Source organism: Diadema antillarum, unplaced genomic scaffold, assembly GCF_040938485.1.
Source record: "Diadema antillarum isolate AM-2024a unplaced genomic scaffold, OU_Dant_1.0 scf00000098, whole genome shotgun sequence".
Taxonomy (NCBI): Eukaryota; Metazoa; Echinodermata; class Echinoidea; order Diadematoida; family Diadematidae; genus Diadema; species Diadema antillarum.
This window is the reverse complement of record NW_027270987.1, coordinates 1780576-1852664: the sequence shown is the minus strand read 5'-3', so window position 1 is coordinate 1852664 and position 72089 is coordinate 1780576. Positions and strand designations below refer to the sequence as shown.

General features: G+C 38.3%; 2 protein-coding genes across 2 annotated transcripts; one reads left to right on the top strand and one right to left on the bottom strand.

Annotated features, from left to right (window-relative positions):
- Window positions 1-18321: 18321 nt before the first annotated feature.
- Window positions 18322-57378, bottom strand: LOC139718631 (uncharacterized). The gene is made up of 10 exons (XM_071630091.1): window positions 57257-57378; window positions 55103-55221; window positions 53963-54542; window positions 53031-53195; window positions 51791-51966; window positions 48875-49021; window positions 47405-47622; window positions 31325-31513; window positions 27611-27706; window positions 18322-18603 (listed from the first exon to the last, which is right to left on the bottom strand). The coding sequence occupies exons 2-10, from the start codon at window positions 55205-55207 to the stop codon at window positions 18411-18413; spliced, it is 1869 nt and encodes a 622-aa protein (XP_071486192.1). The 5' UTR covers window positions 55208-55221; window positions 57257-57378; the 3' UTR covers window positions 18322-18410.
- A 364-nt stretch (window positions 57379-57742) lies between these two features.
- LOC139718654 (ubiquitin carboxyl-terminal hydrolase BAP1-like) lies at window positions 57743-68704 on the top strand. Its single transcript, XM_071630112.1, has 12 exons — window positions 57743-57820; window positions 58723-58752; window positions 59070-59257; window positions 60256-60375; window positions 61188-61389; window positions 62326-62398; window positions 62851-62971; window positions 63848-64206; window positions 64777-65598; window positions 66454-66637; window positions 67167-67259; window positions 67941-68704. The coding sequence occupies exons 1-12, from the start codon at window positions 57784-57786 to the stop codon at window positions 68163-68165; spliced, it is 2454 nt and encodes an 817-aa protein (XP_071486213.1). The 5' UTR covers window positions 57743-57783; the 3' UTR covers window positions 68166-68704.
- Window positions 68705-72089: the final 3385 nt, after the last annotated feature.

Genomic DNA, 72089 nt, shown 5'->3' with positions numbered 1-72089 from the left:
TGCATGAGCAGAAACTTCAAAAATTCATAACTTTAGAACGGATTGTCCAATTTTCCTCAAACTCTCACTGATGTGTTCTACTATTGTTGCTGCATTCACTCAACCCACATGCTATAAAGGTGACAAATCTTTGTCTGGCGACTTTTTTGTTGATCAATAATACCAACCCTGATGGAAATCTCTTCAAATTCATAAGTTCTGAAGTCTCCTTTAAGTTTAACCAAAATCTATATATGTAGTTGCCATGGCAACATACCACTTAACACTAATGAAAAGTATTTCAAACCTCTATACATCCCGTTGATCAGTTGTACCTATTCAAATGGAATCTCTTCCAAACTGGAAAATAGCCTCCTGTAACTAACTTCAATTAAAAACCCTAGTTTTGGGTTGCCATGGCAACGCACAAATCAACAATTATATTTGACCCCTGGTTTATACTCTTGGTACCTTCTATACAACGTTCATATCAAATTTTGTGAAAATTGAATCTTCCTACCTGGAGAAATAAACAAAAACATGATTTTTAGAAAAAGTTCATTGACCTTTGACCTTTGACCTTTGGAAATTTCACCCCAAATTCAATCAAAATATTTTACTTGTTCTCAATATTCTTCCTGCCAAGTTTTATCCAGATTGGATATTCCTGACCTGAGAAATAGCCAAAAAACCTATTTCACAAATAAAGGTCATTGACCTTTGACCTCTAACCTCCTTCCCAGCATCAATTTTCTTGGAGCACCCTATTTTTTGAGAAGGTACATCATGAAGTACCTTTGGTGAAAAAATCATGCTTTTGTCCGCCGTGTCACGATAATTTCACTAAGCCACCCCACTATTTGGGGATGGGGATGAGGTGACAGTATTTTTTTTTTCTCACTTTTCTGGCCGGGAAGGTGTGGGACAGCGATAAACGATATAAAATGAGAACGAATTTAGTTTTTCCCCATAGTCTTACCCACTTTACGCTCCATGGATATTACATTTTTTTTAATATTGTATTTGGGTGTGGGAGGGGTGTCCGAATGTCCTAATGATTTTTTTTTTCTGGAAATGTAATGGGCTTTGCTTTATTATAACAATCTCCTTAACATAACCTAGAAAGTCATGAATATCGCTGCACAATGACAGCGTAACCACAGTTTGTCTATTCCATGACTGTAATATTTTCTTACTCTGTTTAACTTATCGATCTAGATAGTATTCTATTTGTGGTATAATTATAGTCTTTACATTTATGATGTTTATCCATATTTGAGCTGCACAAATAAAATTCAAATTTCAAGTTCAAAATTTCATATATCTTTCATTACTGTAAAGCAAATTAAAGAAATGCGAAAACTTTACAATGTAAGACAGTCCAATATGGGATAAATTTGCTGTCATAATACATTGACTTGGCAGGGATCGTCATATTGTACATAATTATTTATAACAATCTGTAACTATCCGAAAATATCCGCAACCCTCCGTAAATAGTCGCAACTCTCCGCAAGTGTTCCGAACTATTCGGAAGTTTATGCAAGTTGAAAGAACAAAATTACGTGCCAATTCGTAAGAATATCCGCAAGTGGACGCAAGTATCCGCATTTGGTCGTATCTCTCCGTATCGCCCGCATATTTTCCCGTATGTTTAGTAAAAATGCTCTGGTGACAGCAAGAGATCCCCGGGTGTCCGCAGGAAAAAAAAAAATATTTGGACGTAACGCCGGACGCAGAGCATTATGTGACTGGGGCCTTACGTAGACACACGAACGCTCACACACAACACACATACGTAGGGCCTACGTAGCCCATGAACACCAAACCCCTCAGATACTCATGCAGGCACAAAACTGCGCCCACAAACACGCACCATCACATACCCTTTGATAACGCCACCATATACCACATACACACGTAAGCATACAGGCACACGAATACACACAGACAAACAAACCACTACCACTATATTACCACCACACATGCACAGTTTCTACATATTGTATTTTTATACTCCAAACACACACACACACACACACATACACACACACACAACAATACGGAAACCCATACACAAGTCACTTATTGTACGCACCTACAAATCATACACATCACATATCATGCAGCTCACAACAAATACACACACACACACACACACACACACACACACACACATACGCATAACTTACCAGTCATACCCATCCCACCTAAGCTTAACACCGGAGGAACCACCCCGAGCCCGGGGCGACAATCCTTGACGGGGTGACAATCCGTGTCGCAACAATTTTTTTTTTTTGCCATCATGGATTGTCGCCTTCGAGGTCAAAAACTGGGAACTGCACAAGCGTCACGGATTGTCGCCAAACGACAATCCGTGACGGGGGCGACAATCCGTGTCGCAACAAGATACATTAATATCTGTTATTGGAATTTCCAATCCAGATGTTTTGCAGACATACTACCTCATTTTATCTATCTTTCTCTTTTTTTTTCTTTTTTTTTTGGGGGGGGGGGGGTAAATGTAAGCCTAATCATGTCACACTACAGTTGTAAAAACCCTCAAATTTCGTAATGTGTAAATGCACGGAGTACAGTAGTGTAGCACTGCGCACTATTGCGTAGACATGGCGTACAGTAGCGTAATGTTGAGTAGGACTTGCATATAAACTACGGCACTACGGCTTTTGAGTTCTCTTGTGCTCTACGCCGAAAGTACCCCACCGTACCCCCTTTGCTTTGCCGGCGTGGGCACAGCGTAGAATAGCGTAACAGCAGCGTATACCGGTCGGTATACGCAACACTATGCAAGGTACTCTACGCAAGTCCGGTGTTGAAGCATTCCCAACCAATCTGCCACTTTCTGGCGCACTTCGAGTGTAGACTTATAACGCGTCTTCCTCGATGAGGAACGTACTATGCAATGATGGCTCGTACTCTAGGTCTACTTACGATGTAGAAGCACAATGCCTACAGTTCATGAGACCGCAACATATAGATTTTCTTGGACTTTAGCTCGGGGCTGATTTTGTCAAAACTGTAATGACCGGCTTTCAGATTCTTTTTTTGTGACAAGTCACACGAACTTGATTAGAAAGGCAAAATGCCAATGTAAAGCTGACAGTTTGGATCTTGTAAAAATCTAAATCAGGAAATCGATGTTCATGGACTTTGTGAGGCCTTTTCGATCACACTTATAATAGCCATCATTTTTTCTAAACATCTTTCCTCTGTGACCCCCCCCCCGCCTAATTCCTTCCCTATTTTCTCCATCGCTCCATCTCTCTCTCTCTCTCTCTCTCTCTCTCTCTCTCTCTCTCTCATCTCATCGGTTCTCCTCTCTTTTACTCCAAGCTGGGTCGTAAGACCCACTAGTCACTGAGCATCGAGCATTTCCGACGTTGAGAAATCGACCCGCTTCTTGAGCAGATTTGGAGTATGTCCTCGTCGTGCGGATCACCGGTACTCAGGCAACCGAACGTTCGAGTCGGCCAGATCCGATAACGCCAATTGATACCGTCCTCGCACTATTTTTCTTTACGATGTTAATTGTTTTTCTATGACGTGGTGGAACCTAAAAACGGCTATGTAAGAGGCGATGCAAGGTTTGCAATATCAACTGAACACCCAAATAGGTATGATGTGTGTGCGCTGGCGGGCGTTTGCAGAGGACATAATCAGTGCGTGTGGCATTGTATAAAATAATTGAGTTTCGTGTATTATTGGTTGACACTGCAAGCGGGTTGTGTAGAAATAATAAGGATACAACTGCGATGTTACAAGGAACGTAGCTATATACAAATCTTATTTTCCTGCTGTTTAAGTTTAGTGACACAGCTATAAACTTTTGCTCTCAGAAAAAAAAACCACAATTTAAACATCAGTAATTGTTCCCTTTGTGTCTGTATAGCTACCTAACTCTCATCATAAATGGCCTATTTGTGTGTTTGCGTTGTGTCTATTACATATCTATTTTTCTGTTTTTGTAATTCCTATCACCTAAAATTGTCTACGAATGTGCAGCGCCTACTAGCAACATGTTTAACCTGCAGGGTGATACACGAGACGAAAAACTTATTTTCTATTTGTGCAAAATTAATCGTTCCCCTTCGCACGACTTTCGTCGCACTGACTTACAAAGATGATGCAAATTGTACATGGATAGTCTTCCTAATCAAATTTGACGTGATAACCTGGTTTGGTATACCACTTTGGAAATTAGTATCTTCTCCATTTAGTGACTTACATTAGGATAGAACGATTCTCGCAGATAATTGTTCTGTCGCCATTCTGCATGCGGTATATTTCGCAGGCAGGTATACCTTCAACAAAAACAGAGGTATAGGGACATCCACACACAATAGTTGACCCCAAATTAAATTATTTCTTTCTTACTGGATCACTATGAAGTAGTCTGCAAATTTGGTTTAAAATCTGGTCGTCCGTTCATGAGTTAATGGGAGATATGAAGCTTATCTTATGTCTTTTATGACCCCTATGACCATTGATCTTGGACCTCGTGATCCCAAGTTTGTTTCTTTCTTACCTCATTATGCTCATACTCTGCAAATTTTGTGAAAATCCGTTCATTCGTTCTCGATTTACCTCGTACACAAAGAGACAAAAAGACAAACAGACAGACAATCGAAAACAGTCAAGAACAGAAAACATCATCTCCATCGGCCGCAGGTTTCACCTTTTACTGACGGAGGTAAGAAGAAGTAAAATCATTCAATGTTACAACAGCAGTTCTCACGAAATAACGCAACGCTGACCATAGCAATAATTATTCAGTCTGATTAACCTCAAGAAACTAAAAAGAATGGAGAGGTAAATCTAGCTTTTGGCAAGGGGTTGACCCAATTACGATGTGTCATGACGAGCAGAAAAAAAAAAGGCATAAACATATTTTTTTTTTTTCGCTGAGACAGAGGAACATACTGTGTGGGTCTGCACATGTATGTCACAGAAGAGGAATAAACACAAAATACCAAAAATGAAGCATTAGAAAATGAGCACGGGATGAGAATTTCCGTGCCAGGCTTGCGGCGCCGCAACCAATTAAATCGCGGAGATTTTCGCGCTCTCCCGAGTCCCCGAGATACCAGGCTGCTGCACAACAATTTTGTTTCTTTAGATACTTTATCACCACGGCAACATTTGGTCAGGCATCATTCGCGATGGCTTGTGTACGACAAAATAGGCAATGTGACTCCCCATTGGTCGGGAGAATGTTTCAAGCTGCATGTGTGTTTCATTGAATTTAGGAAACAGTCTGCAGGGTTCCATAACTTGGAGGCACGTGCAGAGAATCCTTTGGATTTCACAAAGTCGTATCATACACATATATAATTAAAAGGAAAACAATTGAATGAATGTATTGGGCATATATTAATCCATTTCATGGAAGGATGTCTATATCCAAACTTGATAAACCATATTCATTTTATATGGTCAGTCACCTCAGGAAGAGGGAGTTTATACGGCAAGAATGGAGTCCACATAATTATGTATCTATACGATGATAATTATTCACGCCAACTGATTCACGTTACACATCTTTAAACTTTGGACGCGCAAGCTGGTACCTTATGAATTGAGCTTTTTTATTTCGTACATTGATTATCCTTCATATCACCGAACGGGAATACAGTCGTAGTTATCATTGACACTGGAACCAGATACTGCATTAGGTGAGCACAAATATGGGACGTTTATTCTATAACAAGACCTAGCTGCTATAATTGCACAAGTATGAAATTAACATGATAGTGTTTCTTTTTATTCATTTCATGCACAGGAACAAAGAATGTAAGTTTCTTCTGTAATTTCCAATAATAATGTCTGATGGCTCAAAATCATCAAAGTCAGATTCATATTCTTGGTGATCTTCATTTTCAAATCTTTTATGCTTTTTCTTTAATGCTTTATTGTTCGTTGATTGCTGTATACTTCAAATGTAAGTATACGTATCGAATCACCAAAATTTGTTCAAAAATGATGTTATCAGCACGTATATACAAAGACCAATCAGATACCCCTGCACGCCAAATCAGCTTCAATTGAGGTAGCAAATCTTCTTCTTCTTCTTCTTCTTCTTCTTCTTCTTCTTCTTCTTCTTCTTCTTCTTTAATGCTTAGTTGTCAGGTGGAAGCAACTTTTTTTTTCTTTGAAGTCAATACTTATTGTCATGACGAAAACGAGTTCCACGCATGTGAGTACATACACGGTCTGGTGGAGAAAATGTTAAGTTGCCAGTTACGTTTGTAGAGTCTTGATCAGCTTGAACGTATGTGTGCGTTAGTGACCTTCCTAGAAGCACATGGACGTAAATGTGAGCTTATGTCTTGGTTAATATCACGCTTTTGTTTGGTTTTGTTTTGTTTTTCCAGGAAGTACTTGGCCTCCAAAATAGAGAATCACAATCATGTTTGATAACACTTTTATGTAAGTGGAGACCTGCTTTATAATATTCAAACGCATGTCCAATTTCAATCATCATGTTGTACATCAAATTGTTGAAAAACAAACAAACAATGAAAACAAAATTTGAAATGAGTTGAATTAGATAATAATGTATCAATATGTTTACTATAGTCTATATTCGAAAGGCGTTTTCCTATTTCTCTCTCTCTCTCTCTCTCTCTCTCTCTCTCTCTCTCTCGTTGACAAACGTGAAGAATAATATGTTTATAATTATATGATGTGGAAATACATTTTGGTTGATTGACTCGTGGGAGTCGAACTCGTGACGTGTACCCAATGGGGTTGAGGGTATACATTACTCCGCGGACTTCTGAAAGAAATAAAGCCAAGTGCTCTCATTACACTAGGAATATGAAAATAAGATTCATTCTTCTTATGCATTTCCCTTATATTGTTGTCCATGTATGACATCACGAATTATTGTAGTCTTCATGTCCAGCGATGGCTGAACTGAAACTTGAGAAATTTATAATTTTTGAACGGATCGTCCAGTTTTCCTAAACTCCAGTGATGCGTTCTATCGACATTTTCTACATTCATCCAATCCTCAGTATGTCTGGGTTCCATTCCCCTTTAAATATTAATCTCTCAGGAGCTTTATTCATCCTTATCTCTCCGTATAGTCTTTCAAGAGCTGAGATCAGAAAACCACACTTTGATACAATAATACAACACATATACTTGCAATATTAGGTAAATGCGTGTGTATGTGTGTGCGTGATGGAGTGCACAATATTCATGTGTGTGTGTGTGTGTGTGTGTGTGTGTGTGTAATACTGTGCACAGGTATATTTATTATACATAATAAAAAATAATCAGCACAGAAGCGCATTATCTTATAGTGGCGCTCATGTATACGCTTAAGTGTGTGCGTTTTCATCTCTCATAATGTTATTTTGTTGTCTGTATAATAGTCAAACTTATCAAATCGTTATTGTGAAAACAAAAATGCAGGAAAAAGAAACTGGAGGCTGTCCCAGCCCTTGTTTCCCGCCTCGCAAGGGACCCCTGGTACAAGGAGATAGCCAACAAAAATACCATTCTTCAGGCGCCATCTAAGATTTATTTTGGAGATGGAGAGCTTGGTTACATAAATTCGTCACCATGGGCGATCTTCTGCCACCAGTACCATCCCTATCACCATCATCACCCCAACTGTATGCGCTCACTCACACATCTTCGTCACCTCCTCCTTCCACTTCCCACGCAATCCTCTCTATTATGTCGTCACATCCTTATCTCCCCTATGAATAGAGGAGCAACTTTCCTCAGGAAAAAGTAGCAGACACATAATTTGGAGGATTAATTTGTCGTTACAGCAACACAGAAAATGTAGTTATTCTGATGTCACATGACGTATGATAATCACAAGATGATTATATGACTCGCCTTGATGGTGAGTATACATTGTTCCAAAGCACTAAGTGCCATATAAGTGGTCGCATGACTGTTAAGACTGAATTATAGAAACAAACGTTTAGGAAAGGGCCTGAAATGCCAGGACAGATTTGACTTACGCAATTTTGAGTTGTTTTTGTAAAACAAATGACGACATATTACTTTATACAATCGGTGAAAAGCTCCACCCCCACTTCCAAAAGAAAGATGCATGTACCATTATCCTCAAGTAAGATTCTTAGAAAATGCTCCTCAAAAACACGCGTACAAACATCACAGATTCTTGTAGGCGCGCCGGCGTTCGATAGGTAATAAAGTCACAAATGCGATAGAAAGATCTCGCTTCCATGTAATTCTACGGGAGGCATGTCACTAAATCCGTCCTTAAATTCATTATCTTCCCTACCGTAAAGAAAGGCGATACACAGCAGAGCACGCCCAGCCGTGAAGTCAGATAGACCGAGAGCCACTGAGCGTGGATATCGGTGTTAAAGTGATCTTGTGTATCCCTCCCCCCCCCCCCCCCCCATCTCCCTCTGCAGCTCTCTCTCTATCACTTCAGATTGGCCTTTTTTATGGTCCTGGGAGCTTAAACATAATATATTACGGTTTGACCAAGTACTCGAGCAGGGTTACTGAACTTGTAGGCCCATTAAAATGAGATCTTATGTCAAGAGTGAAATTGAGGATCAGACAGAACAATGAATTTGGCTTAACTTTGGAAAGGTGACCGTAACATGATCGAAATATGTGACTTATTCATGTACATGTGTAATGTGTATGCTTTATTTCGCTTGCACGCATGTTTCTACCAGTGTGAACAGCTAAATAAAACTTGTGACTGATGCAGGTTTGCGCTAAGATAGGGAAAAGAAATAAATAAACTATTTTCCGTGGACGAAGTACGTGCACATCCTCAGCCTCGTACTTAATACACACGCATGCCATATATTCCTGTGCTATATTCGTGAAGCAGACGGAATGGAGGAGTTAATGATACAAGCATTTTGACAAGCTTAAAAATATTCTCGAAATATCTTGCCTGATGAATTCATTGTAAGTAGTTTTGTAATATTCTAAAACCCTGAAATATACTAGTACTCAAAGAATGTGTATGTATGTATGTATGTATGTATGTATATATACTAGTATATATGTGTGTGTGCGTGCGTGTGTGTGTGTGTGTGTGTATGTGTGTGTGTATAACGTTTAATATACAACGTAAATATTATTGCATGCGCTTGTTTGAATGCTCCTTTTATGAACGTGTTTGCCCATGTGTGAATTTGAATACAATGTACTTGGAAAGAGCTTGCGACAGGTGGAGACAAAGTTGAATAACCATTGCCGAAAATGTATGAGCATTAAATGATTTAGAATGTGCAAATGAGAAATCGGCTGCCGAATTTGTCATTTTGAACGAAGTAAAACAATTTTGAATGACGGTATTCAGTGCCTGGGCAAATTTGACGAAAATAAATGCTTATAATATGAAATTGAATGACATAAGAATGAAATTGACCGGGGAAACCTATACTTAATCCTGCCATAGTATCTGCTTTGATGTTAAGATATAGGCAAGTCTGCCAGAGAAAAGTTTTTTTAACACAGTAAGTTAACTCAAGGTATCGCGGTGAATGTTGCGTTAAAAAAAAATTTCAAAATGCAGCATGCACTCTTACAGACTTTGGCATTCCAAAAGAAGGTCACGATCACAAACTGTCGTTTCTTCAGCTGCCACATACCACATACGAGTTTGGACCTAGAATCAGATCATCTCATTTTTTTCTTCTTCTTCAGCCAGAACACCATCAACTGTAGTTTTCCCAACTTAATATCCTTGGCTTTATTAGGGTAGCGTGTCGATGCACAAGAGAGTTTTATAATCACAATCTCATGACCAAATACATCTCCCCTCCATACGTACCTCTCTGCTGAAAAAAAAGAGAGAAGAAAATCATCATAAAAAAAGAATATAAAGATAAGAAATAAAATATTTAAGAAATTTTGTTTTCCATATAGAGAGGTCGCTTGAAATGAAACGAAATACCACATAAAGCAAGAATCATCTCTCTACTAAATCAATTTGAGAAAAGAGATATGTCTTATTCATTAGATTCATATAATTTGCAAATTACCTTGTGAAATGTAAACGTATATGTGAAATGTAAACTATATCTTATATAAGTGTGTGTGTGTGTGTGTGTGTGTGTGTGTGTGTGTGTGTGTATTAGTATGTAAACCTGAATGAATTACTTTGTTATCATCCACGGCCCAACTTTGTATACGGCAATCGACATTCCTGTTGAGCCCTTACACTTTCATAATATTCTTTCTTTCCCTTTTGTATTAATCTTGTTCTCTGTATATCATGGTTGTATAGTTGTCAAAATGCCAATGTCCTTTTGTTCTGTAAACCCTTCAACCCTTCACTGTGTGTTGTTTCATGACAGTGTTGATAGATATGAAAAAAAAAATGATTCGAACTTGATTGATGTGACCGCCTCATTGGCAAATGGCTTAGGAGGAATTTTCCTCCTTCACGGATAAACAGTTTGCACTTGATCCTCCAGCACTGGAATTCATTTGAACACTAGTTGACAGAGATATTGAGGGATAATTAATGCAGCTTTCGAAGGAAAGCTACACAGGAAGCACTTGTTTACTTGCTCCTTTTAAAAGAAAAAAAAAATCTTTTTACACTGACGCTCTTTTGAGATTGAGTTTGAAATGAATTTCATGAATATTCTCGCGAGAGATTTGAGCGCGATTGTGGGAATAAAATAAAGTTTATATCCTACATGAACGACAGGTGCATTAAAGCTGGTTGCCCATACAGGAACAGTCCCGCCCAGTTAGCTTATAATAGAGAACACATATTCTTTGTAAACGTCAACACTATTCATTTTCCTTGCTCATGTGCATTTGTTGTTAACCCTCTGGGCCCCACACTGAATTGCCTTTCCATAGGTTTGTGTACGAAACGTGTGCATATTTGACTCATTGGCAGTGAAAAGGTTAATCATCTTTCCATTGCTAATGTATATTGATTCTGCCTTTCTCCAAACTGTTGAGAAATATGGTTACTTTAATAACAACCATTTATAACAATATGTTATAATTTCTTTCACATATAGAGAGAGCTCTTGGTGCATGGATACACGACCCTCTGCTTGCCACGCTTATTATCTGTACATAGGTTTGCGTGTAAAACATGGGCACATATATTTTGATGTGTATACGTATATCATGTGTATATACCATATTATCATACACATATACATATATTATTTTCATCTATAGCTGTGTTTGACTGTGTCTGTGCTTAGCGTGTATGCACCTTATTTTTTTTCTTTTTATCTTGTCCCTAACCACACAGACAATATTGTACATACACACACACACACACACACACACACACACACAAACACACACACACGTACAAATAACAAGATATACTCATTCTATATAGCTAAGAAGATTTTTTTAAAGTATACGAGATGGTATTGTGTGGAAAGAAAGAATATGACACGACCGAATCATTTATTGTGAGAATAGCGGGAAGAAATCAGATCTCAAAGCAGACACGCAATATAACAGGAAGAGGAATCCAAGCAACTTTTCTCTTTCATAGTTACAGACGTGACAAACTTTATGTCATCAGTGGAAGGTAAATTGCTAAATCCCTGACGTACTCAATCAGTTACCAACAGACCCAATAACGTGTGTGAACGTTCAATATAGAAACGCGTTCTTCGAAAATTAGCCTTTTCGGCTGTCATATGTGATATTACCGAACAACTGCTCGTGTGTGCTGTGTCGCTGATTGACTGTAAACATAAAAAACAAAAAACAAATGTGAAGCACGTCAAAGTCTTTCATGAATCTCACTGGAAGATTGGCTCCATATCTACCACAGACCCCCCCCCCCCCCAAAAAAAAAAGAACAATAAAAGAACAACAACATCAACAACGAAAACTCGCATGGCCTAACGGGAACAAAGAGGAGCCCAACGACTAAAGCTGTAGCGGGTAATACCGAGCACAATCGCAACGTAACGACCACGGTCGTGTAATTTGACTGCCTACGTTCATAGTAGTATCACACGAAACAATTAACAAGAGACTATAAGCAGAAAGCAATGGCCGTCGAACCTTGGGCGCCATATTTTTAAAAGATCGTGTTGGGCGGTGCGATCTGTGGTTCCATGCGCGGGAAGGCATGCGCATTTCTACGCGCAGCCAATAATCAAGCTCGGACGACACTGGCGGGAAATTCGTCTTATGATTTGTGGATGTTGCGAAGAGATGATGTTCGTTATTCCGAAGGTTCCTAAATCCAAAAATGAAATCACGTTCGTAATTCCGCAGGCTCATGTTCGTTAGATGTTCGTTAATCCGAACATTTGCGGATTATTCCGAAATTACGAAAAGTGAATTCGTAATTCCGAAAATGAAATAACGTTCTTCCGAAAGTGAAATACGGTTCATTATTCCAAAGGTTTGTTAATCTGAAAGTGAAAAAAAAAGTTCGTTATTCCGAAGGTTCGTTTATCCGAAAAAAAGAAGGGAAGTACCAAGAACCTTCGGAATTACGAACATCATTTCTTTTAGGATTAACACGAACCTTGAGAATAACAAACCTTTTTTTTTTTTCATTTGCGGATTAACGAACCTTCAGAATAATAGACCTTATTTCATTTTGGAAATTACGAAATTTCGGAATAACGAACCCTTGGAATAACGAACCTTATTTCGGATTAACGAACCTTCGCTATAACGATCGTCGCGAAGTAATAGGTGACTTTAAATATCACACGTTTGGGCACTTGGCATACACAATATCTGAGGCAATAGGCCTATAGGTCTTTACATGCACCTCGTTGTCAGGTCATACATGTTCCCTTGGACTTTCAATGTTATACTCTTCACGTACATGTATGCAAAAATAAAAACAAAACAAAACAAAAAACAAAACAGAAAAAACCAGAGAAAGTGAAAAAAAAACCTCGTCTCAGATAAATTGAAAATAGGTTTCCGTTTAAACAGACACGTTGAGAACATTCATATATAGCACCCATAACGACTCTATTAACGACACTCGTCCAAACACTCTCCATTACAACCTGCATAGCGACAGAAACATACACGTCAAACAGATTATTCATGGTTTCATGTACATGTCCATCGTATATTTTGATAAACACAATTTCTGCTTTCCCATCAAACAAATAGGAGAAAGACTAATATAAAAGGTCTACAAGAAGAGTCTGCAATCACAGTACATTTGTTCAAAAAAAAAGAAAAGAAAACAAAAACAGAAAACCGGTGTTTCATTTTAATACACCATTACTAAAAAATTTAATTATTGCACCATATGACACTATTAATAAAATTTATGTGAAAAAAATATAATTCAACAATCACAGATTTCGATAAGATGAATCATTAATAAGATAATTTCATCTAGGATGAATTAAAATGAGTTCCATTTTAAGCTGTGACCTCCTTAAAATGCCACTACAATGTATCAAACCGTTATGTGTCATGAACTCATAATGCAGGTAATGAATAATGAAATAAGAATCACATTTAGATTTTACAAGAGTTGGTAAGAGTTAAGAGAAGTAGAAATACATGCACATTGCTGCGTTAGACACTCTACGCACATATATTTATAGGCTGCGCTTGTCTCAATTATTATACAATGTATTGTACACAAAGAATACTACTAAAAAAAATACATATATATATATATATATATATATATGTGCTTTCTTCAGATAACAGGTTCATTTCTGATTTCTCTCCAGATTTGCAGAAGCTCTGAAGAAGGAACAGGTAGGCTAGAATGAATAATACTCACATAAACAACCATATCATAAATTCTAAATCATGGCAAGTCTGTTCAATGTCATTACCCATTATAACGAAGCACCGTGGTATCTCAAAGCCGGGATATTATGTCAAATCTCTGACATTAGTTTCATCAAAAAAAAATGTATATATACATATATATATATATATATATATATAGGGAGAGAAAAAAAAATATATAGTGTATATATATATATATATATATATATATGTATATGTATATATATCCTCATAACATTTCATATAGCTAAAATCAGAAAACAACCCTAAGTATATTCTGCATTTCATATTGCAAATTAGGTTTTGTGAGGAGGCAAAAGGAGGAAAAAAAATCATAACTACTTCAATGCAGCACACTGGTTTCAGAGGAAATTCTGGAAGACTTGCAAACAAGCAGTAGGCCTACCTACAAAATATATCTCACACTGCTAACTCATAATAGACAGCATTTCTTACCACGTTAAAAAAAATCATCCTTTGGTATGAAAAATCATATACTAGTATGTTGTCTTTTAAGAACCTATACACCAATTCATTGACACCGAACAGAAATAGTGCTTCTTTTTTGGTCAAGATTTATGGTTTCCATGACACACAAACCAGTTGTATATGTACAAGTTCCTGAAATAAGATTTATTTCACTACACAGATGTGCCCAATTATCAAGCAATTAATCTAGTTAGTTTACCCTGTCTTTTCCCTGTGCAATGTCAAATACTGACTCTACAACATTTTTGAGCATCATGTTAATTGAACGGTGTGAGTGCAAGGACATTCATGAACACATTGTCAGCTGAAAAGCAGACTGAGGGCGCTATCGAGCGAGCGGAAATGAAACTGAAACAATTTTCATGAAATAAAAAGTTTATTCAATCAAAAGTGGGTAGATCTACAAGCATTGTTTCAAATATAGGGGAAAATAGCACCCTTGTGGTTTAATCTTTAACATTTTGCTGAAAATGAAAATAACTTTAAAATGACACCATAATGTAGAGGAGATCGAGCTCTACAAAAGGATACCAATAACTCAGTACCCTCAAAATTGCGATACTATAAAGCCCTTCTGGTTCTGAGCTGACGATATGATTTCATATGAATAGGTGCACGTCTCTAACATCTATATTTAATACTGTAAGTAACCTCATGATGTATAACACAAAGTTCAAATATGAATGGCAAGGTGATTTAAGAACATGATTTCTCTAATATCCTAGAACAGAATGATGACAAAACTTCTACAATATACTCTATCCTTGTTCCATTTAAATGCATTAAAGATAGCATTTTGATTTTGAATTATATAGCAAGCAGAGATGCCAACTTCTTGACATAAAAGAAGGAATACCCTAAAAAAAATCAGATTTTGGAGTGGAAATCAGATTTTCATGAAATCTTGACACCATCACCAGCCTGTTGGCCCTTGGCCAGTAAAATGTAAAAAAAAAACCAACAAAAAATGTTTACTGGTATATAAAGAAAAGTTAAGTAAAATGTTGCTACTTCATCAACATTGATGCAAAAATTGTGGCACATTTCTCACCCATTTTGTAGGTTCATCGTTCAATTCACCTTCATCCTCCTCCAACACGAACCTTTTCCACCCACTCTTGTTTCCAATTTGTAAGTTCAAATTAAGTTCAAAGCCAAGAAATGCCTGCCTGTGATGTCTAGATGTCGCTAACCGTATTTATGCTAACACTTAAAAAACAAAAGAAAGAAATGCAAACTGCAAATCCTCGACCCTCCCACTAACCATCTCTGTAATCACACGATTCATCTTAAATGCATCCCATAAGCTGGTATTTGCATGTGAACAGCTCTTATGATTACCTGGGATTTCCACCTAAACAAAATGAAATATTAATCAGCAAATGCATGGTCTTGTATATCAGAGAAATCAAAGTTTGCTTTTGGCTTTTTTCCTTCAATTTCACAAGTCAAACAATTCTACTTTGTATTTATAGGCCTAAAAGAAGAAAAGACAAAAATTTAACAAAAAATCTACACTTTTTTCCGTGACACCAAGGGGGAAAACAATTTCTAGCATGCATCTCGAGAAAGAAAAATTTCATTTGAGTTAAAAAACTGAAAAATAAAAAGGCCTAGCAGCCTATTTTCTCTAAAAAAATCATAGCTCCCATATCTTCATCTTTAATAGACAATTTTTCACACAGCACCTTGTACCACATATCACATAGAACATTCAAAATTTATGACACAGTGTATGATGTAATTCACGAATAAAAAAAAAATGTTGCATATCTATGATAAATCAAATTCTTGAATGAACAACATACCCAATATATGCAGTGGTTGCATTTCAATGCCTTCATTTTTCCGGCTTGCCAAGTTCATGTCAACTGGAGCATTTCACACACACACACACACACACACACACACACACACACACACAATAGCAATCACTCAGTAGGTAACCCCATAATATGACATTCAGTAATCTGTCCCAGTGGTCAGTCAAAATTTTCCAACACCTCGTGCACATTTCTGATAGGACTTGCTTAAGAAGTGAAAAAATTTAATCGCCTACTGAAACAGAATCGTTCACTGCTGATGCTTTCCATATGTGACCCTGCATCACACAGCCCAATACAAGTAGCCAGACAAAATATTTTGTGATAAGGTAAAATTCTGAAAGAGGCGATTCTCAGCTTAAATATAATACCTAACTCAACATCATTGGATGATCCTGCCCCATCAAATCAAATCATTACAATATACACATAGTAATGCCACTTTAGAGAACATGGACTTTGAATTTAAAGGTCTAGTCAATGCAACTGAGTGAACCAAATAGATAAATAAACAAATGCATAATCAACACCAATCAAAACTGCATGTTTGCATGCTCACAGGAAAAGATCTTCTTTGTGGATTTTATGGTTATGGTCACACAAAATCTTTCACTTGTAAATGCGATGCTCTCACTTTTTGATGCCAGTTTTGCTTGTGACATTCTACAGCTCTTCTCTGACTGTATTGCAAAAGAAATTGTCATTGCTAAATTTTCCCAAAGTATGATGATCGGTTGACACTTATTCAAACAGGTGGGGACCAGAAGACTTTAATCTATAATCAAAGAATCCCCCCCCCCCTTGAAATACAGTGGCTACGATACGCTCTGCAAATGAGGATGATTAAATCATAAAGCTTATTACATAATTATCTCTTTTTCTCATTAAAGTATTTCCATATAAAAAAGTGCAGCTCTACTTTGGCACATCAGAGAGTGAAATAATATAGTGTGGGATAATCTTCCAGTACTGTAATAATTTAAGGTAGATCAGGCAGACACAAAAAGGTTTTCCTCTTTTGTTGTGAATCCACAATTACATATTAATGTCATATCAACAGCAATTACACAGCCCAGAAATTTGACATGAAATTCCACAGAGATGAATAAAAATAATGTAGATGTGGCAACTCATAAGTGTAGTTAGGGGTATAGGACAACTATTACTGATAAGCAATTTCCTTTCATGGAAAAGTCAAACTACTCTTTAATGTGATGCACAGGAACTGTGCACGAGAGAGATATAATGTCATCACTATATACATTCAGGCTGAAAAATGTCTCTTTACCGTATTCCCTTTAAGTGTACTGTGTGCAAGATACTTTCAAACATCCTCTGAAGATCTCTTTGCAGTCTCCAGTGGCTCCCTATGCTATTATGTTATTGCCAAGTAATGGAATGAAATGAATAATGGAATGGAAATGTCCGATATTACTTATCTCCCATGTGTCACACAGCAGAAACAGACAGGTTCTGTGTGGATAAAATGCACAACTTAATTCCAATTGCAATGACGGATTAAGAAAGTGATCAGTACATTATATGGTTATCTGCTGCTGTTGTAGTGAAAAGAATGATGGACCAGTCCATCACTTCAAGACAGAAATGTGATAGTAATCTGCCAACATCTACCACCACTTATCATAGAGAATATAATCTACTAATGGGTACTTTGAAGGTCATAATTGCTTTCTATTCATTGCACTTTTTTCTTAGCTCATTCTGCATTTTCATTTCTTCAATGAGGTAATCCATGCACCCCCCCCCCCCATGTATGCATTACAATACAATTAAGATTGAATGCTCTAGGGCTGGTCTCCATACTAGATGGAGGGATTAAATGTCTTCCGATGTCTCAACATCTCTCACACATTTATTTGACAAACTGGATGAATCTGCATCCGCCGAGCAATGGTAGGACCTTGATTATCCGGATTCTCTGTTATCCGGGCGTCGACTAGCAGACAATTTTATGTTTTCAAGATGCATGCCAGTCCCAATGTGGCTGGATAATCAAGGTCCTACTGTATGTAGCTGATATGAGAGGCAATCTCTATGACCTTTCAAAGAAATCCTTGTGCATCATATAAAATGTCCATACATAATTTTGAGATCATTTAGAGGAAAAATATGTAGGACATCCCTTGATAAAAACAATGCTCATAATAATGTGAATGATTCATACTACTGAAAAAAATGACAAATAAAAAGATTACACAAAAATAACAAATCCGAACTCACAACACATACACAGACATTTGTGCCCTAATCTGCATGCACCTTTTGTAAAGTGAAGACGTACATGTACTGACCATCATACTGCACGTTCTGAACAAAAGTTTTACCAGCTTCAAGTTGTCATGGCAACCCCATCATGTCAAGCAGAGCATTGATCTTCACATCCAGCCATGGAGTGTGGCCTTTTCGAAAACCTCTGACCCATGAGGGCGGCAGACTCTTGAAGCCAAAGTGGCAGCCCAGTACAGCTCCTGCTACGCATGCGTTGTGTGTGCTGTCTGCACCCTGCATCACAATCTGTGTCAGTATCGTCCTAGGTACAAAGAGCATTATTGGTGAAAAAAAAAAAACGTATATATGTGTGTGTATATATATATATACATATATATATATATATATATATATATGCATATGTCAATGTGACATCAAATTTTCGGCATATGGGGTCAAACGTATCATCAACATCAAATATCCTACACTCCGTAAGATGGCCAACTCTCAGTCAAAAAGTGAAACGCTGCCACTTGGAATTGTGGAAATTTGAAGGAGTGCACCAACTAGCGTTTAGCGGGTTAAGTTTCCAGGTGAGCTGTACTTTTCTGATATGTTTGTGTGAGGCCAAGGCATAATCATACATAATAGCTGTGAAACTTTTGGAATTGTATTTTGAAAAGAAAAAAAAAAACAAACAATTTCAATCACAACTTCGTGATTTTGAAGTACTCTCACAAACTAGTAATACCACACCTAGTAGTAGTGATCAAATAAATAACATTAAATCACTTTAAATCCCTCAGCAGGGTCTCATGCAATGTCACAGTCAGAAAAAAAAAATATGTAGAATAGAGAGGAGTGAGCAATGCTTCATCATGTCAGACAATTTCCAACCCATTAGTCACTGAAATGCCCAAAACTGCCTGTCTGTTGTTGTTGTTGTTGTTGTTGTTGTATTTTTTTATAGTTTAAATTTTTACTACTTTTTTTGTTTTCATACTGATAAGAATACAGAATAAGAAATATGAAAGAGGTCAAAGGCCAGCAAAAGCATGTAAGAATAACTTCTGTGACACACCATTCTCTTGGTAGAGTCTTAATAGGCTTTCAAATAAACATATAAACACACAAAGTGAGTTTTTTTTACATCATTTAGAAAGCTGTTAAAATGAGAGCAATATTGCTGTATCTTCCAGGGAACCATGGGGCCATAATGTACAGAATCTTCAGTTGCTACAATGTTAATGAGGCCATTGTCCTTTTAGACAAACACAATATTAAAAAAAAAAATCAGGCATAACAAACCCCATGAAACTTTGATTCCAGGGTCGCAATAAAAGGCATGTAAATACAAATCACGCTTTGAATTCCTTCTTTGCTTTGCACTTGAAGAAAGCCCTAAGGCCCGCATAAACAGAACTTTTTTTTTTCCAAGCTCCTCTGCCTCTAACACCACCCACCTTGACTCTTCACATGTCATTGCAAGCTATCATTATCCCCATCCCTCCTGACTGACAAGCTGAGCTACACGTCTTAAGGGATACTCTCAAAATGACAATAATAGGATGATTTTGAAAACTAATGGCAAGCAACTTCAAGTCGGTGGTTTCCTTATTAGAAGCTTGAAATAAAAAACAATTAGGCGTTACAAGCAGAATGAGAGAAAGCCATAAAAACAAATATTGTGCATCTGATTTTTTTAATGGAGAAAATCGGTACAAAGATAACGACTGAAATGATAGCAAATAGTCCACTTGAAGTATTCATAATATGGTAATATGGAGAAAAGCTGTAGATACAAAATATATCAGACAAAATACTAGTACATGAGGGACATTGAAGGACAAAATGCATACAATATTGGCATTCTCTTCATATCAGTTCACAGAGCAAATATTCCTTCACAATCACTCAGCGAGAATACAGCTTAAAACACAAAAACATACAAAGTATGTATACAGACAGTGCTTCTAATAATGATAACCCCTGGATCTGTTCAAAGCAGGCTTATTAAACACTGGGCTTTTCTATTTTGAACACTACTGAGATAAGAAATGTTTGGGTTTTTTAAGCACTCTTATCCCATTGAAGTCAAGTCCTGAGTATACTCGGGCAGGTGTCTATGGGAAATGCATGTTATAGCAAAATCACTCCGTCCTCAATGGGTAAAGTATGACTTTAAGAAACAGAAGCAAAATGAAATGGCATCTCGCTAGTCTTGCTGGAACAACATGGTTTATTTCAAGTCATTACTACTGTTACTAGAACATGTACAAGAAATATTACAACATATTAATCCACCTGGGGCTGCAACGATGTCTTTTCAGCAAAAGAAACAAAGTCTCTAAAAGTGCACTATAAACAATGTGGATTATATCTCTGTGCTCCTCTTTAAATGCATTTTCATTAATCCTTCATGTTGCCCTCGGGCAAAGATGTACGCAAATGCTTTTAATGGGATCTTTCAGAAATACACATGTTAAGAAGAGATGGACATTTTGAGCAGAATATCACATGGGAAGATGTGTTTATAACTCCACATGGATAAACCTAGTTTCCAGTTGCCCCAGGAGCAAAGATTAACATTGATGATGTAAAAGAATAAATTGGAATGGATAAAGAGAAGGGTTATTTATTAGATGCCCCAAATTCTAATGAGAATGAAACAACAGCATTTTGTTGTGACAATAAGTGAACATGATCACGAAAATACCCTTTTCCATCTGTGGTACTTGAAGAGCATGTACATGCAAAACTACTCCAAGATATGATGTGGACATTATATGGATACAAAAAGCATAAAAATGTGTAAATTATGCACATATAAAGCAAGGTCGTTTGCATTCCAAGTAGTCACACAGGTAACATCCAACACAGCTTCAATTGTCACACATGGGCCACACCCACCCACATCGCCAATGGTCGCAAAGACAGAGCCCCATCAATTATACTGTTCACAGGCACACACTGACCACCTCAATCCCATCTTCAGTGGTCACATGGAAAACAGCCTTCATGGTCAATCTAAACCACACTCATTATGCCCGCATGGTCATACTGGTAAGCTACTTGTACACTCATTACACCTTCAGCGGTCACACTAAACCCGTTGAGGACGAGTCTTGAGTATACTTGGGCAGGTGTCCATGGGAAATGCATGTTGCAGCAAATCAGTCCGTCCTCAATGGGTTAAGCCACATGCATCTCATCTACGTGATAACACATATGGGCAATTCCACGGTAACTGACGTTACGCGTAAGGATTTTCATGAAATTGTTTATGTTGTAGTTTTGTGAATGAAAGCACCTGGGGCTTGTAATTAGCATTGATGAATGAGTTCATGAGAATGAAGAAATGGGTGGAAAGTTTTTTTCTCAAACTGCATTTCTTATCACATAGCAAGTGAAAATGTGTCGGTAACTGACGTTACGGAAAAAGGACATGGGAAATTATGGAGTAGATTTAAATGGAAATATCTCATGTCCCTGACTTCTAAACTTTATGTGCTTTATATGGCAATATACCTAGGTTCTTGGGAACAGGTGTGCAAAATAATGTGCACTTTAGATATTTCCTTTTAGCACCATGCCAATTTCAATGAAGGCATGACGGTAACTGACGTTACGTAACTGACGTTACGCTTACATTTGCCATAGGGTTTACACATGGAAAATCATGATTAGGAATAGTTTTGTGATATTTTATAATTCTGACCTTTCAGAGTGATTTGTTTGATATGGAATCATAACTTGGTTCACCAATTACAAATACCCAAATGAAATGAAACATTAGTCCATTTTCTTTGTGTTTAATGAAAACTTAAAGGGAAACATGTCAGTAACTGACGTTACACATACTTTTGCTATGGGGTTTACAAAGAACTAACTTATTTAACAGGTTATTATACTGCTGCAGTATACCAGTAACAATCCGAGGCATTTACTTAGCAACAAATTAAAACAAAATCTAAAGGCACAAATGGGGTGGGGCCCTTAGGGGGCAAGCTCCCCCCCCCCCCCCCCCCTCCCATGCCATAGCACAGTTGAGCAAAAATAATGTAAATGCACCAGAGGATATTTCTTGACATTTGTCTTAAGATTGAAATTTTATTCAACAGTTATGATTACACAGAGCCATTTAGATTCAGCAGTTCCAAGTATCTAATATTGACATAACTAAGGGGTTTTTTTGGGGTTTTTTTTTATGAACAGGAAAGTTTCTATCTAGAGTACCCCACCCATAATGCCCTGCAGTACTACACAAAACACAGATATTTTTGTGTGTGAAAACAACAACAACATATCTTTCAGGTCATGGGGAAAAACACATACAAATAAAAGTATTTAAGTGAAATCCACTGTGATATATTCTTTCTTCTTTTCTTTATTTTACTCCTTCTCCCTCAAGGCATTGTTAGGGCCACAAATAACAAAATGATCTCCATTATCAATAATGATTTATATGATTAGTGTTACACTTTTAATATTTTTTCTGTAAAGAAGAAGCATGCTTTTTTGGTCAAAGGGGCATTTGTTTATTCCTTGCTTGAAGGAATGTAATTGTTTTTCTTTTCATTTTCACTGGTATATCAAGGCTTGCAAATACATCCCAGATACCAAGAAATAGGACTTTGCAATGAAAGAATTTTAAGATCAATATAAACGAATCTTCCTGTTCATAATTATCATGTATTACACAAATGTCCCTGCATGACTGAAATAAAGTAATCAACAAATATGAACAGTTTTTTTATTATACCCCCGCCAAACGAAGTTTGAAGGGGGTATAAAGGAATCAGCGGACGGTCGGTCGGGCGGTCGGTCGGGCGGTCGGGCGGTCGGGCGGTCGGGCGGTCGGGCGGTCGGGCGGTCGGGCGGGCGGGCGGTCGGTCGGGCGGTCGGTCCGTTGCAAATCTTGCGTCGCGAACTACTTCCTCAGTTTTCAACCGATTCCCATAAAACTTGGCACAGATGTGTGCCTTGGGTTGTAGATGTGCAAGACATATTTTTTGACAGTACCCAAAAGTACGTTGCCATGGTAACAGCATATTATGGGCAAAAATGGGTACAAATCTTGCGTCGCGAACTCCTCCCACAGTTTTTGATCAATTTTTATGAAATTAGGTACAGATGTTCATCTGAATATGTTAATGTGCAAGACACATATTTCCGCAGTGGCAAAAAGTGCGTTGCCATGGTAACGGCATGTTATTGGTAAAATATAGGGCAAAATGCTTCATGGCAAAACTGCTTCATCAGTGTTCTTCCAATTCTCATGGAATTCATATTGAATGTTTGTCTTAGGATATAGGTCAGCATGACACATTTCTTGACAGTGACAAAAAGTATGTTGCCATGGTAACAGCTCACATATTATGAGCCAAAATGATGGAAAATTTTGTGTTGCAAACTACTTCCTCAGTTTTTGCCCAATTTCCATGAAACTTGGTACAGATGTGTGCCTTTGGTTGTAGGTGTGCAAGACGCATTTTTCGACAGTGCGCGAAAGTACGTTGCCATGGTAACGGCATATTAATGGCAGAAGATCAAGGAAAGATCTTGCGGATTTAACTACTTCCTCAGTTTTTTGACCAAAGCTTATGAAATGTTGTTTTGACCAAAGCTTATGAAATGTTGTTTGGCGGGGGTATAACCAGTTGCTGTAGCGACATTTCTAGTTTTACTCTAGAATCACCTCTCACTTTGAGCAACATTATTGTTAAACGTCAGTGTTAGTTTCAAACAGTAATGACAGTACATGCCTTATGTCAGGCCTGCTTATGTACCATTTCAAGATGTGCCATATTAACTAAACCAAACATATAAGTGCAAGCGAAGAAATATATCTCTTCCTGCATTTGCATTGAGGTAGAAACTTCACTAAGCTTCCAGAAAAAAAAAGAAAAATGCTAGCAAAAGTAGTCATTAGTATAGATTATGAAACTGTTGGTATACAGCTGTACACAAGCTTTTTAATAGAAAAAGGTGGTTACCATGCAACCACATAATTGATTAGGCCTACAAATTTGGTAGCTTTATCGTCCCGTAGGACTGTGAATGTACTGTATAGTAATTTGAGTGCATTATATATTGCATGTGGTAAACCTAAACTTCCAGATGATTTAACCTTAAACTTGTGCTGAACAGAAAATCAAAAGCTCAAGCCCCCTCCACCAAAAAAAATATAAATAAATAAATAAGATAAAATGAACCACAAAAAAATGTATCCATGGACATACAGTGTACCATGGTGATGACATCATTCCCTATCAAAGGGATTGCTGCTCTTTGTTGATAAACTTTGACTTCCCAGGTGTATTGAATGGCCTAAAGTCAAAAAATTTGCCTAAGTTATAATTACTGTCATGGTAACTGACGTTACATACTGGTATATGACGTTTCGGTAACTGACGTTACACATTTTGATGTGTTCATTTGACTCTCCAGTATGCCAAGTATCCTTATTTTCTGGTATTGAAAGGAAGGCATACGGGCATACATTAGAAATCCTAAGTTACATCATACAGCTCACTTTCTTTGATGAATAAAGTTAAAAATTCCTTGTTTTTGGTAACTGACGTTACATCCATCATTGTCAAAATAATTAAAAGTTTTATGAAATTCTTTAACGCAACCAGCTTTTTCTTTCTATCATGTGGTAAAAGACATGTCTGGTAACTGCATACATATAAAAGATTGTTGTTTAGAGTACTAGTAAAGTGGATGTACAGAGGGTAAATTATGTGACAATACACTCTTTCTCACCATTGAGTTATAGGCATATTTTGGCAGCCATTTTGAAAATCAAAATGGCCGCTTTTATTGAAAAAAATACTGATTCTTAAAACTTCAACTCAAGTATTGTCTGAAAATGTATGGTGTTTGAAACAAATATCATTTTGAATTTTCGGCATCTGTGTCCTACATACCGTGGAATTGCCCATATGCCACACTTGATATTACACTTTTTATACCGTATGTCCCCAAAAAAATTACAATGGGACCCTCCGCAATGATAACTTTAAAAGTAATGAATCAATTAAAATACAATTTCAGGGTATGAAACTATTACTCATTGCCCACATTTTACAGAAAATCCCATTCAATTTGCTGCAGTGGTCAAAGAGAAATGAGGAATTTTGTAGAGTATGTCAGGAATCTCTTCCCACCTAGTTCTGGCTATTGTTTTCACACATTAATATGCAGCTCCAAGAGCATCTGAGTGCTGAACTTCAAAGAATCAGACTCACGGTATGCTTTACAACAATCCACATTTCTCTGTGACCGCTTAACCAAATTGAATAGGGTTTTCTGCAAAATAGAGCCAAGATGTTATGTTTTAAGACCCTGAAGTAGCATTTAGACAGTCTAATCATATTGGGAGTTATCAATGTGAAAATCTGATTGCATTCTTTCTTTTTTTTTTGAGGCGGGGCGGGCATACTGTAGTGATCATACATAAGCCACACTCACTACACCTTTGTGATCATTTATAAACCACACTCATTGCATCTACAGCCCCGTTTTAACAGAGCCTTTTGAACCACAGTTACCATGACAATGTCCAGACAATCTTTTTTTCTCCCCCTGTCTGTTAAAATGCTCTATGAAAAATGTTGCACGGATGTTGTCACAGTGTGAAAAACTTTTACCAAATTCTAACCTAGCAAGCTAGGGTAATTACCCCAACATTACTCTGACATTACTGCAACAACATCCTGACGATCCCTCTGTTTAGATGCTCTCGTAGTAACATTCCGCTAAAACACTCAACAAGCACGCACAATATCAAGACAGTATGACACACCATGGACCAATCACATACATGGATTGTAACCACATCTCTTTTAAAGAGACATATTCCCACCACAGACAAATCGAGCAAATAATTGAGACTAATGATTGCACCTATGAATTTAAGAACAAAATGAGGAACACATGATATATCTCAAGAACTTGTTGGATGACAGCAAAGTTCATCCTTTGGGGATGAAGGCCTTCTACAGAAGCCAACTGACATCTACTCTCAGCAATGAAGGCCTTCTATGGAAGCTGATTTTTCTTCCTCCTTTACAAGCTTGCATCATACTGTTTTAAATGATCCATACATTGCAACGGCAAGGTGAACAAGAACTCTGTCTCATCTGCATCTGCATCAAATGGTGTGGCCTACCAGGTGATGTGATATCACAGTGAACTTTGGTAGCTTTCTGATTCTGTATGTAACTATGACCTTAAAAGGAACTGTGCAATGCAAATGCATGTTGACTTTTGTTGATTCATAATATCCTCAACATCACTCATCACTCTAAATATGTGCCATATGTTTTATAATAATTTTTCTCTATTTTTCTTCAGATAACTTGGATACACCTGTAAAAACCCTTCCAAACCAAGACTCTGCCATTGACATTGTTGGTCTACCATTGCTAAACTTAAATATGATTAACAAAAGACATTGGAATGTGCCTTTCACTAGCTTGCTTGAGTCCATGTTTCTAATATGATCAACAAAAGCCACATCTTTGATGATTAAGACACTATGAATCAATACATGTCAACATGCATTTGCATCACACAGTGCCTTTAACTTTTTATGTGCCACGTTTGCACGCTCTACTCAGTCGATGGTGTGCCAACTTCGCATATTCTGCTCAAATGCACAAAACCGCCCAAATCGATCGTTAAATCACAAAATGCCACAGTACAATGAAAGCTTTTCTAGCGATTCATTTCCTCTCGCACATAGCTTGCATTTTATGTGGTGAATGACCAGCAAGTGGTGTTTCCTAATGGATTCTGCATTTAAATTCTAGGTTTCTGTCACTGTTTTGTGTGCCAAAGTCATGCCTTTACAATAATGTATCTCTTAGTCATTTGAAATAAAAACAATCATAGATTTATCACAAAGTTTACATCAAAGTGAAGCTTGGCATTTTCTCTACAACACTGTTAACTACATGTCCAGCTTAACAGAAATCTATAAAAGTTACAAATATTTGAAAAACAGAATGTTTTCCCAAAGCATGACAATGTTGCTGTCTCAGAATAATGTGGCACACAGGGGGTTTAAACCATGGCACATACAGAGTTAATACCATTGGCCTATCTCTGGGGGCAACATCCTCACAGTAGGTCCACTCTGCTGAATACAAGTTCTTGGGAACCTCCAACACTTGTATACTTGTGCATGATTACATTTCTTCATGATGAACATTGACTGATTGATTGCTGAATGCCTAACATAATCTTAATTTGAATATAATATGACTGCTGCAACCTGAAGATATTTCTGCACATGTATCGAAACGGGTGTCGGGACCTACCTGAAATCTTTCTTTCTGGATGCCCTCAGTGCAGCAAGGCATGCAGCGACAGGTCTGAAGGTGTGACTTGGTTTCTCAGGGTGCAGAGATGACAAACTGCATGAGAAGGAAACAGATCAGGGCAAGAATACTGTAAAACCAAAAATTTTTGCATAAATGAGAATGCTGCAAATTTCGCGAGGAGGAAAGATTCATTACGGAAAATGCACACGAAAGTTTTCTACACAATTCATTGATGTCAGGGGCAATTTGCAAAAGTTTTGTACTGCGAAAAAGACTGGTGGCTCCAATTTGCTAAAGTTTCACGCTCCACATGTGTCTAGTTTACAGCATGTACATGTATGTGTTTCAAGGCTAACATGGGATTAAAGGAAACATACATGTAGGAGCCTATCAGCACACGCAAACAACAGACAAGTCTTTGGGACAACATTGACACATAATAACAATGCACTTTATACTGGTGTTTCTAAGCGCACTGGTGCTATTCATACAAAAAGACTAGAAAACACAATAACATTAGGATAATGCAAAACTAAAATTACAGCCACAAAAGAAGGGGAAGACAAAAAAAAGACAATACATGTAATTCAGTGATACAATAATTAATGACTGACTGTGTGCACCTCCAGAAAAAAGAAAATACAACTGATTATGAGTTTTGAGAAGAATTTTAAATGATGCAATAGATGAGGCATTCTGAATATGAAGAGGGAGTTTATTTAAAAGAGTGGGGGCAATGGAGGAGAAGGCTCGGTCACCATAATGGGTTTTTGTTGTATGTGGGCCATGAAGTACTGTAATTGGAGAGCGGAAGATGAACATACCAAATGATGCACACTTATCTTCCTTCAGGGGATGGGGAGAGGAACAGCCAAAGGGAAATAACTAAAACATGAGATAACAATGAAATAAAAGTGAACAGATTCTTCCCATAGCACCGGGCCTAAGGCTTAGGGGAACGCATCAAAGAGGCTTTAATGTATAATATGCAAATTACAGAGAAGTTTTATTTCTTCTAGCCATAAGAAGGAAAATTCAGAAGAAAGAAGCAAAATTCACTAACAAAGAAGTCACAGTTTGCATGCTACTATAAATGGCATGACCAACTTAGGCAGTGCCAATGTGAACAAACCTCAACTTGAAGCTTGGTTTTAAACTAGAAATGTTGCTATGGCAACTGGTATGCCTCCGCTAAAATGTCAAAAGTTCTTCCAGCAGGTGGTCTGTAGTATGTACTGTCAATGTGAGAGGGCAGTTTTATATGACTGGTGAATAATCACTATCTGGTAATACGCAAACACCAATTTTTAAAGGCAGTACTTTCAGAAATTGTTAAGATATGGGAAAAAAGAGCAAATTTTAGCATTTTCCCTTGCTCTTTGACCCACAGTCAAAATCTTTCCTACAGAATCATTGTGCGATCATGCATGCACATTGTACATACCAAGTATAATTAAGTTTTATAAGTGTGTACATCGAGTCATTTATAAAGTATGGTGAAAATAGTGTACATTGTAATTCTAGCATTTTAATATGACCCTTGACTTCATGACTCAATAATTCCCAGAAGAATCATTGTCAGGCAATATGTAAATCTAAAAGGTTTTGCAAAAATACATGTATCTTCAGCAATTTGGGAGATTTGGAGAAAAAGGTTAAATTTTAGCATTTTCACTTGACCTTTGACATGTGATCTTTGACCCAAAACTCTTTTGGAGAAGCCATATCTGGTGATACATGTATCTACTAAACTTAATGAAAATACTATGTACATTCAGGCATCTAGGCGAAATGGGGGGAAAACAGTGACATTTTAGAATTTGACCTTGACCTATAACCTTTGGCCATGAATGTGTGTGACCTTGAGCAAATAGGCGCAGCTTTGTCCACTCATACATAAATACAGTTTTATTTGAGTGCAAATGGACCTGAAGTTATGCCATTCTTAACCCGTTGAGGATGAGTCCCGAGTATACTCGGCAGGTGTCTATGGGAAATGCGTGTTGTAGCAAAATCAGTCCGTCCTCAACGGGTTAAAATCGTCTATGAAAGGAAGGATGGACTGCTTGATAGTTAACAAGAAAACACAATAATGCCTCAGGCGACACTTTGTGGCAGAGACACAAAAAAAGGAAAGAAACAGACAAATCTTGCTTAAAAGTCCAGATGTCACTAGAAGGAGTTTGGTCAGGCTGTCCTACATCCATTCATGGGTCATGTACAATTGTACTAGGTCTGCAATTCATCTCTTCATCAATCACTTCATTGTTTCAAGACATCCATGAGAAAATGGGTACTCTACCACAATTCAATCTCTGTCAAGAGGTTTCTGGTGGTTGTACGCCTTTGTTTTTTCTGTTATACTTTTTATTCATTCGACACTTTGTGTGACAGACCGAAGTGTTGTTTTGCACACTGACTATGCTTCAGTATAAAAGACAGGAGATTAAAGCACTCTACATGTACACAGATTGGTATTGTGCATCATATTACACTCACATACAATGTAACTGCAGGTCAATAACACTATGGAGACAAATAAAAAATATAATAGCTTTTGAACATATTTCAACTTTAAAAATATATTTCAATACCTCATTGAAGGTGGTAGACATCTCTCAAACAATACATACAAAATAGAATATACAAGGGAAATCTGTTCAGTTGATTTTAAACAAATTGCCATTGGCATATTTTGGAGAGATACTGGTTGAATCTCAACAAACATCATTTGAGGGCTGAGGTTTTCCTTTGATGTGTAAATGTTGTATACTTCATTTTACGTCTAGAGTTCTTGGGACTGTTAAGTACCAAGGAATTACAAAGAAAGAATAGACAGTCATTGCACTAGACTTTAGAATTGACTGCAGGGTGCACCCTTTCAATGATAGAAAATATACATTAATGATAAGAGACAGACACCTTGAGGCAATTTATCCGACAAAACCAGAAAATTTGTTTTCAAAATACATGCCCGCAGTAAAACAAGATCAAAAGAAGTATAAGGAAAATACACTTTGACTCGAAGCACCTGCAAAATAAGATTCTTGGCAAGTGTTCTGTTTATCAAATGTCTTTTTGAAATTTACATCAGTCCTGACAAAACAAATTTTCACAAAAACACTTTTTCAATATATGCAAGAAGGTACAAGGATCTTGATATTTCATCCAAATCACTTCTTGGTAGAGAAGATTAGGTGCAGTAAATTTTTGTCACAAGGAAGATGACAAGCATAATATTAAAAAAGAAATAAAGAAGTGGCAAAACAGTGACTCAATATTACAAATTGATGGTTGAAAACACACACACACATATACATACAATCACCATCGATGAATAGACAAGAGCTAGTGCCTCACACTTTGTTGAGAATCACTTTTTTTTTTGATTAAATGTCAGATAATCAATAAGTGATATCCTGTCCAAATCCTAGTTGTCTCACCCCAAAAATGAAGCCACCATGGCACATCAAAGGAAAGGTAATCCCATCTATCATTGTGCTTTGGCTGCCATGGTTTCTTTTTTGCTCTCCTAAACACTTTGACATTTTGGAGATATGAGGTTTTGTAGCCCTATACGCATGTATATGTATGTCTGTATGTATTGATCACACAGCATAATCATCACCATTTCCATTAGCAGCAGCAATCTGTAGACACACATGCATAGCGGTCAAGATCCTGTGACACTGACAGAAACTATGCCTGTACCTTTGAATACTGGATGTTGAGCAATAGTCATTAAACATCTGCCGGTGCTCTTCATGAATGAGAAGTTTTCTCCCCGTCTCCGTTGCCATAGCGATAATCCGCTCCAAATTCTCAGCATCTGACAGGCTGTGATTGTTTTGGAGAATGAGGGCAACCAGCGTTGATACCAACGAACAGCTGGCTTGGCACCTACGGACAAGAGAAACCATGCAGAAAACAAGCTCATAAAAGCATTTTGCGAGGTACGAACATCCCAGTGCAAAGATTCATTTCCTGACCGTCTCCATTGATGTCAGGGCTGACACATTGGGATAACGACAGAGCACTGTCGTCATGCAAATTAATTTCCAACAAAGAACATTAGCACATGACATCCTGCATCACAATCTTTTGACAGATTTTCTTGGAAAGGAAGCTGCAATCAAGCATTGCAAATCCCGTAACTGACTGTAATTGTTGTTGCTCTCCATAAACATTTACTTTGATAATGTTTGTGGTTCAGAGGAGCACAGCTGAAGTCACTGAATTGATGGAGCACATCAGAGTGTTTAATTTTGTCTCTTTGGAGTAAAAAAAAAAAAATCAATTCAGTCAAGGTGTCAACAGAATAGGGATATATGTTTGACGTTATGTTTGACATGATATTATGTGTTGGTGGTAACTGTAGAAGAATCACCACCAAAAAAAAACTAGAATTATCACTGAAGGTGATTAATACCCCCGCCCCTAGTGTCGCTTTATAGTATGTGATGTCATGAGGGCAATGACGTTGATACCAAGTTTGTGCACTTGTCGAATTGGAAACAGAATAATTTTAGTTTACTGTACAATTACAGAGTTGACACTGAGTTCCACAAGGTTTGGGTAAAAAGTGTGGTTACCATGGCAATGCATTGTCTGATACAAACACAAGGGACATTTTGCATAACTACACTTAAAGACCATCATACACACCAAATTTGACCTTCATAGCTTGAATGGTTTAGTTTGATACAAAAATGAGTGGTTACCATGGCAACACATTTTCCTTAAAGGGAAGATAAACCCCAAGAACGATGTGGATTGAGTGAAAGCAGCAGCATTAGTAGAACACATCAGTGAAAGTTTGAAGAAAATCGGACAAACGATGCAAAAGTTATGAATTTTTAAACTTTTGATGTTGGAACCGCTGGATGAGGAGACTACTAGAGGTTATGACGTATGAGTGGACAACAATACCAAGAAAATCTAAAGAAAATTCTGCAAAATTCAATTTTTCATGAAAATTACAAATTCCATCAACTTGATATTGATATATGTTAGGGGTAGCAATTATTCCCCCTGCTTTCTGAAAGCGGTTGGTCCATTGTTTTTTCATAATTCTAGAAAAGTGAATTTTTGTTGAATTTCCTTTATATTTTTTTTGTATTGTTGTCCACTCATACGTCATATCCTCTAGTAGTCTCCTCATCCAGCGGTTCCAACACCAAAACTTTAAAAATTCGGAACTTTTGCATCGATTATCCGATTTTCCTCAAACTTTCACTGATGTGTTCTACTAATGTTGCTGCTTTCACTCAATCCACATTGTTCTTTGGGTTTACCTTCCCTTTAAACTAACACATTGGTGTCTTGCAAAACTACACTTCTAGATCATGATACATACTAAATTTGACTTTAATTGCTTGAATGATGGAGAAGTTATTCGATCTGCAAGGTTTGGGTAAAATTGTGGTTACCATGGCAATGGCTTGTGTGACAAACACAAAAATTATGTGCTCCACATCTATACCTCAGGGCCATAATGCCTACCAAATCTGGTTTCAATTGCTTGAAAACTGTAGAAGTTCACTCCACAGGATTAAAAAAAACCAACATGCTGTTACCATGGCAACGCATTGTCCGATACAAATACAAAGGACATTTTGCAAAACTACACTTAAAGAGGATCATACACATCAAATTTCACCTTCACAGCTTGAATGGTTTATTTTGATACAAAAATGAGTGGTTACCATGGCAATGCATTGTCTGATACAAACACAAGGGACATTTTGCATAACTACACTTAAAGACCATCATACACACCAAATCTGACCTTCATAGCTTGAATGGTTTATTTTGATACAAAAATGAGTGGTTACCATGGCAACACATTTTTCTCATTTTAACACATTGGTGTCTTGCATAACTACACCTCCCAATCATCATACATACTAAATTTGACCTTAATTGCTTGAACGATGTGGAAGTTATTCAATCCACAAGGTTTTGGTAAAATTATGGTTACCATGGCAACGCTTTGTCCGACAAACACAAAAATCATGTGTTCCACATCTACGTCTCAAGGCCATAATGCCTACCAAATTTCATTTCAATTGCTTCAAAACTGTGGAAGTTGTTCACTCCACAACATTTCGAAGAAAACATGCGGTTACCATGGCAACGCTTCGTCAAGTACAAACACAAAGAGTGTCTTGCATAACTACACCTACAGATCATCATAGATACCAATTTTGAAATTGATTGCTTAAATACTACGGAAGTTATTCAATCCACAAGCTTTTGGTAAAATTATGGTTACCATGGCAACGCATTGTCCGACAACCACAAAAAACATGTCTTGCACATCTATATCTCAATATCATCATTTACCCTAAGTTTCATTTAAATTGCTTCAAAACTGCAGGAGGATTTCGCGACGCAAAATTTTGCAACAGACCCGACCGCCCGACCGCCCGCCCGACCGCCCGCCTGACCAACATCACAGTGATTCCTATATACCCCCTTCACACTACATGTGGCGGGGGTATAAAAAAAAATAAAGTCATATATGATCAGTTGGCCACTTGGGCCCTATAAAATAAACCAATTTGTATCAAGCCTAACTTATACAAGAATTTCAAAGAAATGCATGCCCTTTGACACACTACAGACCTGAATTCCCGGGCCGGAGATGTTTGTTATATCAAAGATTTCTTGATTAAAAAAATGAAATGATGTTCATTTTTGTAGAGGTTTGTCATTCCACAGCACACAAATTCTCTATACCTAGATATTAGTTGATAAAGAAATGATTTAGGGTTTGTCTTAATCCACACATTTGTGACGTTATTCTGAATGTTCGTTTTCAGGAGGTTCATTAATCCGAAAATGAAATGAGGTCCATTATTCCGACAGTAGATTTATCTGAAAATGAAAAAGGCTTGTTATTCCAAAGGTTGTTCAATCCAAAATGATAAGAAGGTGACTGCGTATTAATGAACAGTCTTCAGAATTATAAACCTTATTTTGTGTTTGGATTAACAAACTTTTGTAATGATAAACCTTTTCTCACTTTTGTAATAAAGAATCTTATTCTATATTTGGATTAATGAACCTTTGGAATACCAAACCTTTGAAATAATGAACTGTGACTGAAATTCCACATCAAACTAAATTACATAAAGGCAAACTGAGAGGAAGGCATGGTATTGGATTGAATGAACTATTTTTTTACAAAATTATAATGACATATGCATTCAAATATATTTCATATATGATCCCACTCCACATTCAAGCTCATTTTCATGCAGAAAGAATGAATTCAAGTAGACATAAATGTTTCCATCTCAGTTTTTTTTTTCCAAAATTAAATAGAGAAATGAGAAAGATGTGACACTTTCAGGTGTGAAATATTTTAATTCAAATCTACAACCAGAGAATCACTCTGAGAGCACAAACCTCCACCGAACAGCTCATTTCCACCACTGATCTTGTTCATCCATAGAGATCAGTGATTTTTCCACCCATATGTATGCATGCTGAAAGTCACCCAATTTCCCAGCCTTTTGTTACATCATCAACTTCCAGCTTGAACTCTCAAGTTCATTGACCCTTCCTGTCAAAATATCAAAAATCCTCCAGAATATCCACCAAAATTCCTGGATCACTACCAAAATTTAATTATCTGTTACTTGTGTCTTTCTCAATCGTTCCTGTAAGTTTTATCTAAATCTGTTCGAACCTTCTTGAGTTATTTTGCACACAGACAAACCTTCAACCAAACAAACAAACGGCACTGAAAAAAAAAAAAAACTCCTCCCTTGGCGGAGGTAATAAAAGAAGAACTCCACTCCGCATTTAACTTGTCTTTCATACAAACAGAGTGAATCCAAGTGAGCATAAATGTTTCAAGCATAATTTATCCAAATTAAATATAAAGTAATAAAGATGTGACATTTTAAAGTTTTAAATATCTTAACAAAACACTGATGCCAATCAAAAGTTCAAAACCATCTCTGACACATAGAGTTGCATGTACATGAGGGCATGGTGTCTTTGCCTTGCTTCTCTGCCATTGGTTTATAGCACACAAAGTCATTTTGAAAACTTTTCTTTTGATACACTGTAACAACTATAATGTCCCCAAATAAACATGCCTAGCTTTCACACATACCAAGAGTGCTTAATTTGAAACATGATTGTACTGATGTACCACTAGAAGCAAGTTTCAAATTAAGCATCCTTGCCGTGTGAATGCAAATTGCGGAGGGTCATTTAAATCGTAATTATAATCATGTTTCAAATGGCGGTCCGCAGACGTTTTCCAATCACGATTCGCCAGAATTAAGCATTGAAATGACCATGTGAACGTAATTCAACTCCAGTCGTGTGTATTTTTTTTTGGGGGGGTGGAGCTAGATTACGGTGACCTTAAAACCACTTCCGCAGAAAGACTGTGCTCCTCAGATGCTTGCACTGCAGTCAAAGCACATGCTACTTCCAGCTCAAGAGTGATTGACAGAAGATTGGAAAGAAGCCAACCTCCCCTCTTCGCTCTAAAATTCAAAACCGCAGAATCCATGAAGCCTTCCTCAGTTGTGTGAACAAACAATGATTTGAACTGTAATTGCAATCGTGTTTGTAATTCAGCATTCAAATTAAAGGACTCTCGGTTTGTGCAAAAGCATAAGGAGAGATTGCTGATGAATCTAATGCCAGTGAGCATAATTTCCTCATGTTTAATTCATTTTTGTCTTTTCTTTTTTCAAAGGGGATTTAGTAGAGATTGGCTATCAGTCTTTTGTGGAAATGCCATCCTAAGCTCCTCATTTGCTGCGCATGTGTGACATTGATTCACCGAATGCAAAGTTTGACAATGCTATTTATACCTTGTAGTCTTATTTGGAATTGATTTGAGTGGAGTTAATGGAACTTTCACAGAACGCATTTTGGTTTCATTGCATTAGCAGAGGAGAACTTTATTATGGGGGTGGAGTATCCTCTTCGAGCTCGATATAAGCCTTGACACAAGCCAGCTCACAGCCATTGCTGATCTTTCTATAATAAAAAAAACACTTGGTAGAATAACTGTAAAATGAGGAATGTTCGTGTGCATCTTAATTTCACAAATTTCGCAAGAGCCAAGATTCGCGAAATTAAAATGCACATGAAAGTTCTTGTCTACACTATACGTATTGAATGTTACACACAACTCTTGAAAATTTCATGTCGCGAAAAGGCCGTCGGCTCCAATTCACGAAACTTTCATGCCTGTCATATTTCTTCTATAGGTGAAAAGTTTGAAAGTCTATTTAATTCTGTACATTCCAAGACTGACATTTCATGAAATTAGAGTACTTTTCATCACTCATTATGCACTGATCATTCCGAATGGCTCAAAGTTCATTTCATCTTGGCAGTCACACAATAGATCAAGTTTCTTTGTAAATCAACTCAGTTTTAAACAAAGTAAGGCAGTTCAGACAGAACATCAAATATCTTGAACATCAATGTGTTTGTTCTGTTATGGCATTCAACAGTAACAAGTCTCTACGGATAGCAGTTGCCAACACTTTTTGGTACTCATTTATTGCAATGAATTATACAAATTACGCTGAAGAGATTCACCTGTTAGAACGACATGTACGCGGCTGTCACCTGGCAAAACTATGTACAACTGTATCTCGTTTGACGCGATTTCGAGATATTCACGTTTAAAGTTTAAACGCCTGCCATTTTACATAGAGTGATTTACATAACTTGGAATTGTATTCTATAACAAAAAGGAAATTTTTATGTTTTATCTAACTCAAAATACATGCTCATTGCCACATATTTAGAGAAATTTTAGAGTTTTTTAAAAGATACGTAGTTCTGCCTGATCATGAGAATCCCATATATTGTGTACACATACGACACACGCGTACAGATCGGAACTTGAGATATGTAGTTCTGCCAGCTGCTCAAGCTGCCTCAATGAAGGAGTACGATCAGGCAAAACTACGTCACTATAGCAGTTACCTGCTATGAATCTCAAGTTATGTAGTTCTGCCAGCTCAATGATGTCATTTTTACCCAAAAAACTTTTTATTTGAGAATTTTATTTTAAAAATTACAAAGAGTTATAACATCATATTTTAACATGTTACACAAGATGTTATGAAAAACTCAATAAACCAAGATACCTGTAGATGTTATCAATACCAAGATGCTGGGGGCGTTTGACTCAACGAACTTGCTCTTAGCTCCATAAAAATTAGTAAGTGCAATTGTATTTACTAATTTGTAAGAATACAGAGCTTTTCAAAGTGCTGTGAAGTAGGCATGAGTGCAAAATGTACTTCAGCAGTATGTGGAAACTCCCACTTGTGAATAGTACATATCAAGGTTTAGGAGCTCCCATCTTACGCATTTTCTTTTCTGGGAAGCCAAGGAGTACCCGGTAGTGATGAAATGCACTTACATACATCAACCAAGAGAGGGCTGCACGCTTTGTGCCACATGACTATTTTCACACCAAGTGAGTATAAAGCATTATATTGTATAATTACATGATCAGGCACATACATCTCTTCTTCATTAATTTCAAACTAATGACAAAAACAAACCATACTCTGAGGTGTTGTCCCTGAAATGGGTTACAAAACTTACAGATTGAAATGCACCCTAATATGTTGTGTTTTCCACATTAAGTGGAACAACACCTCAGTTCACAATGTCGATGTGGGCTCACTATAGCTCTTTTACAAACTACACTTCTTAAAGTCGGACGATCGTCACCCCTAATGGTGCGTTATTTCGTAATCTCCCGAATGACCGAAGTTTGTGCACGCAATTGCGCAATGCCAGACTCGGTGCTATATCCATAAACGTGTGGGACAATGCTGCCACTGAGACAGTATGTGTGTGTGCGTGTGTGTGAACGCATCATACACAAAAACATTGTGACCGCGAGCTGCGGTGATGGGAGGAGAGAGGCCAGAAGACGCGTGGCTCTTTTGACCTCTCTTCATGCGCATGCGCACTGAGAGTGTGCGTCCATTCGGAAGCTCTCGCGGCTCAGGCAGCCATTTTGGGACAGGAGATTTGTAGTCTAAAGTGTTGTTTGCTGACCCATTGAGCCAGCGCTATTCTCATTCGGTGTCACTACATTTGGTACAAAATGGGGGAAGGCAGCATGTTGCGTTCGTCTCCGTGCCGCACAAACCACTTGCCACGATTGTAAGGCTTTAAGTTCAGTTTAATGTATATGTTGTAGGGTGAACATTTTTTACAAAATACAGAATTGTGAAAGCAAAAATCAAAATTAGATTTACAGTTAAAGGAGAAGAGCAAAAACAATAATATGGTGGATTCCGTGATTACAGCAAGACTAGTAATACACTTTTGACGTTTTAATAGCGAAATCACTACATGTACATCCATTCCAAAGTTTGATGAATTTTGAATTTTTGGATTGATTCCAAGTGCTGCCCTCTCTACAGAATTATAGATGGAAACTCTACAACATCAAGATACCACATTAGCAGAATTATCTGGAGACAACATAAAAGAAATGACAAACACTTAATTTTCACTTAACCCTAACTAGGCCGGGCTATTTAGGTAGTTGATAGAGCCGGGGGGGGGGGGGGGGGGGGGGCCTCCCAGGCCCCCCTCCAGATCTCGGCCGTCGACCACACGATCGCGACGAAAATTGGCACACACATTGCCTATGATGTAATCTAATATACCATGAAGTTAATTTTTCAAAAATCATCATTTATGCTAAATTATGCTAATTTATGCATGATAATGCATAAAATCAGTCTATTTGGCATAAATCACAAAATAAAGCTCAAAACAGGCACATTTTTTGTGTAAATATTCTTTTTAGTGTCCTTAGCAAATGTAGTAAAAAAAATTGTGATATCAGAAAAAATTCTTAAGTATTTTATTGTTTTTTTGAATTTCTTATGTATTTCTTTGTTTTTTCGACTTTGTGTTTTTCATTGTTTTGTTTTGAAATTTGTCCGCGACATCGCTCCAAACAAGAAAATATGTTATTCATTGATTTTAATCAAAAAAACACCAAAATAATCATGCTTTTACGAAATTTGCCAGTAAGCACAGTTTGCATTGAAATTGTACACGAATTAACGTTTTTGAGCAATTTTGGGTCTGACATGCATGTACATATTTTTACGTAACTTCGGAACCGCGCACCCGGGCGTCGCAAATTTGGTGTTAAAAGATGCAGGAGACTCGAAAGAAAAAAGTCATGAAACGTCGCGGCGATAGCTTTTTGCGATTGCGATACATCCCGTGGAACGTCGAGGGGGGGCCTCGGAGGCCCCCCCCCCCGGCCTAGTTAGGGTTAAAATGAAAAGCACATACCTGTACATGTACTCTGGACCTAGTATTGAGATGTGTAGGGCAGGTATTAGTCTATCAAATGCCTAATGCAGGAGACAGATTGACAGCTTTTATCAAGCCTTAAAATTATGATTTCATTTATTTGGTGATAATAATTATGAATTTATAATTTATGTAGAGATTCTCTTGTTAATTTTCCGTCTTTGTATCATGATTTGCTTCACATACTGTACACAGATAAAAAATCAAATGCAAAGAATGGTATAGATTTTATCAAATTGCAGCTAACTATGAAACAAAACCAAAAAGATAAAGTGATGAAAATGTTAAGTTTCATGCTTTTCAAGAAACAATTACAATTAGATACTAGTATCAACCATATGTGAATTAAGCTATATAAAGTGATAATGTCATCACCATGCATTACATTCCTTTGATTTGCACTCAGTGCTGATGTGGGGGGGGGGGGGGTTGTATAGCTGCTATAGGTTACTCAAAACAAGGTTTCTGTGATATACTGTATTTGTGCACAAACCAATCATGTGGTCGCACAAATACCATCATTCAGTAAAAACATTTGAAAGTTAAAAATGCCATAACTTCACTAGTTTTTCCCCCAGTTTCGATGAAAATTTTACCTGTCTGATTTTACTCTACCTAATTAAGGTCAATGTAAGACTGAAGTGAAATTTTACTACATGTATTTCGTACATTCAGGAAATCAGCTGCATATTCACATTCACAGTGGTCAAAATTTTTGCATCCAAACAGTATCCAATAAAAACCCAAAGCACAGTGAAATATTTTGACTCTGTACCAATTTGATATGATTATACATAACCTGTTTCTTTCTTTCATATTTTATTCTTGTATCACCATCTACATGTAGGTACATGTACAGTATGTCCCCAAAAAAAATCACAATCAAATTTGTGCATTGATAACACCCAATATGATTGTACTGTCTAAATGCTACTTCAGGGTCTTAAAATGTAACATCTTAGCTCTATTTTGCAGAAAACTCCATTCAATTTGGTTAAGCGGTCACGGAGAAATGTGGAATGTTGTAAAGCATGTGGTGAGTCTGATTCTTCCAAGTTTAGCACTTCGACGCTTTTGTGTGTGAAAACAATCTAGACAGAACTTCCTGATGGAAGAGATTCTTGACATTTTGTTGGCAGATGATGAGCACTGTATTGCCACAGGCTGTGCTTCAATTATGTCATTTCATTTTGTTGTAACCTTGCAAAACGTTGCACAGACACGAAGAAGAGAAAGTAAAGAGCTCTTCAATAATGAAAAATGTGGTTAACTATTGACACAAGTCTTTCTCGTGGGTGAGTTGCAGTACATTAATCAAAGACAGGCCATTTTTCCTGGAAGAAAATTACCTTCTTGTGTAACATGAACGAGCACGAACTTAACCAAATACAAAAAAAAAAAACAATCACGCACTATCTCTGCTGCACCATAAGTGGGTGGAATATATGTTTTTGTACCGAATTCTCATGGTACAAAAACAAATTTAAAAACACACCACTCAGCTCTCTTTAAACAGTCATTTCATCTGCACTACATGATCCCTACAAGAGACTTTTTGCTTCATAGAGTAAACACTCCAACCAAGAATAAAGACCCATCTTCCATCTTCACAGTTGCTTGACGAGGTTTAACAATGAGCGGCATCCTGAATGTGTTACATCTTCAACTTCGGTTGATTATCTTAAATCTATCTTTGCTCACTAAACACACTGCAGGTCTTTGATTCTCCTCAAGAAAAGAAAACTTAAGTTGGTGAACAGTAAAAATATGACTAAAATTCACTTCACTCTCATCTGTTTTGTAACTTGGCGTGGGATGACCTAAGAGTATTACCACATCTATCTTCTGTTCTTTAGTATCGCAGGTTGATAATCTCCATTCATTTCATTCCATTCTGAGCAAAATATACATATATGAGAAAATGATAATTAACCCTTTGAATGCCACATTAAGTTTCTGTACATAGGTTTGTGTGTGACATTTGTGCCCATTTGACTTACTGGCACAGGAAGGGTAAAACATCACTGAAAAATTGCAATGAAATCCCACAGTCCCTCCATGAATATCATGTTCCTACAAAAATGTGATGTTCAAAACAAAGAGAATACATGTAGTTGCCACAAAATCCACAAGAAGTTGAGGTGTTTTCTGACATAAACATATCAGAACATAGAACATAGAACATAAAATTTAGTTGGAGTATTATTTCAACAAGGCAATCGCCAAATTGTGTCTCGCCCATTCGCATACAAGGAATTAATATTTTGTATAACTCACAGAAGTTAATTGACCTGCTTATGACCTTTGACCTTGTGGTGACCTTCAATACCCTAAGGGACATTTACCATCCAAGTTTGGTCACAAACGGACAAAGGGGATCAAAAGTAATGAGCCATAATCGAAACGCGCCATAAAAACTTAACATTGGGCCCTAAAAATTTGTTGACCCCTTTCTGTGACCTTTGACCTTGTGATGACCTTTAACTCCCCAAGGGACATCTACCGTCCAAGTTTGGTCACAAACGGACATAGGGATCAAATGTTATGAGCCACAATCAAAACGCGCCCTAAAAAAAATAACATTGGGCCCTAAAAGTTTGTTGACCCCTGTCTGTGACCTTTGACCTTGTGACGACCTTCACCTCCCCAAGGGACATGTTCCATCCAAGTTTGGTCACAAACGGACAAAGGGATCAAAAGTTATGAGCCATAAACGAAATGCACCCTAAAAACTTAAAGGACAAGTTCACCTTCATAAACATAAATATTGAGAGAATGTAGCAATATTAGTAGAACACGTCATTGAAAGTTTGAGGAAAATCAGACAATCCGTTCAAAAGTTATGAATTTTTGAAGTTTTTGTGCAGTACCCGCTGGATGAGAAGACTACTGCAGTGTATGAATAACTTAGATGTCAGTGAAAATGTGTTGAATTTTCTTTTACATTTTCCTTATACTGTTGTACGCATATGACTCACAAGTTGTAGTAGTCTCCTCATCCAGCGGTTCCAACACAAAAATTTAAAAAATTCATAACTTTTGCATCGATTGTCCAATTTTCCTCAAACTTTCACTGATGTGTTCTACTAATATTGTTGCATTTTCTCAATCCTTATGTTTATGAAGGTGAACTTGTCCTTTAACATTGGGCCCTAAAAGTTCGTTGACCCCAGTCTGTAACCTTTGACCTTGTGGTTACCTTCAACTTCCCAAGAGACATCTACCATCACCCAAGTTTGATTGCCATTGTAGCAACATGTGCTGAGTTATGTGTGATAAGAGAGTCTTGCAAGTAAACTTTAACATATGACCTCAAATGACCTTTGACCTTATCATGTGACCTCTTACGGCACCATAACATGAAGGTACCCAAAGTGCATCCATCACCCAAGTTTGATTGCTATTGTAGCAACATGTGTCGAGTTACGAGTGATAAGAGAGTCTTGCAAGTAAACTTTAACGTATGACCTCAAATGACCTTTGACCTTATCCTGTGACCTCCAACGGCACCATAACATGAAGGTACCCCCAGTGCATCTATGACCCAAGTTAGGTTGTAATCCAAGCAACTTATGTGAAGTTATTTGTCAAAAGAGAGTCTTGCAGGTAAACTTTAACATAGAAAAGAGGGTCTTGCACATACCCTTTAATATATGACCTCAAATGACCTTTGACCTCATCACATGACTTCTGACAACACCATAACATGAAGATACCCCTAGTGCTTCTATCACCCAAGTGTGGCTGCCATTGCTGTAACAGTTGCCAAGTTATGCATCATAAGAGAGTCTTGCAGGTAAACTTTAACATTTGTGACGGACGACGGACGGACGACGGACGGACGACGGACGGATGCCATTTGGATCCCTCAGTCTCGCCTTCACCTCCGGTGGGCGAGACAAAAAGTGATTTTGTGGGCCTGCATTTCCTGCCTGAGGCTAGGTATCTTTATTTTCTACCCTTAAAGGACAAGTTTACCTTCATATACATGTGGATTGAGTGAATGTAGCAATATCAGTAGAACACATCAGAGAAAGTTCGGACAATCCATTCACAAGTTATGAATTTTTAAAGTTTCTGCACACACTGTTAGATGAAAACACTACATCTCAATTAGTTTACAATGTCACACGCGTAGAACGATATAATGAAATTATGAAGAAAATTCACAAAATTTCATTTTTTGAAAAAAAGTGTACACTCCTTTGACTTGGCACTGTCATTTATCCGAAGGGTACTAGTATACTAGTATATCATTGCCCTCCCTTCTGAAAGAGGCATTTCAAGTGCTCTTTTATTATGAAAGAGAACAAATGAAAATATGCTAAATCTTCTATATATTTTCTTTACATCATTTATAAATGTGACATCACAAGTTGTATGGAAATAGTTATTTCATTCAGCAATGGCATCACTGAAACTCCAAAAATTCATAACTTTTGAATGGATTGTCCGATTTTCCCAAAACTTTCCCTTGCGTGTTCTATCAATATTGTTGCATTCTCTCAATTCACATGTACATGAGGGTGAACTTGTCCTTAAAGGTGTGTGAAAAAAAAAAAATGTGTGTAAATCCGACAGTAACCTATGATAGCCAGTAGTAGGTTTAATCCTTTAAATTGACTGTAACAAGAAAAATGGCTTGATATTCAGGGATGCAAATGATTATGTTTCAGTAGCTACATGAAAACTCCTCTAAAAAGATTGACAGACGATGTTTTGACACCCATTTCTGAATGCTAGAACTCGATCTGACAGGGAAGTTTGTGGGAATGAAATGTCTTGGCATTAAGTGCTGATATTTTTTCATTGCAAAAGAGCAGGGAGGAGTGCGATGTTATATATATTTACTGGGAAAAATCAAGCTTTTGCTCCATGTACTGCTGGTAAAGTTTGTGTGGAACCTTGAATGTATACTGGCACATGGCACGCAGTAGTTGTTCACTCGAATGATCCTGCATGCTGAGCTTCACAATCAAACGTTGACATAAAGCAACTCCATTGTGATCATACAATAACATCATATATCATATCGTGCATACAGTATGTACATACTGCAGCAGTGCAAATGATATGATCCGGTGCATGGTTTATGTTTGTTTGCATGTGTACAACAAAAATTCAACAGTATTTGGATTCATCACACAAGGTTTCCCCTTGACCAATTTCTGACTTTATTTCTGTTTTGCTTCTAAGTATTCCTTTTCCTTGAACTATTTAAAAGTGCAAACATACTTTTGAGAGTGTAGCGTGTTTTACGCAATTATTGGAAGCATCATTTTGCTTGAATTCAGAGGTGGGTTTCTGTATGTGTGATGCCTGATTTGTGTGACGATGTGCACATGAAAAGGCATTTCCTGCGTTTTTGTCAGATTGTGCTAGCATTCACCATAAACTTCATTTAACTTTTGTTTCACTTCAGTTCCCTCTCTTTCAGTACCATTTCTCTCACCCTTTCCCTTTACATTTCAAAGTAAAGATGTACATCCAAATGTGTTGTATTCATTTTTGTATCAGAATTTCATCTGTTGATCTTCCATATTTTGAAGAACGTTGTGGTCCTTCTCTTTGAGCTATGTGTTTGTCTCGCAACTACTGGAGTGTTGGTGCTTTGAGCTTTGTCTGCTGAGGTGTTTGTCGAGAATGGTAACGAGGATAGCGGTTCAGAATGATCTGCAAAGGATCACCTACTGGTTTGATTAGCGAGAGTGACAGTGATTAGTGATCCTGGCGTCAAAGACAGCTTGCTATGCAAGCGTTTCCTTTTTTTCAATTTCCCTCATCGTCTGTCACTGTTTTTTCCTCCCAAGAATGATCAGAAAACACACAAAAAATACCCAAACATTGACACACGCAAGGACCATGTGCTAGCAACCATTATAAAATGGGTTCAAGAATGTAGCCAATAGGAAGCGCTGAAATGAGACACACCTCCTTCCTTTACTTCAGTACAATTGCACTGCCTGTAATCCTATGGTAGATTGCCGATCGTCTGTGCGCGCAGCGGCTCCTTTGATGAATTGCATGCATACGCGCTGTCAATCCTGTAAACAACTTCTAGTTCGGGCTGCTGGCCGGCCGGCCTGTCTTCCCTTTGTGCATAACATGTGTGGCGTACGTACGTATACTCTACCATATATACATTTTGTACAGTACAGTAGACCAAGCGTTATGGGACCGGACGCGTACATGGAGTCACTTTGAAGAGCAAATCCAACGATTTAGCAGGTTAATTCTCACGCCGTTTTCAGAGTATGTTAATTGTCTGGTAGGCCTATATGAGGTGTCTATATCAAGTCTTTAAGGTAAAGGGTGCATATTCTATGTAAAATAAGTAAGTTTTCATGCGGGAACTTAAGTGTCCGGAAACCCAACCCCCCATTATACTTATACTGTATGTGCGGGACTTCTGCGAGTGCGACGTTCGTAAATGTTTGGGACGAACATCTTCGGACGTCTTGACCCACAAAGGTACGTGAAAAACACTGAAAAATGATGTTAGTTTTCGAATTTTCGACCCATTTTATAAAACAAATGATGCACAGGATTATTTCGTGGCGTTAGTGGAGGCGTAGCTCACTCTCGGGTATTTACAATGTAGTGCAACATGCACTCGGCTTCGCCTCGTGCATGTTTCACAATTGTAAATACCCTCGAGTGCACCACGCCTACACTAACACACTCTATCCTGTGCATCATTTGTATAACATTGCATGCAGGTGTCTGGAAGTTTCATAATGACTCCATTAGAAAAAAACAACAACAAGAAAAACATTACAGATATGAGATAGCAAACAAAAATGAAACAAGTCTCAAACAATAGAACTTTGCATTTTTAAGGTTGTAAACAGCCTGGGAACAGTGACGAAATGCTGACAAGTATTATAGTCTCTAGTGAAAGTCCCTTGGCAGTATTGCAAATGACATGGTTCTATTTTTTTATTATTCTTTTTACAAAAAGTAGACCAAAATGAATTCCTACTTTTCTGCATAGTTTAAATGAGTATTAAAGCTCCAAGCTTTATAGTGATATATATATACTTGTTAATATTCGACAATCCTAAAATAACCCATTTGATTGAAATAAGAGAGTTTGGGAGGTGAAGTTCCATAGAAAAGGGAGGGAAAAAAAGAATTAAAGATTAGGGTTACTCGGGCATGTATTTCACAGTAAAAGCAGCATCTGTCCTTTAAAAAAAATTTTAAAAAATTCATGATCAAAAAAAACTGCTTACGATGTATATCTTGATATCTGTGCTGTTTTAAGCTGCCAAATTTGACAGTAGGTAGAGAAGAGATTACTATCCCAGGTAAGACAAACTTAAAAGATTTGAGTTAGTCAACCCACACGACGTATTTGGCCTGTACCAGAGATTCCTAATCTGTGACTTTCTGTGGGTTTGGAGCTGGGTGGTCACAAACAGAACCGACTCCTCTTACCTCGGATCGTAGTGGGTGGCTCTGCATATCCTCAGGGCGTTGGCCTCTACCTCCTCCAGCTTGTAGAAGTGCGGCACGCCCAAGATGGCGGTACGCACCACTGCACAGTTGTCCGCCAGATGCTCACAGGAGTCCGGGTCGTGGCAGTCATTGTTCCTGCCCCACAGACCCCTGGCAACTGCGTTGGGCTCTTGGCAAAACAGCGGGTTTGCTGTGACCTGGAATACATAGTGGAAGGGCATAGACAAATATTTCAGTATACAATGCTTTTATATCATTAAATCATAGCAGATAATATTATTATGTGCTATGATTGAGATAATGATACTGGTGATGATAGTGACCATACTCATGATAAAGATAGTACAGGTGACTCCCGTTACAAAGGAGTCCTTGTTAAACAGCAGTTTCTTTCATTGTATAGCAATTTTGATATATCCAACACAAATAAAGTGTATGAAGATAGCTAGCTGATCATTCTGGGTCCTGAATTTTACTTTGTCGTATCTGAAATTTTGTTGCAACTATGCTCCTCATAACAGGAGTGCAATGCAATGATAGTTATCACATTCACAATAACATCCCATCATCACAGTAATCAACAACAGTAACATAACAATTACTTTCACAATCACAATAATGAAAACAACAATTATTATTTTTGTTATCATTACTATCGTTATCAGTATTACTACAAATTTTTTATCATCATTATATCAACCCACTGACGGCAGGCTGATTCTGCTACAACATGCATTTCCCATAGACACTTGCCCGAGTATACTCGGGACTCGTCTTCAACGGGTTAATGATTATAGATATCATCATAATTACTACAATGTACATTTATATTGTGCTATATGCACAACAATCAACTCTTACATTGTATGTAAGGATAAAAAACATGTACGAAGGAAAATGAAGTGACTATATCTCTTTGGAAAATACAGAAAAATTAGAGACAGGGGTGAAACAATACATTGAATTTATTTTCTTTTAGTCACTGCAATGACTTGTGAAAACTTTAATTCATTAACAAATTTGCTAAAGAATAGCTAAATGATTTATCACTGGATACAACATTACACACACATCATCAGATGTGTATGGTTCCTTCTCCATATTCACACTTTTGTGCTGAATTCTATTGAAAGATATTTGCTCAAGATGTAAAGAATTTGTTTGCATACTATCTAAAAGGAATGATACAATATGAAATTTTCCCCAAACTTCCCACAGCCAAAATCAACTCCCTTATTTTTTAAGAGTAAACTGCATCTTTCATTTCCTTTTAAATGTAAAACATACCATCAAATGTGCACAAGTTTGTTTGAACAGTCTGAATTTGATCATGGGCCTATTATATAAACTGGAACATCAAAATATATAGCAGTCATGCTTACCATCTACCACACACGCAGTTTAGTTACAGAGGCCCCAACATCCTACCAAACGACAGATTTTGGTTACCTTGGCAACAGTATTGCTGAACCCCTGGAAACCCTTGGTGTCGCCGAGCTCCTGGTAGCCGTGGTTGCACCAGTGCACAAGGCGCTTTGCAAAATCCAGCTCATCCACCACACCGGCCCATTGCAATATGGAGTCCAGAGTCAAGATCTGTGTGTATGAAAAGAGACAGGACAGGGCTGTGATGTGGGTCTGTCCATAGCATGTCTGCCTCACAACCATAATGACGCAGACTTGATTCCCATTGTAGTCCAGCAGAAGTTTGTCAGACCAGGAAAAGTTTTCTCACAAGAACAAGTGAAAGAGTGGATCAATTCCTTTCCCATCATAGCATACATGTCAGATACATTTGACCACATTTTCCCAGACAGCCCAAAGCAGAAGAGTGAGAGAGAGCGGTTCTCGGAGAAAGACTGTTGCAGCCAGAAGATCGAGAAGCAATAAGAAGAGAGCTTGCTAAGCATTACCATCCCCTCAATGACACTAGCAACTGCTTATACAACATCATAACAGGACAAATTGCCTCACGTGAAATCAATGCTGAAGAAGCGCTCAGCATTTGCAGACAGATGATGGCCAAATTTGTCTCAAATCTGCCTGAAACAAAAAATTCACAACAGTATAATAAGCAGTCCTGTCAAGACTATGGAGATGATGAAGAAAGGATTCAAAGTTGGCCACTCTACTGTGAACGATACAGAGACAATCATTCTGAGGTTGATCACACTGGGGCAAACATGGCACATGGAACTCGCTCCAATATTTGAATATGAACTGTGTGCTGGTCCCTCTTCCTTGATTAATGAGCTTGGATGCCTCCAAAAGGGAACCAAATCAACACTTGTCCACAAGCAAATGTACCACAGAGTAAATCTTCTCCTGCTCATGTGAAGGTCATCGACACACAGCATCTGCTTTATCATGTCGTGTGGCCAGCAGGCGGAAATGTGTCTGAACGTGCAGCATCCATGAAGAAAAGAATTAACCAAGTAAAGAAACTCGAAAAACATCCTCGTGTTTGACAAATATGAAGATCTTTCCAAGAAGGACCATGAGAGAATTCGCCATGGTGGTGCAGGGTTCATTGACTACAACCTCACTCATCAGGCAGAACTACCATGCCGAGAAGCGATCATGAAAAGTAAGAACAATAAGAGACAACTTTCTGCACTCCTCTCAGCATTTGACAATGGAAAGCAAACAATCGTCGACAGTCAGAATGATGGCCTCTACTCTATGGATACGAGGAAGCAGATGTCACTATAGTATCATATGCACTGCAAGCTGCAAGTGATGGCCACAGAGTCATCAGGGTTCTCAGTGATGACAATGACATTTTTGTATCACTGGTGTATTGGGTTTACAAGGCAGGCATTACCTCAGCAGTTCAGATGCAGAACTGACGCGGGGATGTTTTGTCAGTGAATACTACAAGCGAGAAGCTTGGAACAAAGAGTCTCCAACTACTTCGCATGCACTTCCTCATAGGATCTGACAACCACCTCACCTAAACTGTCAGTTCATGGCAGGTACAGAGGATATTAGGCAATTCTTAATTAAGGGATTCCCCAAATTACATCATCCTCACCATTTGGTCAAAGGCGGTAAAGGATCGAGAAAATCTCAGTAAAACATCTTAGGGAACAAACTCCAATTGTTACTCTAGCATACACGGCACACAGACACAATCCAAATTAGGGGGACTCCCCCATGGAGCTATTTGTTACTCATACCTGTTTCTTGACCCTGGCCTAATCTAAGCATCAGTCATCGCCACAGCGCCACAGGAGGGGGGGGGGGGGGGGGGGGCACCGCGAGAGGAGGAGATTGTTTTGGTTCTGGCATGGGCCATGTAGCTCCATGGTGCGTGTGTGTGTGTACGTGTGTGTGTGTGTGAGTGTAGACATTCAGCGTATGCAGACAGAGCATGCCTGTACTGTAGTGACCGGAACTATTGTCATTCCATTTTGCTCTCCCCTTCTCCCTCCCCCATCTCTCCCCCTCTCCCTCCCTCTCTCCCCCTCGCTCCCCCCCCCCCTCTCTCTCTCTCTCTCTCCCTCTCTCTCTCTTTCTCAATGATCCAGTCAGCAGGCTGATTGTAACCAGGGAGGTAGTCTCACCTCCCCGTTGTAACTCACTGCCAAATAGCACATTGTCAGCACCGGCAAACTGGCAATGCTCTCCTTTTATTCCTGTATTTTCGTTATTTACGGGTCGATTTTTTTCGTTCGAAATGTAAAATGGATGACCATAGAATTTCTCAATAGAATATAAAATTGAAAACTTTAGAAAGGATAGAGAAAATTGAGTTCACTTTGAATGGTCTGCCACAGGCAGATATCCTTATCATGCTCTTACGTAATACGACAGCTGCTTTCTCAAAGATCCAGTCAGCAGGCTGATTGTAACCAGGGAGGTAGTCTCACCTCCCCGTTGTAACTCACTGCCAAATAGCACATTGTCAGCACCGGCAAACTAGCAATGCTCTCCTTCTTATTCCTGTATTTTCGTTATTTACGGGTCAATTTTTTTCGTTCGAAATGTAAAATGGATGACCATAGAATTTCTCAATAGAATATAAAATTGAAAACTTTAGAAAGGATAGAGAAAATTGAGTTCACTTTGAATGGTCTGCCACAGGCAGATATCCTTATCATGCTCTTACGTAATACGACAGCTGCTGGAGTCATCAAACCCTGGCTTGGCCTCCAGGTTTGTCACGCCTGAGCAGTATCATGACCATTTGGCCAAGGGTGGTGAAAATAAATAGAAAGAATGAAATATCTGAGTAAACACACTGGGGAGCAAAATGCCGTCAGTACAGCTGCAGACATGGCAGATACAATGTAGATCCTATATACAATCTTCATCATAGAGGGGGTTCCCCCTAGAAAGCTATTTTAAAATCATTATTCTGACCATTTGGTCAAAGGCGGTGGTCCAATCTCCTTTCTCCCACTGCAGTCTGTGCTTGTCACTGATCCTCTGGTTAGGGTGGAGCGTGGCCTGATCATAGTGAAACCGACACTCGTCACTGGTCAGCCAAGCCGTGCACAGCCCAAGAGCATCACCAATGGCTGCACCATACAGGAGACCTGTGAAAAAGGGAGAAATTTATCCCACTAATGTTTCAATTAGGACTTGCAAAAGTGCTTAAATGCAGACATTCTAGACGAATGAGAAGGCTTTGAGTCAAAACATTGTGTGTAAAATATATAAATATAAATAGACAGATATAGAGATGGAAAGAAAGATCAGAATGAAAGGAAAACAGTATTCAAAATTTACAAAACACTCCCAACAATTAAACAAAACCCATGCAGAACACAAGATTTTTCACGCGACGTTCTCATTATACAGCGAAACAAAAAGCTACCGCAAGATCTTGTAAAATGCTTAAAAGTGAAATTTCACACCATCTCTAAGTTAGCTTTGATTTAAAAAAAAAAGATCAGGCAAACAAATTGAAGATATTTCATCAGAATTTGACCTAAAATATGACAGTTGTAAGATTTTACAGTTTCACCCGCTTTCATACAGCAACAATAATAGGAGCAACCACATAAGGAAGTTGGATGCTATTACCACACAAAACTCCCATTGACCTGCAAGAAATCTCCACTAATTTTCTTTTCTTTTTTTTAACATAAAGTCGGAAAGTATCAATAGTGTGTTAGTCGAGTAATATTCTTGCAATGATGACTTTTTGAGGAAAATGGTTGAAATTGCTAAACCATAGACAAAAACATGTTTCTATTGACATTTCTATGAACTAACCAATGTGAGATGATGCCAATTTGTGAATGTTCAAGTTCAAGTTTAAGTTCAAATTCATTTCTTTGTAGCTGTTACCAAAATAACTATAATGTTGTACACTTGTAGTTCTCATCAAAATAACTATACAGTGAAGTGAAACTTTGATATCCCACAGCTTTCTTATCTTTTGTCAAAGTCAGATAAATCATATACCTTTGTGTATGTCTGATTTTACTCTATCCATTGTGGTCAATTTGCACTTACCCCGGTAACCCTTTGTGTGCTTTGAGTGCCGAGTGGCACAGAAAACCCCATTGAGTAGCATTGTACACTGTCAAAAGTCCCTGGCACAGATAGGGTTGATTACGTACACAATGTATGACAATGTGGGGGCAGAACTCACCAACCACCTTGTCCATCAGTTCATCAGCCTCCAGGGATGTGGCCCCCGGAGGTGGTCTGAGGGGTGTCCTGATGCGACTCTTGGTGTTGGTGGTCTCAGTTAGCTCCTGGGCGTACTGGGCCTGGGCACAGTGGGGGTTGGCCACCCGAGACTGCAGCACGTCCCCTTCATATCAATTATAAAGCACATGGTACAGTGTCACTGTGAGGATCGAATTGTAGTGCATATATTCCCCAACCTTACACACCCACATCCACATCTTCACCCACACACACACACACAACGCCACATTTACACTGTTGAACACTGTCATCATCATCATCATTTATGAATAGTCTGCATAAGGCTGCGTTCACATAGAAGTATTCGGTATTCGCTATTCGCTATTCGCTATTCGAGCACCGAATACACCATCACCCGCACCGTCAACTCACCATCCCATGTAGTGAGGATTTCTTCCTCCTACATCGCAGCAAATCTTATTAACAATTTCTAAACTGCATCAGAATGTCAGTCCACATACTTATTTTTGCTAAAGGGCAAATCCAGACCAAAATTGTCATTATTTCATAAACGAGAGACGGTATACACTGCAAGAAAATCGAACAAGCTCGATTCCCACTTTGCTATACTTTTCGCAGCTATTTTACTTTTGAATAGTGCCCTCTTATGTGAACCGGTGTGAGGAAATCCTATCGTTCGATTCAAGCTATTCGCGTGCCCTCGAAAAACGAGCCCGAATACCCGAATAGTATACTTCTATGTGAACGCAGCCTAACACTACCACATAATCAAACAGTGTTGCCTTGCAAAACTAAATTACAGACTATAGCCTGTAATTTGAATTTTCCTGGGGTATACAGAGAAAGGATCATATAAAAATGCCAGCAGCTGCATTTCACAACTAGATTTTCACACAGGATCCTATTTACCTCTGCATCTCTTGAAGACATTACCCTGGTGGCTCTTCTTGGGAATGTATCCATTCTGGGACTGCTGCCTCAAGAAACTGAGTGTCCTTTCAGAGCCCTCATCACAGACACTCTGTGGGGGCGCTGTGCACTTGTTATTGAGTGCCAGCAGCACTTCTACGGTGGGGGACTTGCCCAGCGAGAGCGGCAGCTGGACCAGGGCATTGTCCGACACATTGACCTTGCACAGGGACTCCATGCCGCCCAGGGTCTCCGGCAGAGACTTGAGCCGGTTTGCGGAGAGGTCAAGTTTCTCCAGCTTGACCAGGTGGATGAACGACGCCGGTAGCTCCTCAATGAGGTTGTGGTGCAGGAGGAGGGTGCGGAGATGGAAGAGGAGGGCGAAGCTCTCAGGGAGGGCCACCAGCCGGTTGTGGGCGAGGTTGAGGTAAGACAGGTGAGGCAAGCGGAAGGGCAATTCCGGTGGAATGACTGTCAGGTGGTTAAAGGAGGCATCCAGTTGCTCAAAGAGTGAGATGGAATCGACAAGAGCCCAGGGAAGTTCTGTAAGGGCGCCCTCTACATCCTGGCCATCTATATACTGGGAATCAACACACAGTACTGCTTAGCCCCAAGGTTCCACATCAAATACTCTTCCATTCATGGCAATTATTACTTAGCATTCAGTATTTCTTTACCAGATGTTCCTATTCCATTCACTTTATCTCCTCAACACCTTGCAAAAGCAATTTGTTTTGAAAAAGTGCAATTCAACACGATGACAAAGACAAGTCACATTAATTCAGATAATCAAGTATCTGAATTCCACTAATTTAGATGATGTAGATATCACATTACTGAACATAATGGACAAAAAACACTTAGGATATCATTTCAAAAAATTGAAATGGGGCAATTACTTGCATAATGGTCATTTTTGTCTGAATGATCCACTGATAGTGAGGGGAGAAAATGTTGTAATGAGTCTCACACTACACAAGGAGAGGGTGACTAAGATGAGGTTAAAAGATTGGATGATACTCCTAACAAAAATTATCTCATCTTCATCTCAACTGATCTATACATCAACTGGTAAAGGAACCATTTACTGATTTTGTTTTCTACCTAGACATTTTGAGCAAAGCTTCAAATTACACATACCTTCTGATAATCTTCACAAGATATCTTTCTTGTAAGCTTCAGTTCTCTCCTCTCGTCTGGTCTTACAGGTGAGAAATCCTGCACCTGTAGCTGTGTGTTTCCCATTCTGAATCAGGACCCTGTTTTAAATGTAAACACTACTGTATGTGAGTTCCAGTAACATTATCCAGTATCATTATGTGTTTGCTTGTTGTCTAACTTTCACTCAATGTTAAATGGACTGTACAGTAGGCCTACTGGTTGAGGTGGGGATTCATGTTTTGAACATTCCAAAGTGAGATAATGAGAAACCTCTTATAAAATATGAAAGAGCATGTAATTTAAGAATGATTCAATTTTATTTGATGAAAATTGGTTTTCAAATGGCTGATATATCCAAAAAAGTGATAATAAAAAAAGGCGACATTCCACGCCTTTCATTAGGATCTCTTTGTTTCACCTTGTTTTTGGATATCTCAGCCATTTCAAAACCGATTTTCATCAAATAAACTTTTGATACCCCTTAGAATTGCATGCTCTTTGACATCTCATAGAGTGGTTTCTGTTATCTCGAAAAACATGAAAAGCTAAATCCTCACCTCAACCAGAAGTTCTGTAAACACCCTTTAAAGAGATTCTCCATTGCTTTAATTCTTTTCTCTTGATAATTAAATCTTAATGAACAGCTACTCTAACACTAGTGGTGATGAAGTTGGATGTGATGCATACCTCAAATAGACTGCGAGTTGTACAGCCTATACTACCTCCTATAGTGTCCTACAGTATAAGCAATAAGTTACAGCCAGAGCCAATTGGGTCTGGAATATAGGAATGCTGAAACGCAAGGGTTCTCCCACAGGGAATTAAAAAAAAAAAATGGTTGTGTCCTCTAGTTACATTACAACCGGTGCAGCTACATACACTGTAACATGCAGGATAATATCTATACCCGGTTTTTAAAGGTAATATAGACTCTGAAGGGCTAAGAAATCATCTTCCACCAGTTGGAATTTGCTAGCATTATATCGTAAGTGTCTACCAAGAAACTCGTCTTGCTGATGCAATTTGTCAGGATAACGAGTTGTTTTGGAGTGTTTTGAGATCAAAAGTGCAAAATAATAAAAGTTGGTGTACCCGACTTTTATTCATGAAGCAACTTCCCTGTTCAGTAGTGGGTATAGATATAGGTACAGGAAGAATGCTGTGATGATTGAGCATGCCCACCCAGTTGTTTTTCTCAAAAAGCTGCATATATAGCATGCAATTCACTCAGTGTCTCACACTAAAGATTGATGGATACTGAATGTCCCAACTGAATTTATAAATGATTAGATAAATTATCACAAAACAGTAGAAACTCTATGTCATGTCACAACCACAATCAGAATCATTCTCATCTCAAAAAAACTCAAAGAGCAATACTTACAGCATACAGGGTACTTTTTTGGCTAACATTTCACATTTTGGTCATTAATTCAGGTAAACTTTAATTCAGGTTATTACCAAATGGAAATTGTGTCATATGACTGGATGAGCACGGCCATCATTTCACACATTTCTTTGCACGTTTGTCCATTTAGACTTGGGGGGTACGAGCAACAATTGACAGCATTTCTTCAGCATGCAGCATCACCACTACCTTGTATTGATGGCTAGACCCATTATTAATTTTGAATTACCTTATAAGCAAGTCTGGCAAGTCTAACATTAAACTAGATCTCGAGTCTAACATTTGATTTCATGTTAGCATATGCTTCGACTTCAATATCTGTAATTGTATAACCCTAAGGCAGCCCATTTAAAATTATTGGCATTGCCAAATATCTGGACTAAATTTATGTATCAACTTGCAATATTTAATTACATTTCGTAAGACCTGGGCGCCTCCCCTCCTCCTAGTCTCTAATTTATGTTACAGCCCTGAATAACGTGTTAATGAGCCCGATGTGGGGCGATGAGCAGTCAAAGCCAAGGCAAGGGCAATCGACAAAGCAGCCTCCACAGTCCACGTATCAAGATCTTCATTATGTAAACAATACTTACCGGGTACTAGACTAGTCTTTAATGTTTAGCAAGAATGATTAATTTTAACATGATGAATACTGAAATCTTAACATCTCGCCTCGTCGACGTCTGTAACATGCAATGTTGACAAAAGGGTAATTTATACTGGACCTGACTTGACTACTGGGTCTCAATTTCAGCGCTGTGTACTATATGATGAGTATGACCTCGCTGAGTGAGTCAAGTTAACCAGCTGTTCGTCCCATTGATCATGGACTTCAATCCGATCCCAGCCATTGATCTCTCAAGCTAGCTCACAAGCTAACCACACGACATCCGACTATGAAAAGCCGTAATATTAGCCTTTATAAACTTGCATTCTTTGAAAAAAAAATAAAAAAACTAAGGATGAGTTTAGCCATAATGTTGAAATTATGTTTCGACAAATTTATTGTTTAATATTTTGCATGATTTTTATTCCAAATAAAAATATCCATGTGTTTTTGGTATATCATTCACTCATAACAATCTTGTCGATTGAGACTTATTTTGCTTTCCATATCCGAACAGCACATCACTGGCTTGCTTCGTACCTGAGCTGAGCCTTGGAAGTTTGATTGAATATCTGCTTCTTACAGTGATAAGTGGAGCCATGATTTGATATTTACGAACCTAGCACAGGGATTTCATCTTCTGCAATGGCTGGAGAGTGGCTTGAACTCGAAAGTGACCCAGGTAACATGAATTGAATATCAGAGGCAGAGTTATAACATAGAGATAGATAGTCAGGGTTGAACACAAAGAGAATTCCGAAATGCCCAAATTCATCGGTCCCATGTATTCGATGACATGTTGGAATATAATGTAGCAGATAAAGTTTTACCAGGCCAAGACCTAGAGTCTAGTCTAGATTGATTCTACAAATACGCTCTTCATTGCCTCTACGCTCTCTATCTAACGGTTAGACTAAAATTATGTCAGTTGATGTGAAGTGTTCTGGGTTTTTTTTTTTTTTTTGCGAAGTTTTGTTTATGAAATTCCAAGAAAAAAGAGAGCCAGGAAAGATGCTATTTTGTAACTTGTAAACATAAACTTAGAAGAAAGATTAATGAATTTAATAAGCATGATTAAATTAAACTTATTTAACTTTTTTGAAGTTGAACTATTTGAGGAAAGTTTTGCTGTGGCCTGTGCATCTTGATCAAGTTGTTTGACCCAGCACATCTTAAGGACTAAGCCTGGATCTGAATACAGTAGAGGCTCAGCCTGCATTCAGAATCTTCCATAGGTAATTTACCATATCCATAGGTAAATTTATGAGTGTCAATGCAATGTGTGACTGTATGATACAATGAGATGCATCCAAAATGTGTTGTACATAATTCTCATGCAAGTGTAAATTCCATTTCAGAGAGTTCATTAGAAATGGCTAACTTAAGAGACACACTGGAATGATTTCCTGCCTGTGTAAGTGAGCAACAGTGCCACCTAGATTTAATTTTGACATCATTTATGAGAAGTTGGTGTATATTGTCCAGTTGGAATAAGTCTTCATGTATTTTGTATTTCTATCGAGTACTAGCTGTTGTTCATATAGTGTCTTTACCTTGTCATGTATCTTTTTTTTTTCTGAATAGGAGTCTTCACTCTACTTGTTCAAGAACTTGGTGAGTTTGTCCATATGACAGTTTAGTTTTGTCTGAAATTAACATTGTAATATAAGGATGAAAATGTGTCTCTCACACTCACAGTTGTAAAAGATTTGAATTATATGCGAGTATAAATTGTCAATCAATTGTCCCTTAAAATCTCAAATTTGTACCTTCTTTCTTTAGAATTTATTGTTTCGTGAAAGCCATTTCATAGTGGTAGACATTGATATTTTTGTATTTGTCATTCAAGAAATGAAATCTAACTGTTTGTGACAATGCGTTTAAGTTTAGACTTAGTATAAAATCCCCCTGCAAACTGTGTGCTACTCCAGGTACTAAAGGTGTGCAAGTAGAGGAGGTTTATGACCTCCAGAAGCCCATAGAAGGCCCCGTCTATGGCTTTATATTCCTCTTCAAGTGGATTGAGGAAAGAAGAGCCCGGCGCAAAGTGCAGTCTCTGGCTGACGATGCTTACGTCACCAATCCCGCAATCCTCCGCGACATGTTCTTCGCACACCAAGTGAGTATGTGTCGTGTATGTGGAATGGTGACTTACAGTGAAAAGAGCAAATCATGTCACTACACATGTGCAATGCTCTGATTAGATCTTTGGTAGAAGTGAGAATTGTACAATCTCCACTACACCTAAATACCCATGCTGTAAACTGACTAAACCTTCAACAATATTTTCTAGATCCAAACACCTAATCCATTATATAGACAACTTTTAGCAGACTGTCTATGGTCTCCAAATTGTCCTGTAAAATAGGAGCAGTCATTCCATGTTTTAATAATACCAGTGTGACTGTTACATACATGTACTAGAGCAACATTATCTTCATTCAAACAATATCTTCTCCTTCTACTTCTTCTTCTTCTTCTTCTTCTTCTTCTTCTTCTTCTTCTTCTTCTTCTTCTTCTTCTTCTTCTTCTTCTTCCTCTCCTTCTTCTTCTTCTTCTTTGTATGGCACAATGTGCCTGGTTGATACCATATGATTACTATTGATTGTTAGTGAATTGGAGTTAACCACTAGGGGCTGGCATCATTCACCTGTTTTCTAGTTTGGGTATGTGGGTTGATTTGGGGGGGGGCCTGGGTTTGCACCCTTATCTTTGTGATCAATTTATCATACGATGTACATGTATATATATGCACTTTAATACATTTCTCATTCAAATGATATAAAGAGGAGCATATTTGAACTGCACATGGTCAGTAATTGTACTCTAACGTCTGTACTGTGTGCCAGGACCATGCAAATGCAGTGTCAAAACACTTGGGGGAACATCATTCAATAAAGTCATGAAAGATGCATGTCAAAGTCTTAGCTATTGCAAGATGGTGAACAAATGGACAAACAAACATTTTGTAGGAGTTAGGCCTCTGAGCCTCTTCCCTTCTTGCTCTTTTACCATTTAGGGAGAAGGCAGAATTATGTTTCAAATACAGCAAGGCATCTCATTTTCTATCACTACATTTATATCATTTCCTATCACTACATCTATATCATTTCCTAGATTGTTCCAAACTCCTGTGCTACCCATGCTTTGCTGAGTGTGCTCCTGAACTGTCCTGACATCTCCCTTGGCAAAACATTGTCTAACTTCAAGGATTTTACCAAGAGCTTCAGTCCAGAGGTAAGAAGTTTGTCATGGAATATTTAGACTGCATTTGTTCAAAAATGTTTGTTCCAGTATTGTTCCTATAGATTGTCAGTGCTCTTACAAGGCTATTTTACCTGGATTTATTCAAAGTATGGTATATGAAAAGTAAGTTTAAAGAAAGATTCAAATTACCAGTAAGTAAAACAAATTATTTAATTAAATGACTCATGCCTGTAGTCACAATTTCAAATTTGTACTTGATCGATGTACATTTTAGTCAGTATGTCACATCTGTTCCTTTATAGTCAGGGATGATTGTATTTAATTTTGTGTAGTGTGTTTCAATTAACAACATAGGGATAACAATAACAGAGAGTTGATCTGTAAGTAAAATCTCACAACTTTAACCGGAGGGTGTAACCTGTAACCTGTGTGCACAATTTCTCAATGAATTGTCTGTAAGTCTCAAGTGAAATGAGTTTCCTTACATTTCTCTTGGAAAATTCTGTACTGTCATCAGTGCATTCTACCATTGAAGTGGAATTATCATATTCTTCATAATTACTGTATTTGAAATCCATATGAACACACTTGACTATGTTCTAGGGGGCATTTCATGTTGCATTTTGTCAGATATTTTTTTTTCTGACAAACTGTTATAAGCTACTGAAATCCTTGCATCTGATTGGCTTGGAGCCGATGTGTCAGGAAAAAAAAATATCCGACAAGACGCTTCATGATATGCCCACGATATCATGTATCGTTGAAGAGTGAAATAGATAGTATTCAGGTTTTGGTAACAAAGTTCAAAAGTTTTGAAGTCTGCCTTCACTTTCACTTGACAGGATCGGGGTGAGGCAATAGGGAACGTCCCAGAGATAGCCCGGGCCCACAACGCCCATGCTCATCCAGAGCCTCCCCGTCTCCCGGAGAAACAGACTGGTGTCATCACAAGGGCGGGGGAGACATTCCATTTTGTCAGCTACGTGCCAATAGAGGGCAGGCTGTATGAGCTAGATGGCCTCAAACCAGGACCTCTTGATCACGGTATGCACCAAGCTATAGTTGTATCATATCCAGCAATAATTTCAGATATTACACTTCATATAGTGAATACACTTATGTAGGCAATCAATCAGTCTTTCAGTTATGTATTCTCACATCAGTCATGCAATTGAAATCTTGATATGCAAGATCATGAATGATGCATTATGCTCCATCACTGTCCAAATTATATTATGCAGAATAGTTTAAATCAGCATTTGAAAGTTGGGTCATTTTAAAAGAGCTGTAAAGTGAGATCAAAATATTTGTTGTTGTTGTTGGGGTTTTTTTTAATGATTGGTGATGAGGAATCACAAGTGCACTGAGACCAATGTCTTACTTTTGTTGTGAAAAGAACATCATTCCATTTTCCAGGCTTAATGTGCTGAATGAAAGCATTTGCTTACTATAGCCAGTCATCTTTATAAAAATTTGATACCAGATTGATATTGGAGCCTGCTCTTTATGAGTATTTTAATGAGGTCTTCTATATCGTAGTTGTGACTCTTTCATCCCATCTGAGGGACAGTCTTTGCCTTTTATGATAGAGACTACATGTCGCTCAATGATACTCCATATTGCACATCTGGGGCCCGTTTCATAAAACTTGTCATCAGTGACAAGTTGTCATAGATGTGACAAGCTACTGAAATCCTTGCATCTGATTGGCTGAGAGCAAATTTGTCATGGAAATGTGGCAGTTGTCACTGATAACAAGTTTTATGAAATGGGCCCTAGGTTTCATTGGGCCTTGATCCAGGGACCTGCCACTTGGAAAGCAGCAACGCTTCCAACACAGCCACTTCACTGCCCATTGCTCCAGAGCATTGAGAGTACCAAAGAAAGACTCAATTCAACTAAAATAGATTTACCACAAATCAAACATTGAAAGTTAGAGGATCATAGATTTTGGTTTTCCCGTGCTTTACTTCATTCCAGGCCCATGGGGTGAAAAAGAAGAATGGACAGCCAAATTCCAGAGGGTCATTGCCGAACGGCTTGAGAATGAAGGGTAAGTTCAGGGTCGATTGCCAGGAAATTTGGCATATTTTTTTTTCTCTTTCTCTTGTTAATTGCTGAGATGTGATAAAATTTCAAACTATTGCTGGTCAGGTTAAACCTTGTGTGTCAAAAATATGTTCACTATGACAAGGGGAAATTTGTGTAAATCAAAATCTTGTGAGCTTAGCCATTATTGCTACAATTTTACCTACATGTACAGATGAGATTTGCAGCAAAATACACAGTCACACTACTACATTATTGTACTTTGGAAAACGTAAGTTTCACAAAAATACTCGCAATTCTGAGACAGAAAAAGAACAGATATTGATAGCAGAAACTCTGATCTTGCCCGGTTCCCATCTATAAGTTGATGCAATGGGAACTGGTATACTTACCCATTCCCTGGAAGGAATGGGTTAATTTTATGTCAATATTTTCGTCTTGTTGTTGCTGGTCCAGAGGGTCGTCGGACATCAGGTTCAGTCTCATGGCAGTGGTGGCAGACAAGAAGATGGCCATTGAACAGAAGCTCTTCACACTTCGATCCAATCGACAAATCCTGCTGCAGACCTTGAACTCGGTCAGTCCTTGAGTTGCCAATTTGCCCACTTAAAGATTCCCCTCCTTTGCAGGGATTTCCCATTGATATACACCTCTGATGTAAAATATGGCAAAAATATGTATGCAGTGAAATGATAAAAACATTCCAGGAATGGCAATCTCTGATGTGAAAGATGTAAATCCATGATTGTATTTGACGTGGATTTTGTCTTTTTGATATGCTGTGGTATGACAATCTTCTCAGTTGATTTGTAACATGTGACATGGCAGCATGAACTCAATTGAACAGATCTATTGTGAGTTGAAAAATAATTGAACACTTAATGGTTTGCCCCTCCTTGTAATAATGTACACTATAATTAATTAATACAAGAGGCAATCTGATGCTTCAATTAAACAAGAACAGAATTAGGGTTGAAACTGTCAAAATGGCAAAGAATGTGTTCCATTGACACAAACAGTCACGAACATTGTAGACTGAAGGTTCAAATGTGAATCACTGGTCAAGAGTTAGGTACAATTGTAACTATGTGGCACTTCAGCTACCAGCAAAAGAATATTAATCTGTTGTAACCCTGTTTTGAATCCTATTGTGAGTGCACAACAGAGTAGCATGCTGGTTGGTGTTATTAAAAAAAAATTGATATTACCTGGTACACCATAGAATATTATCATAATGTTCGGACTGCATTGGCAAAGAGTTTGATTATGCTCTTCTATCTATTTATCTATCTATCTGTCCATCCATCTATCTACACTGTGTCTATCTACCAATCTATCCATCCATCCATCCATCTCTCTCTCCATCTATATATTTATCTATCTATCTATCTCTATTGGCTGTTCCTAACCTATATCCTATTGTAGATGTGTTTGTCTTGCCTAATCATTTCAGTTGGTTGAGTCAACTCAGAGACCATCAGGAGATGCATCGGCAGGCGCAAGGCTTGCCAGCGCTGGCCATGTAGCCCCCTCTGAGAAGCCAGCAAGTCGGGTGAAAGAAGAGAGACAGTCCACCCCAGACAATGACCACCGCCCAGAATCCCCTCCACTTCCTCCTCCACCGCCGCCACCACCACTACCATCATCAGTATCAGAGGCGGGGAGGAGCTGTCTGGAGGCAGAGTCAAGCAGGGAGAAGGAAGACGGGGCTCATAGGGAACATTCCTCGGGTAAAAAGAAGAAGAAGAAAAAGAAGAAGAAAAAGAAGCAGATCTCGAGGGACAAGGGGCCAAGTCCAACGCCAACGTACAAGTATGTGCCTTTACAGCATAACCTCAATTTCTTTCAGCCCAGTCTATCTCTATCTCTCAATCTGTGTTAAGATTGTCATACATTCACTCATTTTTTAGTATATCTGTTTGTGTTTATTCCTCATTGTTCACTCATTTTAAGGCAGAAATTAAGTGTGCTTGAAGCTGCTGTGCAAGTTTCCTTATAGTTTTGAGTCTTATCACTTAATTTGTCAATTTGTTTTGAAAGAGACAAAATTGTGGTGTTTAAATTCCGCAGTAGGTATTGAAGACAGGAGAAAACAAGGGAGATCTTCTACTAACCATGACAAATATTTTCTTTCATTTTGCAAATCCAAGCTCCAGAAAAATTCAGTAGAGTTGTCACTGTGCATATTAAGTCATTGGGATGTTGACTGAAGTTTTAAAACACACACAAAAAAAAGTCAGGCACCTTTTAATCAGTCATGCTGCAACTGCCGATTGAAAGTCTGTTTCAAGACATTGTGCTGACATTGCATGATCAAAGACTGATGCACAGCTGTGTCATTGAATGTCCTCTTCAGTTCTTCATACTCCTCTTCCTACGCAGACTACCAGCAGCCTTGGATACCCATAATTACTGCAAGTCGCCTTTGTCCTGTGATGAATTGTCGGCTTCCAGCCTCAACAGTGAATCGCCAGACTCAGAGAGTGATGAGGAGAAAGGTGTCGTTAAGCATCCAGAGCAGAAGACTTTGAACAGTGTCAAGGAACACATAGATGAGGATGAGGAGCAGGGACTGCAAGCCCTCCCCTCATCAACGTCATCATCATCCACATCCTCATCGTCAGCTCCAGAAGGTGGTGATGAGGTCGCTGTTAAGGAGGAGGAGGAGGTTGATGTGGTCAGCATCAATTCCAGCCAAGCGGACTCCAAGGGGGATGTGCTGCCGGTCACGGCAAATGAAGAAAAAGCTGGTATTTGCACCGAAAATATGGTTTGTGAGGATCCTTCTAAAGACTTTGAGGAGACGAAGGGAGTGGAGGGCATCAAAGTGGAGCCTACCCCCTTTGCCACCGGTAGACCCCTGCTTTCCTTCACCGCCAAAATCCCCCCTGACCTCTGCCAGCCCCTCACCATCCACACCGCTCCGGAGCGAATGTCACCGGGCTCCCTGTCGCCTAGCAACTACAGTACGGACACGGCCTCAGAGGCGGGCAGCGCCTTCAACTCGCCGCTGGTCAAGTCGGCCAGCCAGTCACGCTCCAATAGTCCCACGGCGAGCAAGCTCGGTAAGTTCCAGCAGTGGAAGGCCGGCGCCAACGCAGATGAGCGGAACAAGCTGGAAGCTGCCATCGCGAAGATAGAGGATGAGCGAAAGCAAGCCATCATTGATGAGGGTGGTGACATCGGAGGACTGGATATCAACAGGTATCTCTTAACACAAATGATTGAATGATTATTTCATAGAGAGCACTTGCAATTACAAACACCTTTTCTGCCAAAACTTCTTGCTTGTGAGGTGGCATAGCAAAATCTGTGAGACAAGTAGCATGAAAAGGAAGCTCTTATGGGATCTCAATATGTCACTAACTGCTTACTGGGCAATGACACACCAGCTGAGCTGAGGCCACCTGTTCACAGCAATTTCAAAGTTTCACAATGAATGTTGAAAAAATGCTCAAATGTCTCCTCTGAGCACATTTCTGTATTTCTGGAAATTGCATCCAGTTGAATGATTACATAATTTCTTTTCACATCCCAGGCCAGTTCCCCTCTTGTCACTTTGGAAATCACAGTATAGATCAATCAGTGTAATGTTTTCAGAGAGCTGCAGCTAAACACATAGTTGCAAAGTTGTCACTTCTATCACCAAACTTCACACTTCATCAGCCTATATACAAACTTGCCACTCAGAGCAAGTGTCAAAACAGTATACAGTCAACTCCATTAAGTCGATCTTGACTGGACTGCGGAAAACGCAATGACTTTGGCGATGTTCAACTTCTAAATGTACAGAGGAATACACACAACAGGCTATGAATGTATTCTTGGGAAATTTTATTTTTGTGGACTTGGCCGATTATTAGACTTGATATGCGCAGTCGACCTACGTGGAGTTTAGTGTATTTTATTTGTTTCTCTGTTTCTTTTTGTGAACCATTGTGTTTATTGTTGTTGCAAATTGATTCTTGCTACATTGTTTAGGCCAAGAAATATGAATTGTGTTCAATTATTTTCTAGATTTTGATGATGTGCCTATTACCGTTGTGTTTTATCAAACAGGCTGAAGTCGTTGAGGAAGAGACCTGGTGTGGATTTTGACGATGCAGATGTTCAAGCTAAGAGGCAGCTCTTTAACAAGGACGGATCAGGGGGGCGTGGCTCCGGTAAGCGGGAAGCAGGGGTGTGGACCAAGATCAAAAGAGCTGCCAGCAAACAGGACGACACCCAGCTCTTCACCCCTGGGGTAAGCCTCCTGTTTGGGATTGGATGGAAAAGGGGAGCTGTGGCAAACAAGATCCAGTCAATTTTTTTCATGTCAATATTTTAGTGACTTCACAATCAACGTAGATTACAATAGACTCATCACCACTGCTGCAACATAGCAGCCATTTCAGTAGCAAAGAGCTTTCTAAAAACTCTTAATTTTCTTTGGCCCTTCATACAAGTGATAGCATAGTGGGATTATGTTTATTTTGGACCATGATATAGGGCAGAAAAAAAAAGTCTTAACCGGCCTGATTGTTATCTTTTTAATTGTGATAGAATGTTCAGTGAGCTATTTGTTTTGACCTCTATTCTGTAACATATTTGTTGCTGACAATTCATTTTTCTTTTCAGCTTTTTCAGACACAGGATACTTATTAAAATGTATTTCTCTTTGCAAAGAATCATGTCAGAAGTTATGTAACCAGTCGTTGTTATATTATTGTGCAACACGCCATAAGAGAATTGGCATGCGTTCATGGGAAATTAATTTTTCATCATTCCATCAGGAACTGCTTGATGTTCTGAAGGGAGTGGAGAGTGAGATAAGTGTATATGAGCAGAAACTACAGGATGAAAAGGAAAAGAGAAACAAATACAAGGTAAGTGCACCTTTTTCAGGGGCATTAACAGATATATCTGAATAGAACAAGACAATAACAAGCTATCAACCAGGTTAAAATGTTGATAAATTCACCTCTTATTCATACTACATCAGTTTCAGTTTTATTTTATTTTGCATTTCATCATGAGAATCAGACATGAAAAAAAAAAAGCACAATTTATCATTTGAACAGCGAGGAGAGCATTACATTTGTGATACATATTCATGAGCAGAATCACGTGAACACTTCAAAACCAACAGCAGATTTTATATACATGTAATTCTTTTGTGCACAGGCAAACAATCTGTTTGCTATGTTGCAAACTAGTATAGCATAAGTGATTGATAACATGGACTAAAGAACTGGTGTGTTTGTCTGTGGTGTGTTCTTTTAATTGTCAATACATTTTAACAATGCTTTATTCATGTTAATGTATATTGTAAATTTTTCAAGATCTCTTATTCAAGCAAGTATATTTTCTCATACACTACATTATTCATTTTTATTCTCTGCTTTACTTGTTTTAATGTAAGTTGCCACTTTTTGCTGATGTTCTCATTATGAGCAATGATATTTATTGTACCACACAGATTACAGGTGGAAAACAGTAATTGGCACATATGTCTGTCATAAATTTATGGTAGTAAACAATTAGTTTTCTCTTTAATGCTACCACAGGTGGATGACAACAGGCGCACCCACAACTACGACCCCTTCATCTTCACTTTCCTCTCCATGCTGGCGGAGCAGGGCAAGCTGGCGCCCCTGGTGGAGAAGCATGCGCTCATCAAGCGCCGCCAGGGCATCTCGCTGGGGCGCCTCCAGAGGAACCGGAAGCCAGACCGGCGGCGTAGGAAGCAGCGATCCCGGGGTATTCGCAAGAAGTCGGGCAAATACAAGTAAAACCTCCGCAATTAATATGAGCTTGAATTGGCTCAGACTTGTGTGTGACCTTTGACCCAAATTGAATGGTGCACTTGCAACTGGCTGTAACATCAACATGTTGATAGTATCATATCTTGAATGTCAAAAAAAGGTGTCACAATGAGACATGTACATCTGGCAAGGGTATACCAAGCTGAACACATGCATGTACACACACAAGTATATATACTGCACATTATCATTATAATGATAAACGCAACTCCCAACTTTATCACCAAAGGCTCAGTGTGTGTGATCTGTGTTCTGCTGTGGTCGGGTTGTGTCGCCATTCGTGAATTCTACAGCTTGAGGTAGTCTGAAGAAATATTTCTGAAATACGCAATTCCCTCAGTGTACAAAAAAATGGATGTACAATTATTGTTACACCTGAGAATTTAGGTATGCTTGTGGTCTGATGTTTGCTTTTCAAAGTATATCAGATGCCTGAAATGAATATTGTCTACAGACCCATCAATCATGGTGAGTTTCAAATTCGCTAGCCATATTGATGGTGTACCAGGTACATGTATGTTGATATTGGGTCTTTCCATTATCCTATAATGCTGAAAGTGCTTTTGAAGCTGTAGGAAAACCCAGCATAGTCGAGTGTCCTGCACATCGCCATAGATGTGTTTGCATAGTTTGTACACATGACGTCACTACGTCTATAAAACTCAACTCATGTACAGGAAAAATATTGAAGATTCCTGTGGAATCACATATTCAGTAACCACTGTGTTGCCATGGTAACAGGAGGATTGAGTATAGTATGGGAATTGTTAATTTCACAGTACTTAAAATCATTTATGTTATTGATAAGCCCATTTCAGCTTCTATAGGGGATTGAGTGTCTCTGGTATGCTAATGACAGTAACAGTGTGCAAATGTAATCAAAGGTTACCAAGATGTAAACTTACCCCTCGGGTCTTGAGTGTTGCGATTGCTGCTGTCCTATACGTAAATGGTTTAGTGTTAAAGCACGACCCCATGCAATGAAACATTCTGCAGCAATGGAAGCATACGATGATTGCAGATACCCCGACAGCGGCTGACCAGCAACAAATTGGCTGTGAGCATTTCAGTGGTTGTCATGGCAACTACCATCATTGCAATTTGTGACATTTGTGGAGGCTATTGTAAAACAGAGTTGGAGTAACTGCTGTAAAGCAAAGTTTTGCATACGCAACTGTACCCCTGTCAGCCCCCCATAGTGTACACCGTAAGTTCCGAAATTGGCTATCAAAGAATGTCTTGTGCCCAAACTCTACCTGCTAGTTGTTTTAGATGGCTGGTGTACGACATTCAAAACATGCATTTGTCCGAACTGTTGTCAAATGTACACAGGTGTGTGCTGCTCATCCTTTGAGTAAAAAATCATGTAATAAGATTGTATATCCACTTGTATATCTGTGAATAAATTATGTACTGTATATGCAGTCAAACTTGTATGCAGTCCTGGAATTCCTGTATGCTGTGATTTAGTCATGATGTGAATTATGATGCTGTTCTATGTATCCACTATTCACACTTAAGTATAATTAATGACATTGTTTGCGGAAAGTTTACTTTGTGCACAAAATATGAATGTCTCTGCAGCTACATAGATAATCATATACTGCATGATCCAGTGCATGCTTCTTTGTTGTAAAAACTGGACACTTGAAGTTGTACCCTAAATGTGCTGGTCATTTTGTAGGTGTATTCAAACTCCAAGTTTCCAACCAGTCGTCCGTAGGGACAGAATTTTCTGGTCATTTTAGTAAGTGCAACATTTCATAACTCTGGAGTGTTAGCTTCAGAGTAGCTTGCACAATCACTCTTAGCTCCAACTCTGTGCATGTTTCTCTTTCTCCTTCTCTCTCTCATTCCAATCTCCATCAGCCCTTCCTCTTTTTCTCCACCTTCGTTTTTTTCTCTCTTCCCATGAAGATTGACTTTAAAGGACAAGTCCACCTTCATAGACCTGTGGGTAGAGTGAATGCAGCAATGTTAGTAGAACACATCGGTGAGAGTTTGTGGAAAATTGGGCAACCCGTTCAAAAGTTATGAATTTTTTGAAATTTCTGCTCAGTCACTGCTGGATGAGAAGACTACTACAACTTGCAATTTCCCATGTGTACAACGATATAAAGAAAACATATAGAAAATGTAACATATTTTCACTTTTCTTGCATAGTAAAAAAACATTTGACTTGCCTCTTTCAGAGGGGAGGGGGAATGATATTACCCTTAACATACATCAGTGACAGGTTCAGAAATGTGCACTTTTTTCAGAAAAAAACAAGGAAAAGTAGAAATTACGCGGTGCGTAACATATGTCCCCGCCGGAAGTAGCATTTTGTAACAAAATGTGCAATATAGGTAAAAAATCAAGGTCAAAGGTCAAAGAAGTCAAAGGTCAAAATTCTGTGTAGAAGTTTTGAAGCCCTCACCTTGTGCCATCACATAAAGCAAATGGAATCGAAATTGGGTTAGAAATGGCGAAGGAGTAGCATTTTGTAGCCAATGTACAATATAGGTCAAAAATCAAGGTCAAAGGTCAAAGAAGACAAAGGTCAAAATTCTGTGTAGAAGTTTTGAAGCCCTCACCTTGTGCTATCACATAAAGCAAACGGAATCGAAATCGGGTTAGAAATGGCGAAGGAGTAGCATTCTGTAGCAAAATGCACAATATAGGTCAAAAATCAAGGTCAAAGGTCAAAGAAGTCAAAGGTCAAAATTCTGTGTACAAGTTTTGAAGCCCTCAACTAGTGCCATCATATAAAGTGAACGGAATCGAAATCGGGTTAAAAATGGCGAAGGAGTAGCATTTCGTAGCAAAATGTACAATATAGGTCAAAAATCAAGGTCAAAGGTCAAAGAAGTCAAAGGTCAAAATTCTGTGTAGAAGTTTTGAAGCCCTCACCTAGTGCCATCACATAAAGCAAACGGAATCGAAATCGGGTTAGAAATGGCGAAGGAGTAGCATTTTGTAGCAAAATGTACAATATAGGTCAAAAAATCAAGGTCAAAGGTCAAAGAAGTCAAAGGTCAAAATTCTGTGTAGAAGTTTTGAAGCCCTCACCTAGTGCCATCACATAAAGCAAACGGAATCGAAATCGGGTTAGAAATGGCGAAGGAGTAGCATTTTGTAGCAAAATGTACAATATAGGTCAAAGGTCAAGGTCAAAGGTCACGACTGAAATTCTGTGTAGAAGTTTCAAAGCTCCCATGTAGTGCTATCATATAAAGCAAACAGAATCAAAATTGGCTCATAAATGACAGAGAAGTAGCAAATTGAAGATTTTGATCACACACGGACGCACACACGGACACACGGACGGACGGACGGACGGACGGACACACGGACACACACACGTACGGAGCCCGTTTCATAGTCCCCTGCTCGAACTCGTTCGGCGGGGACAAAAAAATCAAATTTTGTGAAATTCTCTTTATTATTTTCCTCATATCGTTGTACGCATATGACATCATACACTGAAGTAGTCTTCTCATCCAGCAGTGACTGCACAGATAATTTAAAGATTCATAACTTTTGAACGGATTGTCCAATTTTTCTCAAAGTCTCACTAATGTGTTCTAATAATATTGCTGCTTTCACTTAATCCACCTGTATACAATGTATGAAGGTGAACTTGTCCTTTAAGTTTAATAAAACACATATAGAAATCAACCAAATGTGCTTTTCATTCAGTAGTAGCCATCTATCTTTAATTTACAAATAAAATAGGTAATCTTTTTTTTTTTTCAGGTTGGTAGTACCATCCAATAATCACACTGTACAAATAATTTAGAGTATTTTTTTTTACCATAATCATAAATAGTAGATATACATATAGACACTCCATAAAAAAATATCTGAAATAATGAGTAACATTCACAAGGACACAACATATTCCATCG

Bases quoted from the DNA above. Each gene is read 5' to 3' on its own strand.
- LOC139718631 (XM_071630091.1), bottom strand. From the start codon at position 55,207: ATGGGAAACACACAGCTACAGGTGCAGGATTTCTCACCTGTAAGACCA. The intron at 54,543-55,102 runs GTATGTGTAATT...GTTGATTCCCAG, and splicing joins CTTGTGAAGATTATCAGAAG to TATATAGATGGCCAGGATGT. The intron at 53,196-53,962 runs GTAAATAGGATC...ATTGATATGAAG, and splicing joins TGTCTTCAAGAGATGCAGAG to GGGACGTGCTGCAGTCTCGG.
- LOC139718654 (XM_071630112.1), top strand. From the start codon at position 57,784: ATGGCTGGAGAGTGGCTTGAACTCGAAAGTGACCCAG. The intron at 61,390-62,325 runs GTATGCACCAAG...ACTTCATTCCAG, and splicing joins ACCAGGACCTCTTGATCACG to GCCCATGGGGTGAAAAAGAA. The intron at 62,399-62,850 runs GTAAGTTCAGGG...TTGCTGGTCCAG, and splicing joins GAACGGCTTGAGAATGAAGG to AGGGTCGTCGGACATCAGGT.